The following is a 72,089-nucleotide window of genomic DNA, read 5'->3' on the forward strand; positions in this document are numbered from 1 at the left end:
CTAACTCTCTCCCCTACTCTGTCACCCACTCTCTCTCCCCTCCTTCTCTCCCCCTCTCTCTCTTCGCCTCTCTCTCTCCCTCACTAACCCGCTCCCTCCTCCACTCTCTCTCCCCTCTCTCTCTCCCCCCCTCTCTCCAACCCCTCTCTCTCCCCTCTATCTCCCCCTCTCTCTCTCGATTTTCTCTCCCCTCCCTCTGTCCACCTCCCTCTGGCCCTCTCCCTCTGTCCCTCACTCTATCCTCTGTCTCTCCACCCCGAAACTCCCCTCTCTCTCCCCCACTCTCCCCCTCTCTCTCTCCCCTATCTCTCTCCCCCTCTCTCTCCCACCATTCTCTGTCCCCGTCCCGCTGTCCCCCTCCGTCTGGCCATCTCCCTCTGTCCCACACTCTCTCCTTTTCTCTCCCCCCGACTCTCCCCTCTCTCTCCCCCACTCTCCCCCATCTAACTCCTCTCTCCCCTCCCCTTCTGTCCACCCTCCCTCTCCTTCTCTCTCCCTCCCTCACTCTCACTCCACTTTCTCCCCGCACTCTCTCTCCCCTCCCTCTCTCCCCCCCTCTCTCTCCCCTCTCTCTCCCCCACTCTCCCCCACTCTCCCTCTCCCCCTCCCTCTCCCCTCTCTCTACCCCACTCTCCCCCAATCTCCCTCTCCCCCCTCTCTCCCCTCTCTATCTCTCTCCCCTCTATCTCTCTCTCGATTCTCTGTCCCCCTCCCTCTGGCCCCTTCCTCTATCCCCCATTCTCTCCTCTCTCTTTCCACCTCGACACTCCCCTCTCTCTCTCCTCAATCTCTCCCTCTCTCTCCTCTCTCTCTCCCCCTATCTCTCTCCCTCCATTCTCTGTCCCCCTCCCTCTGGCCACCTCCCTCTGTCCCCCTCTCTCTCTCCTTCTCTCTCCCCCGACTCTCCCCCTCTCTCCCCCACTCCCCCTCTATCCCCTCTCTCCCTTCCCCGTCTTTCCACCCTCCCTCTCTTCCTCTCTCCCTCACCCACTCTCACCCCCACTCTCCCCGCACTGTTTCTCCCCACTCTCCCCCCACTCTCTCCCTCACTCTCTCCCCACACTCTCTCTCCCCACCTTCTCTCCCCCCTCTCTCTCCTCCTCTGTCTCTCCCTCCACTCTCTGTCCACCTCCCTCTTCCACATCCCTCTGTCCGCCTCTCTCTCCTCTCTCTTCCCCAACTCTCCCCTCTCTCTCCCCCACTCTCACCCTCCCTCCCACTCCCCTCTCTCTACCCCATTCTCTCACCTCCTCACTCTATCCCCTCTCTCTTCCCACTCTCTCTTCCCCCACTCTCACCCCTCTTTCTCTCCTCTCTCTGTCCCCCGCTCTCACCCTCTTTCTGTCCCCCCTCTCTCACACACCCACGCACCTTCCTCTCCCTCCCCCTCTCGCCTCATCACTCTCCCCCTCTCACTCTCCTCTCTCTCTCCCCCACTCTCTCGCCATCTCTCTCCCCTCTCTCTCCCCCCGCTCTCACCCTCTTTCTGTCCCCCCACTCTCACCCTCCCTCGCAACTTCCTCTCCCTACCTCTCTCTCTCCCCGTCTCTCCTGCTCTCCCTGTCGATCTCCCCGTCTCTCTCCCCCACTCTCCCCCCTCTAACTCCTCTCTCCCCTCCCCTTCTCTCCACCCTCCCTCTCCTCCCCTCTCCCTCCCCACTCTCTCTCCGCACTGTTTCTCCCCACTCTCTCTCCCCACTCTCTCCCTCACTCTCTCCCCACACTCTCTCTCCCCTCCTTCTCTCCCCCTCTCTCTCCCCTCTCTCCCTCCCTCCACTCTCTGTCCCCCACCCTCTTCCCCCTCTATGTCCGCCTCTCTCTCCTCTCTCTCCCCCCACTTTCCCCTCTCTCTCCCCCATTCTCACCCTCTCTCCCTCTCTCACTCCCTCTCCCCTCTCTCTACCCCACTCTCTCACCTCCTCTCTCTATCCCGTCTCTCTCTACCCCTCAAACTCTCTCTCCCCCCTCGCTCTTCACTATCTCTGTCGCCTAAATCTCTCCCCTCTCTCTCCCTCTCACACTCCCCTCTCTCTCCCCGCGCTCTCTCCCCCTCTCTGTCCCCCTCTCTCCACCTCCCTCGCCCCTTCCTCAGCCTCCCCCTCTCTCTCCCCCGTCACCCCCCTTCCAGTCTCTCTCCCCCTCTGTCTCCCCCTCCCTCTCCCCCTCCCTTTCCCCCACTCTTCTCCCACTCTCCCCCCCATCTCTCTCCCCACTCTCTCGCCCCATCTTGCCCACTCTCTCCCCGTCCATCTCCCCGTCACTCCCCCTCTCTCTCCATCCATCTCCGACCCTCGCTTCTCTCTTCCCACTCTCTCTTCCCCCACTCTCTCCCCTCTTTCTCCCCTCTCTCTCCCCCGCCCTCACCCTCTTTCTGTCCCCCCCTCACCCTCCCTCGCACCTTCCTCTCCCTCCCCCTCTCTCTCCCCGTCTCTCCCCCCTCTCCCTGTCGCTCTCCCCGTCTCTCTCCCCCCCTCTCTCCCCCTCCCTCTCCCATCTCTCTCTCCCCCTCTCTCCCCCTCTCTCTTTCCCCACTCTCTCCCCCTCTCTCTCGCCCTCCCCGTCTCTCTTCCCCCTCGCTACCTCTCTCTCTCTGCCGCCTCTCTCTCTTCCTCCTCGCTCCACACCCCTCTCACCCCTCTCTTCCCTTCTCCCCTCCTCTCTCCCCTTCTCTCTACCGTCTCTCTCTCACCCCCTCTCTCTACACCTCTCTCTCTCTCCAACTCTCTCTCTACACCTCACTCTCTCTCTCCCCCTTTCTCTTCACTAACTCTCCCCCACTCTGTCACCTAAATCTCTCTCCTCTCTCTCACTCCTCCCTCCCTAACCGTCTCCCTCCCCCAATCTCTCCCCCACTCTCTCCCCGCACTCTCTCTCCCCACTCTATCCCCCACTCTGTCCCCACACTCTCTCTCCCCCTCCCTCTCTCCCCCCTCTCTCCCCCTCTCTCTCTCACTCCACTCTCTGTCCCCTTCCTTCTGTCCACCTCTCTCTCTTCTCTGTCCCCCACTCTCCCCCTTTCTCCGCCTCCCCTTCTCTCCGCCTCCCTCTCCCCTCTCTCTCTATACCCCACTCTCTCACCACATCTCTCTACCCTCTCTCTCTCTACACTGCTCACCCCCTCTCTCGACTCCCAATCTCTCTCTCCCCTTCTCTCTTCCCTAACTCTCTCTCCCTTTCTGTCGCCTAAATCTCTCCCACTCTCACTCCCTGCCTCTCTCATGCTCTCACTCTCTCCTCTCTCACCCCCACTCTCTTTCTCCCCTCTCTCGCCCATTCTCTTCACCCACTCTCACACCATCTCTCTCCCCTTTCTCTCTCCCCCCTCTCTCTCGTCCCCCTCTCTCTCTCCCCTCTCTCTCCACTCTCTCCCCCCCCCTCACCATCTCACTCTCCCCTCTCTCTTTCCCACTCTTTCTGCATTGTCTCCCCCAATCTCACTCCCCCTCTTCCTCTCCCCCTTTCTCTGCCCCCTTCTCTCCCCACGCCCCCCTGTCTTTCCCCTTTTCTCAACCCCCACTCTCCCCCTCGCTCTCTCCCCCTCACTCTCTCCCCCCTCTCTTTCCCCCCTGTCACCTCTCCTTCTCACCTCTCTCTATCACCCTTTCACTTTCCTCCCAATCCCCTCTCTCTAACCCATCTCTCTCCCCACCTCTCTTGCCCCCCTCTCTCTCCTCTCTCTCTCACCCCCTCTCTCTCCTCCACTGTCTCCACCACTCTCTGTGCCCCACACTCTCTCCCCCTCTCTCACCCACTCTCTCTCTCCCTCTCTCTCACCCCTCTCTCCAGCCTCTCTCTCCCCCCTCTCTCTCAACCCTTCTCTCTCCCGTCTCTCTCTCTCTCCCCTACTCTCTGCCCCTCTCTATCCCCCTCTCTCCAGCCCTCTCTCTCTCCTTCTCTCCCCCCCGTCTCTCCACATCTCTCTCCCCCGTCTCTCTACTCTCCTCTCTCTTCCCCCTGTCTTTCCCTCCCTCTGTCTCTCTCCCCTCTCTGTCTACCCTCTCTTGCGATCCCTCTCCCCTCTCCAACTCCCCTTTCCATCTCCCCTCTCCAAATCTCCCCTCTCTTCCCTTCTCCCCCTCCCCTGTCACCCCCCTCTCCCCCACTTTCTCCCCACTCTCTCTCTCCCCATGCTCTCTCCCCTCTCTCTCACCCCTCTCTACCCCCTCTCCCCCTCTCTCTCCCCTCACCTCCTCCACTCTCTCGAACCCTCTCTTGCCCCCTTCTCTCTCACCCCTCTCTCTTCCGTCTCTCTCTCTCCCCTTATCTCTACCCCTCTCTATCCCCCTCTCTCTCTCTCCCCTACTCTCTCCCCTTCTCTCCCCCCGTCTCTCCACATCTGTCTCCCCCGTCTCTCTACTCTCCTCTCTCTTCCCCCTGTATTTCCCTCCCTCTGTCTCTCTCCCCTCTCTCTCTACCCTCTCTTGCGATCCCTCTCCCCTCTCCAACTCCCCTTTCCATCTCCCCTCTCCCAATCTCCCCTCTCTTCCCTTCTCCCCCCTCCTCTGTCACCCCCCTCTCCCCCACTTTCTCCCCACTCTCTCTCTCCCCTCTCTCTCACCCCTCTCTACCCCTCTCCCCTCTCTCTCTCCTCACCCCCTCCACTCTCTCGACCCCTCCCCTGCTCCCCTCTCTCGCCCGCCTCCCTCGATCCCATCCCTCTGCCCCCTCCCTCTGCCCCCCTCTACTCCCCTCTCCCTGCCCCCTCTCTCTGCCGCTCTCTCTCCCATCCTCCCCCTCACTCTGTCCAGCTCACTCTCTCCCCCTCTCACTCCCCCTCTCCCCCTCCTTCAGCCCCGCTCTCCCACTACCTCTCTAACCCCTCTCTCTCTTCCCCTTCTCTCTCCGCCCTCTCTCTCCACGCCTCTCTCTCTATCCCATCTATCCTCCTCCACCTCCCTTTCTCCCCACTCCCTCTCTCTCTACCCCTCACTCTCTTTCCCCCTAACTCTCTCTTCATTAACACTCTCACCGAATTCTGTCACCGAACACTGTCCCCTCTCTCTCTCCCTCTCTGTCCCCCTCTCTCTCCATTCCCCCCTCTCTCTATTCCCCCCTCTCTGTCCCCCTCTCTCTCCCTTCCACTCTCTCTGTCCCCCCTCTCTCTGTATTCCCCCCTCTCTGTCCCCCTCTCTCTCCGTTCCACTCTCTCGGTCCCCCTCTCTCTCTGTCCCCCTCTCTCTGTCCCCCCTCTCTCTCCATTCCCCCCTCTCTCTATTCCCCCCTCTCTGTCCCCCTCTCTCTCCGTTCCACTCTCTTTGTCCCCCACTCTCTATCCCCCTCTCTCTGTCCCCCCTCTCTCTGTCCCCCTCTCTCTGTCCCCCCTCTCTATCTGTCCCACTCTCTCTGTCCCCCCACTCTCTCTGTCCCCCCTCTCTCTGTCCCCCTCTCTGTCCCCCCTCTCTCTCCGTTCCACTCTCTCTGTCCCCCCTCTCTCTGTCCCCCCTCTCTCTGTCCCCCCCCTCTCTCCGTTCCACTCTCTCTGTCCCCCTCCTCTCTCTGTCCCCCTCTCTGTCCCCCCACTCTCTCTGTCCCCCCCTCTGACTCCCCTCTTTCTCCGTTCCACTCTCTCTGTCCCCCCTCTCTCTGTCCCCCTCTCTGTCCCCCCTCTCTGTCCCCCCTCTGTCCCCCCTCTCTCTGTCCCCCCACTCTCTCTGTCCCCCCTCTCTCTGTCCACCTCTCTGTCCCCCCTCTCTCTCCATTCCCTTCTCTCTATTCCCCTATCTCTGCACCCCCCTCTCTGACTCCCCTCTCTGTCCGTTCCACTCTCTCTGTCCCCCCTCTCTCTGTGCCCCTTCTTCCTCTGTCCCCATCTCTCTCTGTCCCCCCCTCTCTGACTCCCCTCTCTCCGTCCCTCCCATCTCTGTCCCCCTCTCTCTGTCCGCATTCTCTCTGTCCACACCTCTCTCTGTTTCCCTCTCTCTGTCTCCCCCTCTCTCTGTCCTCCCACTCACTGTCCCTCTCTCTCTGTCCACCCTCTCTCTCTTCCCCCTCTCTTAACCTCCTCTATCTCCCCATCTCTCCCTACCTCGCTCCCCCCACTCTCTTGTCCCCATCGCTCTCTGTCCCCTCACTCTCTGCTCCCCCTCTCTCTGTCCCACCCTCTCTCTGTCCCCACTCTGTCTGTCTGTCCCCTCTGTTCCCCTCTCTCTTTTCTCCTCTTTCTTTCCCCTGGTCTCTTAGCACCCCTCTTTCTGTCCCCCCACTCTGCGCCCCCATCTCTCTTTCCCCCCTCTCTCAATGTCACCCCTCTCTCTGTCCCCACTCTCTCTAGGTTCCCCCTCTCTCTGTCCCCCCTCTCTGTACCCCCTGCTCTGTCACCCTCCTCTCTTTCCCCACTCTCTCTCTTTCACCCTCTGACTCTGTGCCTCCCTCTCCCTCTGTCCCCATTTCTCTGTCCACCCCTCTCTCTCTCTGTACTCCCTCTCTATCCCCCCACTCTCTGCACCCTTCTCTCTGTCCCCCTCTCTCTCTTCCCCCTATCTCTACCTCCTCTCTATCCCCTATCACTCCACCCTCTCTCTCCCCCACTCTCTTGTCCCCCTCTCTCTCTGTCCCCCCTCTCTCTCTGACCCCATCACTCTCTGTCCCCCGCGCTCTCTGTTCTCTCTCTCTCTGTCCCCCTCTCTCTCTGTCCCCACCGTTCCCCCTCCCTCCCCCTCTGCCGCTCTCTCTCTGTGACCCCCACTATCTCTGTCCCCCACCTCTCTCTCTGTCTCTCCCGCTGTCTGTCCCCCTCTCTCGGTCCCCTCTCTCTCTGCCTCTCCTTCTCTCTGTCCCCCCGCTCTCATTCCGCCCCCACTATCCCCCTGTCTCTTTCCCCCTCTCTCTATCCCCTCTCTCTCTCTGTCCCCCCTCTCTGTCCCCGTCTCTCTCTTCCCCCTCTGTCACCTCTCTCTCTGTCCCCCTCTCTCAATCCCCCCTGCTCCCTCTCTCTGTCACCCCCTCTCATTCTGTTCGCCCTCTCTCGCTGTCCCCCCTCTCTCTGTCCCCCTCTCTCTGTCCCACCCTCTATCTGTAACCACTCTCTCTGTCCGACCCATCTGTCCCCCTCTCTCTTTCATCCTCTTTCTTTCCTCCGCTCTCTCTGACCCCACTTTCTCTTTGCCCCCGTCTCTCTGTCCCCCTCTCTCAATGTCCTCCTCTCTCTTTCCCCACTCTCTCTCTGTACCCCCCGCTCTGTCACCCTCCTCTCTGTCCCCACTGACTCTGTCACCCTCTCACTCTGTCCCTCCCTCTCCCTCTGTCCCCATCTCTCTGTTCACCCCTCTCTCTCTGTCCCCCTCTCTCTGTACCCCTCTCTCTGTTGCCCTCTCTCTGTCCTTCTCTCTCTGTCCCCCCACTCTCTTGTCCCCCACCCTCTTGTCCCCTCTCTCTCTGTCCCCCTTTCTCTTTGACCCCCCCTCTCTCTCTCTCTGACCACCCCCCTCTGTCCCCCTTCTCTCTGTCCCCCCTCTGTCTGTCCCCTCTTTCTTTGCCCTTCCCTGTCTCGGTACCCCTCTTTCTCTCTCCATCCCTCCCTCTCTCTTTCTCCCCTCTCTCTGGCACCCCCACTCTCTGTCCCCACTCTCTCACTGACCACCTCTCTCTGTCCCCACTCTCTCTGTAACCCCTCCCTCTTCCCCCTCTGACCCCCTCTCTCTCACCCCTCTCCCTCTGTTCCCTCCCCTCTCTGTCCCCCTTTCTCTGTCCACCCCGTCCACCCGCTCTCTGTCCCCCTCTCTCTGTCCCCCCTCTCTCTGTCTCCCTCTCTCTGTCACCACTCTCTCTGTCCCCCACTTTCTCTGTCCCCCCTCTCTCTCTGTCCCCCCTCTGTCTGTCCCCCTCTCTGTACCCCTCTCTCTGTATATCTCTATCTGCCACCTCTGCTGCCTTCACTCTGTGACCCCCGCTCTCTCTGCCCCCCCACCTCTCTCTGTTTCTCCCGCTCTCTGTCCTGCTCTCTCCGTTCCCACTCTCTCTGCCCCTCCTTTATCTCTGTCCCCCCGCTCTCAGTCCACCACCTCTGTCCCCTTCTCTCTTTCCCCCTCTCTCTGTCCCCCCTTTCTCCGTCCCCCTGTCCCCCCCTCTACTGCGCCCCCGTCTCTCTGTCTCCCCTCTCTTACTATCCCCACTCTCTCTGCCCCCTCTCTCTGTCCCCCTTGTCCCTGTACCCCCCTCTGTTGCCCCTCTCTCTGTCCCTCTCTCTCTCTCTTCCCCTCCCTGTCTGTCCCCCCTCTCTCTGTCCCACCCTCTCTCTGTCCCCACTCTCTCTGTCCCACCTCTCTGTACCCCCCGCTCTGTCACACTTCTCTCTGTCCCCACTCTCTCTGTCACCCTCACACTCTGTTCCTCCCTCCCCCTCGGTCCCCATCTATCTGTTCACCCCTCTCTCTCTGTACCCCTCTCTCACAATGTCCCCCTCTCTCTGTCTCCCCCTCTGTAATCCCCGCTCTGTCACCCTTCTCACTGTCCCCACTCTCCCTGTCCCCATCTCTCTCTTCCCCCTCTCTGTACCCCCCTCTCTCCCCTATCACTCCAACCTCTCTCTCCCCTACTCTCTTGTCCCCCACTCTCTTGTCCCCCTCTCTCCCTGACCCCCTCTCTCTCTGACCGCCCCCTCTCTGTCCCCCTTCTCTCTCTGTCCCCACTCTCTCTCTGTCACCCCTCTCTCTTCCCCTCTGCCCACCTCTCTCTGACCCCCTCTCCCTCTGTTCCCTCCTCTCTCTGTCCCCTTTTCTCTGACCCCTCCATACCCCCGCTCTCTGTCCATCTCTCTCTGCCCCCTCTCTCTTTCCCCCCTCTTTCTCTGTCCCCCCTTTCTCTGTCCCCCTTGTCTCTCTGTCCCGCCCTTTTTCTGTCCCCCCCCTCTCTGCCCCCCCCCCGTCTGTCCCCCCTCTGTTCCCCTCTCTCTGTATACCTCTCTCTGCCACCTCTGCTGTCCTTACTCTGTGACCCCCACTCTCTCTATCCCCCCACCTCTCTCTGTCTCTCCCACTTTCTGTCCCCCTCTCTCGGTCCCCTCTCTCTCTGTCCCTACTTCTCTCTGTTCCCCCTGCTCTCAGTCCGCCCCCTCTGTCCCCTTCTCTCTTTCCCCTTCTCTCTGTCCCCCTCTCTCTGTCCCCCTCTCTCTGTCCCCCTCTCTCTGTGACCCCCGCTCTCTCTGTCCACCCAACTCTCTGTATCTCTCCCGCTCTCTGTCCCCCTGTCTCGGTCCCCTCTCTCTCTGCCCCTCCTTCTCTCTGTCCCTCCGCTCTCAGTCCACCCCCTCTGTCCCCTTCTCTCTTTCCCCCTCTCTCTGTCCCCCCTTTCTCCGTCCCCCTGCCCCCACCTCTACTGTGCCCCCGTCTCTCTGTCTCCCCTCTCTTACTGTTCCCACTCTCTCTGCCCCCTCTCTCTGTCCCCCTTGTCCCTGTACCCCTCTCTGTTCCCCTTCTCTCTGTCCACCCTCTCTCTGGACCACCTCTCCCTGTCCTCCCACTCTCTCTGTCACATCTCTCTGTCCCATCTCTCTGCCCCACTCTCTTTCTGTACCACCTCTCTCTGTCCTCCCTCTCTCTCTGTGCCCTCTCTCTGTCACCCTCTCCCTCTGCCCCCCTCTCGCTGTCCCCCCTCTCTCTGTCCCCCTTGCTCAGTCACCCTCTCTGTACCCCCCCCTTCTCGGTCCCATCCCTCTCGATGTTCCCCCCTCTCTGTCTTTCTCTTGGTCCCCTTCTCTCTCAGTGTCCCTCTCTCTCTGTCCCCCCTCACACTGTCTCCCCTCTCTCTGTCCCCCTCTCTCTGATTCTCCCATCTCACTGTCCCCCCTCTCTCTGTCCTCCCCTCTCTCTGACACCCCTCTCTCAGTCCCCCTCTCTCTCTGTCCCACTCTCTCTCAGTCCCCCCTCTCTCTGTCCCCCTCTCTCTGTCCTCCCCTCTCTCTGTCCTCCCCTCTCTCTTCCCCCCTTCCTCTGTCCCACTCTCTCTCAGTCCCCCTCTCTCTCTGTCCCCCTCTCTCTGACCCCCCTCTCTCCACCCGCCTCTCTCTGTCCACCTCCTCTCTGTCCCCCTCTCTTGACCCCCCTCTCTCCACCCCTCTCTCTGACTCCCTCTCTCTCTCTGTCCCCCTCTCTGCCCCCCCCACACTCTGTCCACCGTCTCTGTACCTATCACCCCCTTCTCGGTCCCAGCCCTCTCTCTGCCCCTCCCCCTCTCTGTCCCCCTCTCTCAGTCCCACTCTCTCTTTGTCCCCCTTCTCTCTGTCCCCCTTCTCTCTCTCCCCCCGCTCTCAGTCCGCCCCCTCTGTAAACGGCTCTCTTTACCCCACTCTCTGCCACCCCTCTATCTGTCCCCCCTCTCTCTGTCCCCCCTCTCTCCGTACCCCTGTCCCCCCTCTACTGCGGCCCCGTCTATCTGTCTTCCCTCTCTTACTGTCCCCACTCTCTCTCTGCCCCCTCTCTCTGTCCCCTTCTCCCTGTACCCCCCTCTGTTCCCCCTCTCTCTGTCCCCCTCTCTCTCTGTCCCCCTCTCTCTGTCCTCCTCTCTCTCTGTCCCCCTTTCTCTGTCCCCCACCCCTTCTCTGTCCCCCCTCTCAGTCTCCCTCTCTGTCCCCCGCTTCTCAATCCCAGCCCTCTCTCTGTCCCCCCTCTCTGTGTCCCCCCTCTTCCTCTGTCCTCCTCTCTCTGTCTCCCCCTCTCTCTGTCCCCTCTCTCTGCCCCCCCACCCTCTGATCCCCCCTTCTCGGTCCCAGCCGTCTCTCTTTCTCTCCCGCTCTCTGTCTCCCTTCTCTCTGTCCCCCCGCTCTCAGTCTGCCCCCTCTGTCCCCGTCTCTCTTCACCCCTCTCTCTGCCCCCTATCTCTCCCCCCTCTCTCTGTCCCCCTGTCTCTCCCCTTCACTCTCTGTCCCTCTTCTCCCTGTCCCCACTCTCTCTGTTCCCCCCCCTCTCTGCCCCCATCTCAGTCCCCCATCTCCGTCCCTCCCCTCTCTGTCCCCCTCTGTGTCCCCCCACTCTCTGACACTCCTCTCTGCACCACCCCCGTCCCGCCTTCTCGGTCCAAGCCCTGTCTATGTACCCTCTCTCTCTGTCCCCCTTCTCTCTCTGTCCCCACGCTCTATCTGTCCCCTCTCTCTGTCGCTACGCTCTATCTGTCCCCCTCTGTCAGTGTCCCCCTCACTCCGTCCTCTCTCTGTCACCTCCGTCATTGTCCCCGTCCCCTCCTCTGTCCCCCACTCTCTCCATCCCCCACTCTCTATCCCCCTCTCTCTGATCCCCACTCCCTGTCTCCCTCTCTCTATGCCCCTGCTCTCTGTCCCCCTCTCTGTCTCCCTCTCTCTGTCCCCCTCTCTCTCCCGTTCTCCCTGTCCCCCTCTGTCTGTCCCCACTTTCTCTCTGGCCCCTCTCTGTGCCCCCTTCTCTTTCGCCCCCTATCTCTGTTCCCCTCTCTCTCTGTCCATCACTTTCTGTCCCACCCTTTCTGTCCCCCTCTCTTTGTCCTCATCTCTCTGTCGCCCATTTCTCTGTATCCCTCTCTCGCTGTCCCCCTCTCTCTGTCCCCCTCTCTGTCCCCACGCTCTCTCTGTCCCCCATCTCTCTGTGTCCCCTTCTCACTCCCTCCTCTCTCTGTCACCTCCCTCTCTGTCCCCCCTGTCCCCCCCCCCGTCCACCACTCTCTCCATCCCCCACTCTCTGTCCCCCTTCTCTGTCCAACACTCTCTGACCCCTCTGTCATTATGTCCTCCCCTATTTCTCTCTCTCCCTCACCTTATCTCTCCCTTGCCTCTCTCTTTCTGTCTCTCCTTGCTCCTTCTCTCTCTGTCCACCTTCTCTCACTCTCGATCCCCCTACCTCGGTCTCTCTTTCTCCCCACCTCCCTGTTTCTCTCTGACTAAATCTCTCTCCCTCCTGCCCCTTCCTTCCTCTGTGACGCAGTCTGTCTCCTGACGCGTCCTTAACCCTCTGATCCAGAGACTGGGGAGAGTAGTAGTGGTTGGTGCTGTGGCTGCATGTGGTTGGAGGGGTTGTTGTAAGATGATAGAGAGATGTGGGAAGTGGGAGGAGGGGGAAAATGGAGTAGAGACGGAATTGGCCAAGGGAGACAGATGGCAGGAGAGACAGAGGATGCAGGGGAAAGGTAGAGGAAAGAGTGGAGGCAGGTGGAGAGAGTGGGGGAGAGGAAATGGGGAGGCCAGGCTGCAGTGGTGGGACAGAGGGAGTTAAACCCAGCTCCAGAGCTCAGGGCGCGGTGCCCTCCCCTTCCCTGAGGACCAGGACTTGGGGCTGAGTCTGTCTCTCTCCAGCTCAGCTTCTCCAACACAAAGACACACAACAACATCGGTCACTCTGCTGCTCGGCACGCTTTAATCAACATTTTTATTGGTTACAAATGGAAGTGATGGATACAGTCAGTGGGATGGTGCCTTTTCTCACTGGCCCCTGAGTTGTGAGAAACATTGAAATGTTTCCCTGTAACCCCCCTGGGGGATAAGGATGGACAAACCAGCACTACCCTCGGTCTGTTACCATAGCGACAGGCTGCTCCATCACTGAAACACTGAACTGAAATGAGAAAATCCCGGATGGATTGATTAATGAGGGAATTTGATGGATGGATGGATTTGGGTGAAGGGATATTTCAGCACATTCTTCAGCTGCTGCCTGAACTTAGTCTGGGTCACGGCATAAATCGCGGTGTTTGTGCAGCAACTGAGGAGCTGCAGCATGAAGCCCAATTCCGCCACAAAGGCATGGAGATACACAGAGTAATACCCAATCAACCACATCCGGTACCATATAGAAAACAGCATTAACATTGACCATAACAGGATGAAATTGGCCGAGATCACAAACAGTAAAATGATGGATTTTTTTCGGTTTCTCATTTCAGTGTCAGACTGAGCGTCCCCATTGGTGTGAGCGCGGAGTCTCCTGCGGGCTCTGCTGGTCACTAAAATGTGTCTGACAGTGGGAACATTGAGCAGCAGAATCAGGAGAAATGGGACACACGGGGTTAGAATGTGGTGGAGGGACTCGATTGTGACCCAGACACTGGAGAATGCAACAGTGCGTGTTACATAACAAAACTGGGGGGAGTTCATCAGCGAATACCGAGCCGTGAGCATAAAATACCAGAAAATGTTCTTTAAACAGCTCAGCACAGTCACTGCTCCCAGAACCACAGCCGCCGTTTTCTCACTGCAATATTTACTTTTCAGCTTCTGGCAACAAATGGCCACAAACCGATCAAAGGTGAAAGTGACGGTGAACCAGACAGAGCAGTCAGTGGCTGCATAAAGCAGGACGGCGTGGATATTACACACGGGGACAGAGTACAGGAAATAAAACTGTTTCATCAAAAACAATGGGAATGTGTCTCAGGATCAGGTCGAGGATAATGACCAGGAGATCCGCCGCTGCCATGGCCCCCAGGTAACGTCTGACACATGGAGACAATCCACAATCTTTATAAAACAGGACGTAGATGGTCACTACGTTAAATGTGAGGAAGGAAAACAAACCCATCATCCATCAGCCTGGAGGCAAAGGGACCCATTTGATCGGGGACCCAGTGAGATTTTCAAATGTGTCCTTGTATTCAGGGATTTATTAAAATAATTGGAGCTGGAATAATAAATGGGAAAGTCTGAATTAATGACAAAAATGTGACATAAACCACAAGAAACCCTCCCCCCCCCCCAAACACACAGAGACACATCCATAAGGACAGATGGTTTCTAGAACATTCCCACACACTCGATCTCTCGAGAGCAGACACAGGTCACTCCTTCCAAGTTCCTAATACGGAGGGTGGAAACATTACTGTCCTGAAGGATTCTCCCCCAGTTTCCTGAAGACAAACGGAGTTTGGGAATTTCTGTATTTTGGTCTAAATTGTGGTCGATCCTGTGTCGTGGAGAAATGTAAACGCATGGAAAACGTATTCACCCCTTTAACTGCCTGAGGGGCCTTCGGAACCGTGTCTCCTTCTCCCTGGAACGGGATCGCTTCCCTCGGGATCTTATCGTTTGTTCAATTCACTGACGTCCGGCCGTTCACAAACAATGTCAGGGATAGAACGTTCTGGAGAATGTCAGTTATAGAATGTTGGGGACAGAACGTTCCGGAGAATGTCAGTTAAAGAATGTCAGTGACAGAACGTTCCGGGAAATAGCAGTTATAGAATGTCGGGGACAGAACGTTCCGGGAAATAGCAGTTATAGAATGTCGGGGACAGAACCTTCCGGGGAATGTCAGTTATAGAATGTCGGGGACAGAACGTTCCGGGAAATGTCAGTTGTAGAATGTCAGGGACACAACGTTCCGGGAAATAGCAGTTATAGAATGTCGGGGACAGAACGTTCGAAGGAATGTCAGTTATAGAATGTCGGGGACAGAACCTTCCGGGGAATGTCAGTTATAGAATGTCAGGGACAGAACGTTACGGGAAATAACAGTTATAGAATGTCGGGGACAGAACGTTCCGGGGAATGTCAGTTATAGAATGTCGGGGACAGAACGTTCCGGGGAATGTCAGTTATAGAATGTCGGGACAGAACGTTCCGGGAAATGTCAGTTATAGAATGTCAGGGACAGAACGTTCCAAGGAATGTCAGTTCTAGAATGTCGGGGACAGAATGTTCCGGGGAACCCCTTGACCTGTCCATGACCTTTCCCCCCTACCCACCGCACCAACACGATGTACTGTGCCTGGGGTGACATTAACATTAATGGGGTGAGAGACGGAGGGTCCAGTCACAGGAATGGGAGGTAAAGGCATTGCCAGATCAGCTGAAATGGTGAGATATACCACATTCTCAATCCACCTCCCAGAACCAGCCCAGACACCATACACCCAGAGGAGATATCTGTTCACCATGGAACACTGTGTAGACCAGGCCAGTGCCCTGCTCAGTACAACCCAGCAATATGTCCAGATTCATCCATTACACTGGTCAATACAATCCAGCAATCTGGCCAGAGTGGAACACTGCACAGATCATGTCAGGGCACTTATCTTCAAACGCAGATGACACATGTGTGCACTCTGGAAAACTGGAACAGAGACAGAAAAGCTGCAGATGCTGGAATCGAAAGAAGACAGGCAGGAAGCTTGGAGAACACAGCAAGCCACGCTGTGATGTAGAGAAGTCGACGTTTCAGGTGTATCCCTTCTGCACGAGTCCTGACGGAGGTCGACACCGAAACATCAAATTCCACTCCTCCTGATACTGCCTGGCTTGCTGTGTTCCGCCAGCAAGTATTCAGCATGGGAAACAGTGCAGACCACACCCGTGCATTGATCTATAAACGCGCACTCGATATCTGTCCAGCACGGGGAGCTATGCAGACCACAACAGTGCATTCATCAATAAACCTCAAACAGATAGTCTGACCAGCACAGCGAACTATGCCGTGATTACTCGTGAATTAATCTGTAACCCAGGAGCAGTTACCCTCCCAGCATGGAGGACTGTGAACCCCACCCAAGTGCATTGATCTGTAAACCAGGAACAGTTACCTCCCAGCATGTAGGACTGTGTACACCACCCCAGTGCATTCATCTGTAACCCAGGAGCAGTTACCCCACTCCCCCCAGCATGTACGACTGTGTACCCCACCCCAGTGCATTGATCTGTAACCCAGGAGCAGTTTCTCTCCCAGCATGTAGGACTGCGTACACCACCCCAGTGCATTGATCTGAAACCCAGGAGCAGTAACCCTCCCAGCCTGTAGGACTGTGAACCCTACACCGGTGAATTGATCTGTAAACCAGGAGCAGTTAACCTCCCAGCATGTAGGACTGTGTACCCCACCCCAGTGCATTGATCTGTAAACCTGGAGCAGTTCCCCTCCCAGTAATGTAGGACTGTGTACAACACCCCAGTACATTGTTCTGTAACCCAGGAGCAGTTACCCTCCCAGCATGTAGGACTGGGTACCAGACCCCAGTGCATTGATCTGTAACCCAGGAGCAGTTACCCACCCAGCATGTAGGACTGTGTACACCACCCCAGTGCATTGATCTGTAACCCAGGAGCAGTTACTCTCCTCCCCCCCACTCCACCCCTCCAGCATGTCGGACTCTGTACACCACCCCAGTGCTTTGATCTGTAACCAAGTTGCAGTTACCCTCCCAGCATGTAGGACTGTGTACACCACCTCAGTACATTGATCTGTAACGAAGGAACAGTTACCTCCCAGCATGTAGGACTGTGTACACCACCCCAGTGCATTCATCTGTCACCCAGGAGCAGTTACCCCACTCCCCCCAGCATGTACGACTGTGTACCCCACCCCAGTGCATTGATCTGTAACCCAGGAGCAGTTTCTCTCCCAGCATTTAGGACTGCGTACACCACCCCAGTGCATTGATCTGAAACCCAGGAGCAGTAACCCTCATAGCCTGTAGGACTGTGAACCCTACACCAGTGAATTGATCTGTAAACCAGGAGCAGTTACCCTCCCCGCATGTAGGACTGTGTACACCACCCCAGTACATTGATCTGTAAACCAGGAGCAGTTACCCTCCCAGCATGTAGGACTGGGTACCAGACCCCAGTGCATTGATCTGTAACCCAGGAGCAGTTACCCACCCAGCATGTAGGACTGTGTACACCACCCCAGTGCATTGATCTGAAACCCAGGAGCAGTAACCCTCATAGCCTGTAGGACTGTGAACCCTACACCAGTGAATTGATCTGTAAACCAGGAGCAGTTACCCTCCCCGCATGTAGGACTGTGTACACCACCCCAGTACATTGATCTGTAAACCAGGAGCAGTTACCCTCCCAGCATGTAGGACAGTGTACATCAGCCCAGTGCATTCATCTGTAACCCAGGAGCAGTTACCCCACTCCCCCCAGCATGTACGACTGTGTACCCCACCCCAGTGCATTGATCTGTAACCCAGGAGCAGTTTCTCTCCCAGCATGTAGGACTGCGTACACCACCCCAGTGCATTGATCTGAAACCCAGGAGCAGTAACCCTCCCAGCCTGTAGGACTGTGTACACCACCTCAGTACATTGATCTGTAACCCAGGAGCAGTTACCCTCCCCGCATGTAGGACTGTGTACACCACCCCAGTACGTTGATCTGTAAACCAGGAGCAGTTACCCTCCCAGCATGTAGGACAGTGTACATCAGCCCAGTACATTGATCTGTAAAATTGGAGCAGTTACCCTCCGAGCATGTAGGACTGTGTACACCACCCCAGTACATTGATCTGCAACCCAGGAACAGTTACCCTCCCCGCATGTAGGACTGTGTACACCACCCCAGTACATTGATCTGTAAACCAGGAGCAGTTACCCTCCCAGCATGTAGGACAGTGTACATCAGCCCAGTACATTGATCTGTAAAACTGGAGCAGTTACCCTCCGAGCATGTAGGACTGTGTACTCCACCCCAGTACATTGATCTGCAACCCAGGAGCAGTTACCCTCCCAGCATGTCGGACTGCATACAACACCCCAGTACATTGTTCTGTAACCCAGGAGCAGTTACCCTCCCAGCATGTAGGACTGGGTACCAGACCCCAGTACATTTTCCTGTAACCCAGGAACAGTTACCCTCCCAGCATGTAGGACTGTGTACACCACCCCAGTACATTGATCTGTAACCCAGGAGCAGGTGCCCTCCCAGCATGTAGGACTGTGTACATCATCCCAGTACGTTGATCTGTAAAAGAGGAGCAGTTCCCCTCCCAGTATGCAGGAATGCGTACACCACCCCAGTACATTGATCTGTAAGCCAGGAGCAGTTACCCTACCAGCATGTAGGACTGTGTCCCCACACCAGTATATCGATCTGTAAACCAGGAGCAATTACCCGCCCAGCATGTCGGACTGTGTACCCCACCCCAGTGCATTGATCTGTCACCCAGGAGCAGTTCCCCTCCCAGCATGTAGGACTGTGTACACCACCCCAGTACATTGATTTGTAACACAGGAGCACTTACCATCCCAGCATGCCGCACTGTGTACACCACCCCAGTGCATTGATCTGTAAGCCAGGAGCAGTTACCCTCCCAGCATGTAGTACAGCGTACACCACCCCACTGCATTGATCTGTAACCCAGGAGTAGTTACCCTCCCAGCATGTAGGACTGCGTACACCACCCCAGTACATTTTTCTGTAAACCAGGAACAGTTACCTTCCCAGCATGTACGACTGTGTACACCACCCCAGTACGTTGATCTGTAAAAGAGGAGCAGTTCCCCTCCCAGCATGTAGGAATGCGTATGCCATACCAGTACATTGATCTGCACCCCAGGAGCAGTTAACCTCACAGAATGTAGGACTGTGTACAACACCCCAGTACATTTTCTCTCGAACCCAGGAGCAGTTTTCCTCCCAGCATGTAGTGTTGTGGACACCACCCCAGTGCAATGAACTGTAGACCAGAATCAGTTACCCTCCCAGCATGTTGGGCTGTGCACTCCACCCCAGTGCATTGATCCGCAAACCAGGAGCAGTTACCCTCCCGGCATGTAGTGTTGTGGACACCACCCCAGTGCAATGAACTGTAGACCAGAATCAGTTACCCTCCCAGCATGTTGGGCTGTGCACTCCACCCCAGTGCATTGATCCGCAAACCAGGAGCAGTTACCCTCCCAGCATGTAGGGCTGTGTACACCACCCCAGTGCATTGATCAGTAAACCAGGAGCAGTTCCCCTCCCGGCATGTAGGACTGTGTACATCACCCCAGTACATTGATCTGGAAAAGAGGAGCAGTTGGCCTCTCAGTATGTAGGACTCTGTGACACACCCCAGTGCATTGATCTATAAACCAGGAGCAGTTACCCTCCCAGCATGTAGGACTGTGTACACCAGCCCGGTACATTGATCTGTAAACCAGGAGCAGTTACCTTCCCAGCATGTAGGACTGTGCACATCTCCCCAGCGCATTGATCAGTAACCGAGGATCAGTTACCCTCCCAGCTTGTAGGACTGTGTACAGCACCCCAGTACATTGATGTGTAACCCAGGAGCAATTTCCCTCCCAGCATGTAGGACTGTGTATCCCACACCAGTGCATTGATCTTTAACCCTGGAGCAGTTACCCTCCCAGCATGTCGGACTGTGTACACCACCCCAGTACATTGATCTGTAACCCAGGAGCAATTTCCCTCCCAGCATGTAGGACTGTGTATCGCACATCAGTGCATTGATCTGTAACCCAGGAGCAGTTACCCCCCCCCCCCCCCCGCCCCCAGCATTTAGGAAAGTGTACACCACACCAGTGCATTGATCTGTAACCCAGGAGCAGTTACCCTCCCACCATGTCGGACTGTGTACAGCACCGCAGTGCATTGATCTGTAACCCAGGAGCAGGTACCCTCTCAGCATGCAGTGATGCGTACACCACCCCAGTACATTGATCTGTAACCCAGGAGCAGTTACCCTCCCAGCATGTCGAACTGTGTACCCAACCCCAGTACATCGATCTGCGACCCAGGAGCAGTTACCCTCCCAGCATGTAGGACTGTGTACCCAACCCCAGTACATCGATCTGCGACCCAGGAGTAGTTACCCTCCCAGCATGTAGGACTGTGTACCCCAAGCCAGTGCATTGATCTGTAGACCAGGAGCAGTTACCTTCCCAACATCTAGGACATTGTATCTCATCCCAGTGCATTGATCTGTAAAGCATAAGCAGTTACACTCCCAGCATGTAGGACTGTGTATCTCACACCAGTGCATTGATCTTTAACCCAGAATCAGTTACACTCCCAGCATGTAGGGCTGTGTACACCACCCCAGTGCATTGATCTGTAACCCAGGAGCAGTTACCCTACCAGCATGTAGGACAGTGTACACCAACACAGTGCATTGATGTGTAAACCAGGAGCAGTTACCCTCCCAGCATGTAGGACTGTACACACCACCCCCGTGCATCGATCTGAAACCCAGGAGCAGTTAAGCTCCCAGCATGTAGGACTGTGTACACCACCCCAGTACATTGATCTGTAACCTCGGAGCAGTTACCCTCCCATCATGTCGGACTGTGTATACCAGCCCCGTACATTGATCTGTAACCCAGGAGCAGTTACCCTCCCAGCATGTAGGACTGTGTTCACCAACCCGGTACATTGATCTGTAACCCAGGAGCAGTTACCCTGCCAGCATGTAGGACTGTGTAACCAACCCCAGTACATCGATCTGCAACCCATTAGCAGTTACCCTCCCAGCATGTAGGGCTGTGCACCCCAAGCCAGTGCATTGATCTGTAGACCAGGAGCAGTTACCTTCCCAACATCTAGGACATTGTATCTCACCCCAGTGCATTGATCTGTAAACCATGAGCAGTTACACTCCCAGCATGTAGGACTGTATATCCCACACCAGTGCATTGGTCTGTAACCCAGGATCAGTTACCCTCCCAGCATGTAGGGCTGTGTACACCACCCCAGTACATTGATCTGTAACCCAGGAGCAGTTACCCTCCCAGCATGTAGGGCTGTGTACACCACCCCAGTGCATTGATCTGTAACCCAGGAGTACTTACCCTCCCAGCATGTTGGACTGTGTACACCACCCCAGTGCATTGATCTGTAAACTAGGAGCCGTTACACTCCCAGCATGTAGGACTGTGTACACCACCCCAGTACATTGGTCTGTAACCTAGGAGCAGTTACCCTCCCAGCATGAAGGACTGTGTACACCAGCCCAGTACATTGATGTGTAACCCAGGAGCAGTTTACCCCCAGCATGTTGGAATGTGTACCCCACCCCAGTGCATTAATCTGTAAACCAGGAGCAGTTACCCTCAGAGCATGTAGTACTGTGTACCCCACCCCAGTGCATTGATCTGTAACCCAGTAGCAGTTACCCTCCCGGCATGTAAGACTGTGTACCCCTCCCCTGTGCATTGATCTGTAACCAGGAGCAATTACCCTCCCACCATGTAGGACTGTGTACATTACCCCAGTACATTGATCTGTAACTCAGGAGCAGTTACCCCCCGCAGCATGTAGGACTGCGTCCACCACACCAGTGCATTGATCATTAACCCAGGAGCAGTTACCCACCCATCATGTCAGACTGTGGACACCATCCCAGTGCATTGATCTGTAACCCAGAATCAGTTACCCTCCCAGCATGTAGGGCTGTGTACACCACCCCAGTGCATTGATCAGTAAACCAGGAGCAGTTCCCCTCCCGGCATGTAGGACTGTGTACATCACCCCAGTACATTGATCTGTAATAGAGGAGCAGTGACCCTCCCAGCATGTAGGACGGTGTACACCAGCCCGGTACATTGATCTGTAACCCAGGAGCAGTTACCCTCCCAGCATGTAGGACTGTGGACATCTCCCCAGCGCATTGATCAGTCACGTCGGAGCAGTTACCCTCCCATCATGTCGTACTGTGTATACCAGCCCGGTACATTGATCTGTAACCCAGGAGCACTTACCCTCCCAGCATGTAGGACTGTGCACATCTCCCCAGCGCATTGATCAGTAACCGAGGATCAGTTACCCTCCCAGCATGTAGGACTGTGTACACCACCCCAGTACATTGATCTGTAACCCAGGAGCAGTTTCCCTCCCTGCATGTAGGACATCGTATCCCACACCAGTGCATTGATCTGTAACCCAGAATCAGTTACCCTCCCAGCATGTTGGGCTGTGGACACCACCCCAGTGCATTGATCTGTAACCCAGGAGCAGTTACCCTCCCAGCATGTTGGACTGTGTACACCACCCCAGTGCATTGATCTGTAAACTAGGAGCAGTTACCCTCCCAGCATCGTTTGGATACTTGTGTACATCGTTTGGATACCGTTTTGGATACTTGTGTGGGGGACGACTTACCAGGGGTAAGTAACGGGGCTCAGGCCTCTGGCACGGAGCCTGTCCCCGCTACTCAGAAGGGAAGGGTGGAGAAGAGCAGAGCAATAATAATTGGGGACTCGATAGTTCGGGGCACAGATAGGCGGTTTTGTGGGAACGAGAGAGACTCACGTTTGGTATGTTGCCTCCCAGGCGCAAGGGTACGTGATGTCTCTGATCGTGTTTTCCGGGTCCTTAAGGGGGAGGGGGAGCAGCCTGAAGTCGTGGTCCATATTGGCACCAATGACATAGGTAGGAGGAGTGCTGAGGATGTTAGACAGGCTTTTAGGGAGCTAGGTTGGAAGCTCAGAGTTAGAACGAACAGAGTTGTTGTCACGTGATAGAGAGTCGAGGAATAGGGAGAGAGAAGAGTTAAATGCGTGGCTACAGGGATGGTGCAGGACGGAGGGATTTCGGTACTTGGATAACTGGGGTTCTTTCTGGGGAAGGTGGGACCTCTATAAACAGGATGGTCTGCACCTGACCCTGAGGGGCACCAGTATCCTTGGGGGGAGGTTTGCTAGTGCTCTTGGGGGGGGGGGGGGGTTTAAACTAACTCTGCAGGGGCATGGGAACCCAGACTGTAGCTTTAGGGTGCAGGACCTGGAGTGTAGGGAGGTTAGGAATATGGCATCAATCTTAAAGGAGGGTGCCTGTAAACAGAAGAGTGGCTTGAAGTGTGTGTACTTTAATGCCAGAAGTATACGAAATAAGGTAGGTGAACTCGCAGCGTGGGTTGGTACCTGGGACTTCGATGTTGTGGCTATTACGGAGACATGGCTAGATCAGGGACAGGATTGGCTGTTGCAGGTTCCAGGGTTTAAATGTTTTAGTAGGGTCAGAGGTGGGGGCAAAAGAGGGGGGTGTGTGGCTTTGCTTGTCAAAGATAGTATTACAGCGGTGGAAAGGAAGATGGACGAAGATTTGCCATCTGAGGTAGTTTGGGTGGAGGTTAGGAATAGGAGAGGTGAGGTCACCCTGTTAGGAATCTTTTACAGGCCTCCTAATAGTCCTAGAATCGTTGAAGAAAGGATTGTGAAGATGATTCAGGAGAAGAGCGACACTAATAGGGTGATTGTTATGGGAGACTTTAACTTTCCTGATATTGATTGGGAAAGCTATAGCTCAAGTTCGTTAGATGGGTCAGTGTTTGTGCAATGTGTGCAGGAGAGTTTCCTGACACAATATGTAGATAAGCCTACAAGAGGTGAGGCCATACTGGATTTGGTTCTGGGTAACGAACCAGGCCAGGTATTAGAACTAGAGGTAGGTGAGCACTTTGGGGACAGTGACCACAATTCGGTGATTTTTACTCTCGTGATGGAGAGGGATAAGTGTGTACTACAGGGCAAGAGTTATAGCTGGGGGCAGGGAAATTATGATGCGTTGAGGCATGACTTAGGATGTGTGGATTGGAAAAGTAGATTCCAAGGCAAGAGCGTAATTGATATGTGGAACTTGTTCAAGGAGCAACTATTGAGTGTCCTTGATAAGTACGTACCTATCAGGCAGGGAGGAAAGGGTCGTGTGAGGGAGCCGTGGTTTAATAAGGAGTTGGAATCCCTTGTTAAACGGAAGAGGGCGGCCTTTGTAAAGATGAGGCGTGAAGGTTCAATAGGGGCAATTGAGAGTTATAAGGTAGCCCGGAAGGACCTGAAGAGAGAGCTAAGAGCAGCAAGGAGGGGACATGAAAGGTCCTTAGTTGGTAGGATTAGGGAAAACCCTAAGGCTTTCTATAGGTATGTTAGGAATAAAAGAATGACTAGGGTAGGAATAGGTCCAATCAAGGATAGTAATGGGAAGTTGCGTGTGGAGGCTGAAGAGATTGGGGAGGCGCGGAATGAATACTTTTCGTCAGTATTCACTCAGGAACAGGACATTGTTGTCGATATAAATACTGAGGCACGAATAAGTAGAATGGATGGCTGTGAGATATGTAGAGAAGAGGTGTTGGAAATTCTGGCAAGGGTGAAAATAGATAAGTCCCCTGGGCCTGATGGTATTTATCCTAGGATTCTCTGGGAAGCAAGGGAGGAGATTGCAGAGCCATTGGCCTTGATTTTTGTGTCCTCTTTGTCGACAGGAGTAGTGCCAGAGGACTGGAGGCTAGCAAACGTGGTTCCCTTGTTCAAGAAGGGGAGTAGGGATAATCCTAGTAACTATAGGCCAGTGAGTCTCACTTCTGTTGTGGGCAAAGTCTTAGAGAGAATTGTAAGGGATAGGATTTATGCACATCTGGATAAGAGTGATGTGATCAAGGATAGTCAGCATGGTTTTGTGAAGGGCAGGTCGTGCCTCACAAACCTTATTGAATTCTTTGAGAAGGTGACTAAGGAGGTAGATGAGGGGAAAGCGGTAGATGTGGTATATATGGATTTTAGTAAGGCGTTTGATAAGGTCCCCCATGGTAGGCTACTGCAGAAAATACAGAGATATGGCATTGAAGGTGAGTTGGAGGTTTGGATGAGGAATTGGCTCTCTGGAAGAAGACAGAGGGTAGTAGTTGATGGCAAAGGTTCATCTTGGAGTGCCGTCACTCGCGGTGTTCCGCAAGGATCTGTTTTGGGACCATTGCTGTTTGTCATTTTTATAAATGACCTGGAGGAAGGGTTAGAAGGTTGGGTGAGCAAGTTTGCGGATGATACGAAAGTCGGAGGAGTTGTAGACAGTGAGGAAGGATATGGCAGGTTACAGCGGGATATAGAGAAGCTGCAGAGCTGGGCAGAAAGGTGGCAAATGGAGTTCAATGTAGCTCAGTGTGAAGTGATTCACTTTGGTAAGAGTAATAAAAAGATGGATTACTGGGCTAATGGTAGACTACTTGGTAGTGTGGAAGAGCAGAGGGATCTTGGTGTCCATGTACACAGATCTCTGAAAGTTGCCACCCAGGTAAATAGTGCAGTGAAGAAGGCATATGGCGTACTGGCTTTTATTGGTAGAGGAATTGAGTTCCGGAGTCCTGAGGTCATGCTGCAGTTGTATAAGACTCTGGTGCGGCCGCATCTGGAATATTGTGTGCAGTTTTGGTCGCCATACTATAGGAAGGATGTGGAGGCACTGGAACGGGTGCAGAGGAAGTTTACCAGGATGTTGCCTGGTATGGTAGGAAAATCCTATGAGGAAAGGCTGAGGCACTTGGGGTTGTTTTCATTGGAGAAAAGAAGGTTTAGGGGTGATTTGATAGAGATGTACAAGATGATTAGGGGGTTAGATCGGGTTGACAGTGAGAACCTTTTTCCACGTATGGAGTCAGCTATTACAAGGGGGCATAGCTTTAAATTAAGGGGGGGTAGATATAGGACTGATGTTAGGGGTAGGTTCTTCACTCAGCGAGTCGTAAGTTCATGGAATGCCCTGCCAGTAGCAGTAGTGGACTCTCCCTCTTTATGGGTATTTAAGCGGGCATTGGATAGGTATATGCAGGATAGTGGCTTAGTGTAGGTTAGGGGTGCTTTGATCGGCGCAACATCGAGGGCCGAAAGGCCTGTACTGCGTTGTAATGTTCTATGTTCTATGTTTGGATGTGTACCCCACCCCAGTGCATTAATCTGTAAACCAGGAACAGTTACACTCACAGCATGTAGGACTGTGTACCCCACGCCAGTGCATTGATCTGTAACCCAGGAGCAGTTACCATCCCGACATGTAAGACTGTGTACCCCACCCCTGTGCATTGATCTGTAACCAGGAGCAATTACACTCCCAACATGTAGGACTGTGTACATTACCCCAGTACATTGATCTGTAACCCAGGAGCAGTTACCCCCCGCAGCATGTAGGACTGCGTCCACCACCCCAGTGCATTGATCTTTAACCCAGGAGCAGTTACCCTCCCAGCATGTAGAACTGTGTACCCAACCCCAGTACATCGATCTGCAACCCATTAGCAGTTACCCTCCCAGCATGTAGGACTGTGTACCCCAAGCCAGTGCATTGATCTGTAGACCAGGAGCAGTTACCTTCCCAACATCCAGGACATTGTATCTCACCCCATTGTATTGATCTCTAACCCAGGAGCAGTTACACTCCCAGCATGTAGGACTGTGTAGCCCACACCAGTGCATTGATCTGTAACCCAGAATCAGTTACCCTCCCAGCCTGTAGGGCTGTGGACACCACCCCAGTGCATTGATCTGTAAACTAGGAGCAGTTACCCTCCCAGCATGTAGGACTGTGTACACCAGCCCAGTACATTGATGTGTAACCCAGGAGCAGTTAACCCCCAGCATGTTGGAATGTGTACCCCACCCCAGTGCATTCATCTGTAAACCAGGAGCAGTTACCCTTACAGCATGTAGGACTGTGTACCCATCCCCAGTGCATTGATCTGTAACCCAGGAGCAGTTACCCCCGACGGCATGTCGGAATTTGTACATCACCGCAGTACATTGATCTGTAAAAGAGGAGCAGTTAGCCTCTCAGTATGTAGGACTCTGTGCCCCACCCCAGAGCATTGATCTGTAAACCAGGAACAGTTACCCTCCCAGCATGTAGGACTGTGTACACCAGCCCGGTACATTGATCTGTAACCCAGGAGCAGTTACCTTCCCAGGATGTAGGACTGTGCACATCTCCCCAGCGCATTGATCAGTAACCGAGGAGCAGTTACCCTCCCAGAATGTAGGACTGTGTACTCCAAGCGAGTGCATTGATCTGTAGACCAAGAGCAGTTACCTTCCCAACATCTAGGACATTGTTTCTCACCCCAGTGCATTGATCTGTAAACCATGAGCAGTTACACTCCCAGCATGTAGGACTGTGTATACCAGCCCGTTATATTGATCTGTAACCCAGGAGGAGTTACCCTCCCAGCATGTAGGACTGTGCACATCTCCCCAGCGCATTGATCAGTAACCGAGGAGCAGTTACCCTCCCAGCATGTAGGACTGTGTACACCACCCCAGTACATTGATCTGTAACCCAGGAGCAGTTTACCTCCCTGCATGTAGGACTGTGTTCACCACGCCGGTTCATTGATCTGTTACCCAGGAGCAGTTACCCTCCCAGCATGTAGTGCAGTGTACACCACCCCAATGCATTGATCTGTAACCCAGGAGCAGTTACCCTCCCAGCATGTAGAACTGTGTACCCAACCCCAGTGCATTGATCTGTAACCCATTAGCAGTTACCCTCCCAGCATGTAGGACTGTGTACCCCAAGCCAGTGCATTGATCTGTAGACCAGGAGCAGTTACCTTCCCAACATCAAGGACATTGTATCTCACCCCAGTGCATTGATCAGTAAACCATGAGCAGTTACACTCCCAGCATGTAGGACTGTGTATCCCACACCAGTGCATTGATCTGTAACCCAGAATCAGTTACACATCGAGCATGTAGGACTGTTTATCCCACACCAGTGCATTGATCTGTAACCCAGAATCAGTTACACTCCCGGCATGTAGGGCTGTGTACACCACCCCAGTGCATTGATCTGTAACCCAGGAGGAGTTACCCTCCCAGCATGTAGGACTGTGCACATCTCCCCAGCTCATTGATCAGTAACCGAGGAGCAGTTACCCTCCCAGCATGTAGGACTGTGTACACCACCTCAGTATATTGATCTGTAACTCAGGAGCAGTTTCGCTCCAAGTATGTAGGACTGTGTTCACCACCCCAGTACATTGATCTGTAACCCAGCAGCAGTTACCCTCCCAGCATGTCGGACTGTGTACAGCACCGCATTGCATTGATCTGTAACCCAGGAGCAATTACCCTCCCAGCATGTCGTGCTGCGTACACCACCCCAGTGCATTGATCTGTAACCCAGCAGCAGTTACCCTCCCAGCATGTCGGACTGTGTACAGCACCGCATTGCATTGATCTGTAACCCAGGAGCAATTACCCTCCCAGCATGTAGTGCTGCGTACACCACCCCAGTGCATTGATCTGTAACCCAGTAGCAGCTACCCTCCCAGCATGTAGAACTGTGTACCCAACCCCAGTACATCGATCTGCAACCCAGGAGCAGTTACCCTCCCAGCATTTAGGACTGTGTGCACCACCTCAGTACATTGATCTGTAACCTCGGAGCAGTTACCCTCCCAGCATGTAGGACTGTGTACCCCACCCCAGTACATTGATCTGTAAGACAGGAGCAGTTACCCCCCCCCAGCATGTAGGACTGTGTACACCACCCCAGTGCATTGATCTGTAACCCAGCAGCAGTTACCCTCCCAGCATGTAGGACTGTGTACATCACCCCAGTGCATTGATCTGTAACCCAGGAGCAGTTACCCTCCCAGCATTTAGGACTGTGTACATCACCCCAGTGCATTGATCTGTAACCCAGGAGCAGTTACCACCCCCCCCCCCCCCCCCCCCCCCCCCCAGCGTGTAGTACTGCGTACACAACCCAAGTGCATTGCTCTCTACCCAGGAACAGTTACCCTCCCAGCACGTAGGACTGTGCACACCACCCCAGTGCATTGTTCTGAAAACCAGGAGCAGTTACCCTCCCAGCATGTAGGACTGTGTACCCCACCCCAGTGCATTGCTCAGCAACACTGTGTTAGATCCCTGCCCAGTGTGGGGAAAGATGCAGCCCGGGTTGGAAGTGACAGGATGTGCAGCTCCCACCCATTTACAGCTCCATCTCTCCATTGTGCCCTGACAAGGGGCTGATGTGGGTGAGAACATCACTGCCAGAGAGAGATGGCAGGGGATTCAGTTGAATATCATCACATGGGAGGGGTTTGGGTTAGAGACAGAGAGGGGGAGACTTCGAGATAATTTCATTGAAAGATGTGTTCCCAGGTTTCAGAAATTTGAAATGTAGACACTTCGATAGCATCCTGTAATATGAGTCAGTCTTCCCAGGTAAGATGGGAAAAAGGGATATTGGTGTGAAGTCAGTTGATCATTTGTTCTGTGCATTTGTAACTGGGAGTAGGGTTAGTATAGTCTTCAACTCATTGGTCTGAATCATACAATAATTTGTCTCAGTGCCATTTTCTTTGAGTGTGGCATAGGGTTTGTCTGTACTAGGCTGAGCTAGTTTCCTGGTGCTGTCTTATCGAACCCACCTCATTAACTACCCACCCCACCTCATGGTCTTCCTCTCATTCAATAGTAGCCCGATTCTCCCACCCATTATTTTCCAATGTACTTTCAGGAAGTGAATCTCCCGTGCTTTCCTGGACTGGCCTCAAAGTGACTCCAGAAACATAGACATATGATAAACTCTTCAATAGTCTCTGAAATGGCAAAGCAAGATCCTCAATTGTATCAAACTGTTCCGATGTCTTCAAGGATAAAACCAGACATAACACCCAGCACCAGTTTCGGTATCGGAAAAGGGAATAGTTAACACAATCCTGTCACCCCTGCAGAGACCTTCTTCCTTACTTCTGAGAGTTTGTGACAATTTTGTCACAGACTACACACAAACACTGGTAAAACCTTTCATGTACTTACCCCCACACTTTGGGTTCCTCAACTGTTCCAGAAATTGACCTAAAGAAGGAGGTCATACAACTTTTTGAGCCTCCCCCATTCTAGTTCATGTTCAAACATCTCCTCAATGCACGTATCGCACTAAATGAATATATCCGTTAATGTGAGTAACCTTGGAAAACTATAAATAGGAAGTACAGTAGTCCCTTTGGCCCATCGAGTTTGCTACCCAATTCAGTATTATGATGGCTGGCCTTTCATTTCCACACTGTACTCTTGCTCTCACCTCATCCGTTGACTGCCTCTAAATCCTTATTTAGATTCAGTGCCTTGGCTTCTCGGTGTGAGCGAATTCCCCAGGTGCCCCAGTCTCGGAGTGCAGATATTTATTTTCATCTCAATGCACAGAGTCCTGCCTGTACCCTTGTTTTAGACATATCAGCCAGGGGAATTACCATCCCTGATTCAATACTGTCACACCCTGTTAGAGTTTTATATATCTCACTGAGATCACCACTCATTTTCCTAAACCCCATGGAATACAGACCCTGTCGCCCCAAACTCTGTTCCCACAACAAGCCTGTCATCCCAGAGAATCAGTCTGGTTATCCTTTGCTGCTCTCCCTCAATGTCAGGTTTGTCCTTTATTAGGTAAGGAGACCAAAACTGCACACAACACTGCACAGTTTTCAAGATGGGGTCCCAACTAAGCCCTGTACTGCTGCAGTAAGTCACCCTTACTCCTGGGCTCAAATCCTGAAATGAAGGTCAATGCATCATTTATCTTCCTAACTGCTTTCTGTTTCTGCAATATTGCTTTCAGTGACTGGTGTACAAGGCGATTCAGATCCTTTTCAATGTTACAGCTCCCCCCTTGGAGGGTCTATGTACACTGGTCAGCATGACAATGCCATTCCCAGTATTGACCTCTGGGTTGAGAACTCTCTGCGCTTCAGGGACCTTGGAGCGCTGCTCTGAAGGAAACAACAAAAAGGAGCATTCATCGCTTTATAGAGCAACATGTTTCAATAATAAGCTGACAATCTATTCTTCCCACCAAAGGGCACACCGTCACCTCTACCCACCTTGTTCTCCATCTGCTACGTATTTGTCCATTCACTCCACTTGTCTCAGTTACCTTGGCACTTTTTAACATCCTCCCCACCCACTCACAATCCCACATCCTTTAGTGCTTTCAACAGGTTGGGATATATTGTATTTGATTCCTGCAATCAAATGTTTAATTGGTATTGCGAACAGCTGGGGCCTGAGCACCGATCCCTGCGATACCTCAGCAAACTTCCTGTTAATTTTATTTTTCAAAATTATTTATTTCGTCAATCTGGGTGTCACTGGCTGGGCCAGAATTTATTTCCTGTCCCTCGTTCCCCTTGATAAGGCGGTGATGAGCTGTCTTGTTGAATTGCTGCAGTCCACTTGCTGTGGATGACTGGTAACTGAATTGCTGAGGACCACTGGAGAAGGCTGAGATGGATCATCCACTTAGCATTTCTGACTGAAGATTGGTGCGAATGCATCAGCCTTATCTTATACACTGAAGTGCTGGACACTTCCATCATGGAGGAAGGGGTTATTTGTGGAATGTCTTCCTCCAGTGAATTGTTTAATTGTCCCCAGCGTTTCTCGACGAGAAGTGGAAGGATTGCAGAGATTACATCTGATCCGTTGCTTGTGGGATCACTTAGCTCTGTCTATCATTTATTGCTTCTGCTCTTTGGCACACTTGTAGTCCTGTTTCATGCTTCACCACGCTGACATATCAATGTCAAGTGTGCCCGGTGCTGTTCCTGCCCTCCTGCACACTCTATTGAACCAAGGTTGATCCTCTGGCTTGATGGTAATTGTTGTGAGGGGGACATGCCAGGCCATGACGTTGTGTGGGAGTACAATTCTGCTGCTACTGATGACCGACAATACCTTATGGAAATCCAGACTTGAGCTGCTAGATCTGTTCGAAGTCTGTCTTGTTTAGCACGTGGATAGTACCACTCAAACTGATGGAGGTTATTCTCAATGTGAAGGTGTGACTTGTCTCCACAATGACTATGCGGTAGTCACTCTTACCAATATTGTCATGGGCAGATACTTCTGTAATTGGCTGAATAAGGATGTGGTCAAGTATGTATTTTCCTCTAGTTGGTTCCTTTACCGCCTGCCACCGACCTAGTCTAGCTGTTATATCATTTAGGACCCGGCCCGCTCGATCAGTAATGCTGTAGCTGAGATACTCTTGGAGGTGGACATTGGAATCCCCCACCCAGAGTACATCTTGCATCCTTACCAGCGTCAGTGTTTCCTCCAAGTGTTGTTCAGCATGGAGGAATATTGATTCTTCAGTTGAGAGAGGCTGGTATATGGTTATCAGCAGGAGGTTTCCTTTCCCATGTCTAAAGTACACTGTGAGACTTCATGGGATACAGAGTCACTATTGAGGACTGTAACTCACTCTGCCGTCACATCTGCTGTGTCTGTCCTGCTTGTGAGACAGGAGATCTCCGGGGAAGGTGATGGGGTGTCTGGGACAGAGTCATACTCAGAGAATCATACCTTAAATACAATGTCAGGTTGTTGCTTCACAAGTCTGTTTATTTCTATTCACTGTTTCCTGCCAGCTGTCCCATTCTAGAAACATGGCCATATATTAGCCCCAATCCACTAAGATTTAATTTTGCAAACTAGGCTTGGCGCTTTACCAAAGTTTTTTTCTGAAAATCTAAATGGATTACATCTATTGTTTCTCTTTCATTTGTCTTCCTGTCTGTTTCACAATCATAATTCCCATTTCTTAAATCTATGTTAAAGTTTTCTATGACCATTATTTTCAGTCCCAATAATTTCTCCTAATCCATTTACTTACTGTGTTCTCTGTTCCGTGTCCTATGTCATTTTCCCACACCAGACTTGGTTTTCCTAGTATTGTTAGAAAGTTCTGTGAAGACAGAACTGAAGTAGTGACTTCATCGTTCTGCCATTTGCCTGTTTCCCATTGCCTATTCTCTGGTTTCAGGAAGCTGCACTTACTTTCTCATACCTCTCACATTGACATGATTAAACAAGCTATTACAGTTCACTTTTCAGAAACCGATCAATTAGTGCATTCAGCTGCTCAATAATTGACATTGCACACCATACACTCTCAGTACTATAGACTATGTGCCAACAGAAATACAGTACGATCTATATTAGTCCCATTTTCCAACATCAGGTCCATAGCCGGGAATGCCATGACACTTCCAAGTTCTCGTCCAAGCACTTTTTAACGGTTGTGAGGTTACCCATGATAACTCCCCTTTCAGCAAGTGCATTCCAGACCACAACACCTTCTGGGTGAGAAAAAAAATTAAATTCTCTCTGTACCTCAAACTCCTCACTGTAAAATTGTGCTCCCTTGTTCTTGACCCTCTGACTAAAAGAAACAACTGTTGTCTATCCACCCTGTCCATGCCCCTTGTTAACTTATCCTTCTGAATCACATCCCCCTCAGCCTTCTCTGCTCCAAAGTAAACAACCTGAGCTTATCCAGTCTCTCTCCACATCCTGGTGAATCTCCTCTGCACACCCTCCAGTACAATCACATCCTTCCTGTAATGTTGCTCCCAGAACTCCACACAGTATTCCATCTTGGCCTAACGAAAGCCCTGTATAGCTCTTATAATCTACACACTGATTAATAAATGCTGCACCCAAGGTCGAATTCTTAACTAGCCCATTATCCCGTCCGGGCACATTCAGGAATGTGTGGAGGTGCATAGTCTAAGCTTCTCGTGCATCTTCCAAAGTGCATCTCCTCATACTTACCAGGTTTACATTCCATCTGTCAATGATCCAACCGTCTGACCATTCCTTCTGTATCTTCCTGCAACATAAAACCTTCCTCCTCACTGCCAACCACCCGGCCAATCATTGTATCAAACGCAAACTTACTTATCACAACTCCCACCTCCTCTACCCACCTCCCTGCAGATTCACATCTTCACCACAAAAAATAAGGGACACAGCACTGATCCCTGTGGTACACCAGAGGACACTGGTCTCCAGTCACACAAACAGCCTTCTCCCACCACCCTCTGTCTGCTGACACTACGCCAACTTTTGTTATAACTTATCAAGTTATTCTTGATACTCTGAGAATACTTTATTTCTCAGTTTCTCATGTGGAACTTTGTGAAAGGCCTTGCTACAAAACTAAATAAGCGACTTCCTCAAACTAATTCAATCAAATTCATTAAATGTGACTTCCCTCTGATAAAGTCATGATGATTATCGCTGATCACCCTTGCCACTCTGATTAGAGTTCGATTTTTTTCCTTCCCTGTTTTCTCCAGTAATTTTCCTATCAATGATCTAACACTCACTTGTCTATAGTTCCCTCATCTATCTCTACCACCCTTACCATGAAGTTGAATCACATTAGCTGTTCTCCAGTCCTCTGGCACCTCCCCTATGGTCAGGTTCTAATTACAATTTTCAGTCAGGGTCTTTCCTCCTTTGACCCTGACAGCAGCCTGTGATACAACTCATCCAGACCGGGGATTGGTCCAATTTTATACCGGTCAAAGCCTCAAATTCCTGCTCGTATTTTACGTCAATCTGTTCGAGAGCTTTTCAGTCCATCTTCTCGAATTCTCTACCTGACTCCTCCTTCTCCCAAGTAAAACAGATGCGAAGGTCTCATGTAACAACCTATCAATGCTCACCAGCTTCTCACACAGATTGCCCCCCTTTGGTTTCTAATGGACACTAACTGTTGGCTGATTATTCTATTCTACTTGTACATGTAGAATATCGTGGGATTCTCGCTAATCTCGCCTGTTTGCACTTCTCCATGTCCCTCTGTTATTCAGTCCCCTCGATATTTCTAAGTTTCACTGTAATCAAAAGATGAAAAGCAAGATCACAAGGTGAGTTGTTTCCCCATCAGACAATCTTGCAATTTTATGGATTAATCTGGATAATACCTTTTGCAGTTCCTCTTTAGTCAGTATATTATATCTTAGATTGGGACTCTAAACGGTACACAATACTTTAAGTTTAGTCTCACTAACACTCTATGCAACTGGTGCACGACATGTTCTACATTGCAATTACATTCACATGAATGTAAACCTAAGTTTAACTGTCCCGTTTGCATATATCTTTCCCAATACCTTGCGCTTTATTTTTTCTTATGAGCTTGCTGTGTGAGTTCTCAAAATATTGCTCCTGAATATCCAACTATACGTTATCCATTGGTTCCTCATTGCTTATGTCTACAAGAATCATCTTTCAAACCATTCCAAAAAGTGTTTGCTACTTATGGCTTTCATTTCATCGATGCGTTATCATACTTCCCGGTTTTGCCATTACCTTCTATATATCTAGCAGCACGTTCTTTGTAATTGAGTCCAACAGACACCCGACCGCAGATGACAAGTTAACTGGTCTGTAGTTCACCGCTCTCCATCTTCATCATTCCTTAAACTGTCGGATAATATTTATAAACTTCACCTTATTCAGATTAGCTAAATGCCTTTCAGTAATGTGTAGGAAAATAACATGAAAATCCGCAATGCAATCAATATGTCCATTACTGCTTCATTTGAAATACTTGTATGTACTACATCTGGTCTGTCAGATTTATCAATACTCAATCTGGCTGTCTGTTCAATGAAGACCTCATCACTGATATGAATGATCTTTGACTTTACTTACACAAATCCCATGGTCTCTTGGTAATTCTGGGAGAATTTCTGGATATTCTTCCTTGAAGATGGACACAAAAATAACTGTTTCATTTCCCTGTGATTTTTCTGTTCTCTACAATAAATGATCCGGTCTGCACACTCACTGTCCCACATTTGAGCGTGTTTTTGATTTTGTTTGATACATTGACAGAAGCTTTTTAGCAGGCTTTTGCTTTTCTTTCGTTTGCATGCTTTACGTTTTTGATTTTCTTCTCCGTTTCTTGGCCATCCTTTACTGGAACTTACATTTCTCTGAATCCACTGGCCTACTACAACACTTGGCATTTTCCTAAGCTGCCTCCTTTGATCTAATAATTTGATGAAGGTGGGGCTGATGGGATGGCAGGTGGACACATAGGAACATTCAAAATGGCGGTGCTGAGTTGCAAGTTTGGACTGGGATAAGATGGGGTTTGAGGAAGTGGGGAAACTGGTGAAATCCACCATGATCCCTTGTGGTTGGAGGATCCCAAGTCGGAAGATGAGGCTTTCTTCCTCCAGGCTTCTGGTGGTTATGGAGTGGCGATGGAGCGGGCCCAGAACCCTCATGTCCTTGGCAGAGTGGGAAGGGGAGTTAAAGTGTTCAGCCACAAGACGATGGAGTTGGTCAATGTGGCTGTCCCAGTGATATTCTCTGAAATGATCCACAAGTTGGCGTCCTGTCTCTCCAATGAAGGGAAGACTACATTGGGTGTAATGGATGCAGTCGATTAGGCTTTTTGTCTCCGTTCATCACCTATCACTTTCAACCACACGTTCATCTTCCTATCGCATTCCCAGCTACCTCCCTTTTGCCACATCCACTTCTCATTTATCCCTCAGCCCCCTTGGCCCACAAGTCTCATTCCTGATTAAAGGCTTATGGTCAAACATCTATACTCCTGCTCCTAGTATGCTGCCTGTCTATGCTTTTCCAGCACCATACTCTTCTACTCTGATCTCCAGCATCTGTAGTCTCCACTTCCTCCTCACACCTTCATGGCTTGCATGACTCAGATTTATAACGGTTACTTCAAATAAAACAAAAATTGTCGTGGACTCAAACATCATAAACGAAAACCAATGCATTATTGTCACTGGTCCCAAAAGGTCATTTACAGCAAAGTTTTCAATTAGCTCTTCAGATCATCCAACTCCAATTCCTAAGTAACCTGATCTCGAGCTCGGTGCTAGACATAATATTAATACAAGCCATCTCAAACATGCTCATGAAATCCATTTTTCTCAGCATTAGCATTCAGTTTGGTTAATGCAGCTTAGTTCTAATTTGCAGTACATTATTCCTGCAGTAGCCACAAACGTGTATATCTCATTTTCCTATTTTATAACATACCCAGTATTTGTATTGCAGCTTTCACTTTGATATATAATTCCCATCAATGTTTGCTCCTCCTTGCTGTTTCTGAGCTCCACCTTATTAGATTCTGTAGAACCTGAGCGAAGTGGGCTCTGGGTAAATTAATGTTGGAGATCATCTCGCCACATCATTTATGCTCTTCTTCAGATCTCCTGTTATGCTGGTGGGGTAGAGAAGGACAATGATCTTTCAACAATGCTGTGTATTTGCCCAGCCAGCTGAGACTGCTGTAACCTGGGTGGGGACCTTACAGCAGGCTTGTAAAGTGTTGCTGCTCTGAACAGGGTCTTAGTGAGATCACATCTGGAGTAGTGTGTACAGATTTAATCTCCTCAATGAGGAACGGATATTGTTACATTCGAAGCAGCTCAGAGATAGTTCCTTCAATTGATTCCTGTTATGAAGTGTTAAACTATAAGGAAAGGATGATCAGGTTGTGTTTAGAAGACCGAAAGATGACCGTATTTTTACATCGGACACCGGAAGGAGTCAGCAATCGAAGTCAATTACACAATAAATGGAGGAATCCATTCCACTTCTCCAGCTTGTTGCACAGGAACAGCAGAAGGATAGTCATACCTTCGGCCCTTTTACACCAGAAAAGGACAAGGGTATTCAGTCCTGGAGCTTGATGTAAGGTTACAGGAGGAGGCCAATCAGCCCCTCGAGTCAAAGCACTGGACCCAGAGTAGGCCACGCTGCTCCAGTATCCTGTTACATAGCAACAGGATCAGTCCATTCAGTATCTTCAAGTCTGTAACATAGGAAATGGAAGAGGCCACACAATGACTGGAGATTTGCTACACTGAGATAACAGGAGGTCAGTCAGCCCCTCTGTAGGGGAATTGGATAAGGATACAAAGTATCAGATACTTTTTTTAGTAAGAAAGTTGGAGATAATTCAGATACGTGTCTGTTGTGTGAGAACAGGAGAAGACCAATCACTCCCTCAGTCCCATCTCAGGGATACATCAGGAGACTGTTCAGTATCTCCAGCCTTTTATGGAAGAAAAAGAGAAGACCCATCATCCCCTCAAAATGTTACACAGCAACAGGAAGATTCCATAATCCTCCAACCCTCTTACACATCAACAGGAGGAGGTCATTCTGGCCATAGAGATTAGAATATCATAAAACCAGAAAGACGTCAGCCCATCGATTGTGTACACCACCAGGATGATGAATCCATGCAACCACACATACCTCTTACACAGCAATTGGAGCAGATCCTTTAAAAACGTTTGCACGTTAAACAGGAATTCAAAGAAAACGTAAAGGTTTTCAAAAGGGAAGAACTTACAATAACTGTATACATTACATTAAAACATATCGATAAAACTATCGCAATTTACGGCAAATTATTAGAATCCGTTGTTGAGGACATTTGCAAAGTCAAACCACAATCCATCAGAGTCAACACGGTTTTACGAAGGATCAAATGAGTATGAATTGTTTGCGTGAGTTACTTAAGGATGTAGCAAGCAAGTTAGATATTAGGATTCTTGGAGATGGAATGTATCTGGTCTTCCTGAAGGCATCGGATATGTTGCTTATCCAAAGAGTAAGTGGTAAGATCAGAGAACATGGGTTTAGGAGTAAATTATTAGCTTGGATGGGGGATTGGTTAACCAACAAAATGCAGTCAGATGAAATAAATGTGTCATTTTATTTTGGCAAATGCAATTTGTGGAGTACCGTAGATTTCAGTACTTATGCCTCAACTATTTGCGTTCGATATTATTACTCGGTTGATGAGATAGAAAATACTGTTTTAAGAGGACATTAAGTTTGTGAGAAGATTTGTAACTCAGTGCTTGTTGTTGTGGTTCTGTTCGCCGAGCTGGGAATTTGTGTTTCAGATGTTTCGTCCCCTGTCTAGGTGATATCCTCAGTGCTTGGGAGCCTCCTGTGAAGCGCTTCTGTGATCTTTCCTCCGGCATTTGTAGTGGTTTGAATCTGCCACTTCCGGTTGTCAGTTCCAGCTGTCCGTTGTAGTGATTTGTATATTGGGTCCAGGTCGATGTTCTTATTGATTGAATCTGTGATAAGTACCATGCCTCTAGGAATTCCCTGGCTGTTCTCTGTTTGGCTTGTCCTACAATATTAGTGTTGCCCCATTCGAACACCAACTAGCCTCGAAACGACACGACCAACTATCCTTAGGAGCCACACAGGCAGATGACAAGCAACATGAGTTCGATTGGGACAACAGATTCAATCAATAAGCATATCACAGAAGTGCTTCACAGGAGGCTCCCAAGCACTGAGGATGTCACCTAGACAGAGGACGCAACGTCTGCAACACAAATTCCCAGCTCGTCGAAGAGAACCACAACAGAGGACACTAACATTGGTGGGAAATTACTTTGGAATGGAGATGGAAGAGATATCAAAATAAACATGGATAGTTTGGTTGAATGGGCCATAATTTGGCACTGAAAATTAAATTGGATAAGTATGGGTTATTCAAGTTGGCCAGCATCATCGGAAGGAAAATTATTAGCAAAATGTACAGAAACTTCAAAGTGGTTAGGAGCAGAGGGATATCAGTGTCCACTTGCATTTCACAGAAACCCTGCATGCAGGTACTGCAAGCAATGAGAAATACAAGCATAATTTCAAAGTTTATTTGGACAATGCCAGACTAGAAGGTTAGGGTGTGTGACTGTAGCAATGCAAGGCTTTCGTGAGGCTGCAAATGGAGTACAGTTTAGATGCCCAGTCTTGTGGAAGGATCCACTTATATTGGAGTTAATTCAGAAGAGGTTCATTAGATTGATTCCAGAGACGAAACGGTTGTCTAATGAAGAGAAATTGAGCAGTAAGGACGATATTCTTAAGTTTATAAGAATGAAAGGAGATCTCATTGAGATCTGCAAACTGTTAAGACTAATCGAAAGTGTAGATGTGGAATGGATTTTTTTTTCATGTGGCGCAATCTACAGCAACAGCCCAGCGTTTTAGGATGGAGAGATGGCAGTAAAGAGGCCGCAATGATACCTGCCATGCTTCTATTCAATGGCGGAGCAGAGAGGACGTCAGCCATGTTTGTATTCAGGGGTGGAGCAGAGAGGACATCAGCCATGTTTGTATTCAGGGGTGGAGGAGAGATGACATCAGCCATGATTGTATTCAAGGGTGGAGCAGAGAGGACATCAGCCATGTTTGTATTCAGGGGTGGAGCAGAGAGGACATCAGCCATGTTTGTATTCAGGGGTGGAGCAGAGAGGACATCAGCCATGATTGTATTCAATGGCGGAGCAGGGATGACATCAGTTATTATTGTATTCAATGGCGGAGCAGGGATGACATCAGCCATGATTGTATTCAATGGTGGAGCAGGGATGTCATCAGATATTATTGTATTCAATGGTGGAGCAGGGATGTCATGAGATATTATTGTATTCAATGGTGGAGCAGGGATGACATCAGCCATGATTGTATTCAATGGTTAAGCAGGGATGTCATCAGATATTATTGTATTCAATGGTGGAGCGGGATGATATCAGCCATTATTGTATTCAATGGTGGAGCAGGGATGACATCAGCCATGATTGTATTCAATGGTGGAGCAGAGATGACATCAGCCATGATTGTATTCAATGGTGGAGCAGAGATGACATCAGCCATGATTGAATTCAGGGGTGGAGCAGAGAGGAAATCAGCCATGTTTGTATTCAGGGGTGGAGCAGAGAGGACATCAGCCATTATTGTGTTCAATGGTGGAGCAGGGATGACATCAGCCATTATTGTATTTAATGGTGGAGCAGGGATGACATCAGCCATTATGGTATTTAATGGTGGAGCAGGGATGACATCAGCTATTATTGTATTCAATGGTGGGGCAGGGATGATATCCGCCATTATGGTATTTAATGGTGGAACAGGGATGACATCAGCCATTATGGTATATAAGGTGGAGCAGGGATGACATCAGCCATTATGGTATTTAATGGTGGAGCAGGGATGACATCAGCCATTATGGTATTTAATGGTGAAGCAGGGATGACATCAGCCATTATTGTATTCATTGGTGGAACAGGGATGACATCAGCTATTATTGTATTCATTGGTGGAGCAGGGATGACATCAGCCATGATTGTATTCAATGGTGGAGCAGGGATGTCATCAGATATTATTGTATTCAATGGTGGAGCAGGAATGACATCAGCCATTATTGTATTCAATGGTGGGGCAGGGATGACATCAGCCATTATTGTTTTCAATAGCGGAGCAGGCTCGAGGGGGTAAATAGACGACTGATGCTCCTTGTTCTTATTCAGCCCTTCGAATGTGTTACACAGGAATGGGGGAGGACTGGCTATCAAACAGGAAACAGGCACTCCGGATAAATAAGTTTTAATCAGTTGGATTGATCATAAAATGTTGAGTCATATAGCGACCACCGTTGGGTCCTCAACTATTTACAATCCATATCAACGATCAGTGGGATTGAATAGATGTACTGGGACTGAGTTTGGCGATGTCGTGGTGATAAGGAGGAAATTACATTAGTAAGAGAGGATGGAGAGCCTGCAAATAGATACAGAGTGGTAAAAACAATGGATAATCGTTTGGCAGGTGGAATATAACTTGATATAACCTGTCATTTCATTTACAGGACTAATGGAAGGTAGTATGTTACTGAAATGAAGAGGGATTACAGGACGTAATGATACTGTGTAGTGGTGGGTTCACTCAGATCCGTTCAGACATGGAAGCATTTGCTCCTTCCCTGATCGTCTGCTCCTTGACGCTTCAAGTGACTCCATTGCGCTCCGTACACATGGAATATTTTGTTGTGGTTGCTTAGTGGTGGGATGATGTTTTAAAATGTGTATCAAGGGGACAGCCTTTATCCAAGATAAACTCAATCCTTTCTTCATGGAGACCAGAAGACGATGGGAATGGCTGCCTGCCTTTGAATGAAGGAACTGCGGCTGCTGTCAGGACATGATGTACTGTGCATGGACACATGGTAACATTACCAGAGAGAGAGCTCCTTCAGTTCCTCTACCTCTCCCCATTGATATGGGTACTCTGAAGATGCCATGTACACCATCGGGAATCCAACTATACTGGGAAAATAAGGATACACTCGATAGCTCCCTGCTGTGGGAGAAACAATCTATTTACCTCATCCACTATATACATCCTCCGGCACCGAATAGTGATATTGATATTGAGATAGTGGCGAATGATGGAAATGTCACCAGCTCATGCCTGGACAGTTCCGGATCATAGAAGCTGAATGAAAGTGTAACCCTAACAGCCACTGGCAGGACTGCCCTACCCCCTGGAATGAAGCTTCAGGTCGTGTTGAAGGAGGTGACACCACTCTGTGACCAGCTGTTTGTTCAGTCAGGGTCCCCTCACGCGTTGCTCCTCCCATAAATGGAGCTTTGTAAGCTGTTCCTGGAAAACCCGGGGTGGATACAGTAGTTCCCTTTCCCCCCACACACACTCACTGCCTGGTTTCAGAGCTTCCCCTCTCTGCAGCCTCTGCTCCATTTGTTGTTCATGTTCCAGACCCAGATGCTGTAACTACAGTCCCCATGCTCCATCCAGAGTTGGGTCACCAAATCCTCATGTCTCCCTGAATGTCTGAGGCAACTTACAGCACAACCTCCTGCAAACCATCCCCAGCCACTCCACTAAATGTTCCACATTACAGGCATCAGTCACAAACCTCTCGGCTACAAATGTTGTGGACCAGTCCAGATCCCACCAAAATGTTTTAAGAAGTCCGTTTAGATCCAAACCTTTCCTTATTTTGAATATAGATGGGAAGTGTGCATTCCAGATACGTTGTGACTGGTCAAACCACTCGACATTAAGCAAAGTATGATCTATTAAAATGCTTTAGTTAAAATACACTCAAAGAAAAGAACATTTTGGGGCAGCTTATATGTTGGAACTCTTACACAAACATTAGATACTGTACCTTCTTGGTTTACACCGCTTGGCACAAAGATATATTCAAATAGAGATCCTTACAGCAGTTTTCCAATCCAGGAGGAAACAACATGAACAGAGATCTCAGAGAGAAAAGCAGCTGGGGATCATGTTTTGAAACTTCCAACCGTTCTGGGATCCCCAGCAGCTTCTGAATGGTGCAGCTAAAAACAAAACGAGGAAATCTGGTCTGGGAGAGCTGGCCATTGCCCTTCAATTGTTACCCCCGTTTTAATGAAACCTAAAGGCTTTCTCAGTTATTTATTTAAACTATTTTCAGACAGCAGTTCTGCACCTCTGCCTTGAAAACCGCTCTTCAAAAAAAAACCCAAGAGAAAATAACCTTTTTACAGTGATAGTATCCTCACAATTTCATCTTTAATGAAATCATCCATCAATATACAAAGATAGATTCATTTTAGACCTCCTAATCTTCCTCTATTAGTAAATTGAAATGCATATATATTACACTACCTCTGAGCATACAATTGTTCACAACTAGTTTCGATTTCAGTCATTTTACTCCTGCAACAGAATGCCTTTGTCTTTCTTCATCCAAGTCTGCACAACGTGTCAAAACTTAGGTTTTCTCGCCCTGTCACCTGCATATAATTTCAAATTGAATGGCAGCAATAATAAGCTCAATCGAAAAAGCCTGATTATTTTTCTCCCTAAACTGTTCCAAAAACTTTCAGGTGTCACGATCAGTGATAAAGATTTGTCTCATGTACGTTATTCGCAATTTAAATGCTGAAATGTTGTAACGCCAACACCAAGCTCAAGGCCTCCTTCCCCATTGTAGAATAAATCTGTTGATGTTTCCACTGGACACTCCAACCACACGTTACATAATGGAGCACTTCTTATCTCTCCAATACTCCCTCGGAATGACATAGCTCCTCATGTCTCAGCATAAAAGAATTATATACTTCTGTACCTCTTAATGCTCTTACCTCTTTACCTGCTACTCCTGGCCTATGCCAATAAACCTTACTCTCAAAGTTAAAGTTTTAAGAAGGTCTCGCACATTCTTCTCAATCTCTCACAGAAAACAAACTTTAATTTCTGAACTTAATCATCATCATCAGCCATTTCAGTTTCCAGTCTTGCCGTTTTAACTCTCTGCTCTTCCACATGAGTTCGCACGACTGCAGGAAGTGAATTGATGAACTTCTCCAAATTAAAATCTCTCTAAGAGTGCCATAGGTTTGCTCTGATTTAATACCCTAACCCGCCTTTCAAAATTGCTTTGTTCGATCCTTTCTCACAGACAAACCCAACCCCAACTCCAGCTTGTCTATCAATTCCTACAGCTTTGCCTTCAATACCTTGTATAAAACCCCAACTTCACTTCTTCCAGGGAACTCTTAGTGACTGAAAGAATCCTTATACACAACACATTGTTTAAACCAACCGAATTCAACATCCGGAACCAAAGACACTAACAGCTACCATACGCGAACTTTGAACCCAATAGCCTCCTGGTGCATACTCTCCAGTGTCTGCATGAGGTTATTCTGGATTCTCTGGTTTCTTCCCACAACCCAAAGATGTGCATGTCAGATGTATTGGCCATGCTAAATTGTTTGTAGTTTTCAGAGATGTGTGGGTTAGGACCCTTTGTCGGGGTAAATGTGTAAGAATAGGGTAGAGGAATGGGTCTGGGTAGGTTACTCCTCGGAGGGTCGGTGTGGACTTGTTGGGTCGAAAGGCCTGTTTGCACACTGTAGGGATTGTAATTCTAAACCCAATTTAGTATTATCGATATAGAATCAGACAAGAGTCCCCAGTTTACTATAGACCAACAAGACTGACTCAAACTAGTTTAAGAAGGTAGCTTGGATGCCAAACCTTTCTTATTTCAAAGGCAAATGGGAAGTGGGTGTTCCAAATGTGATTCTACTAGTCAAACCACTCAGCATTCTGCAAAACACAATATATTTAAACACTCTAATGAAAATCCATACAAAATGAAGAGGAATTTAGAATAACTTAACTATTGGAAACCTTAACTGAATGATGGATACAGTACCTTCTACAAATGAACTGTTCCAATTTATTAACATCACCTAAACACAGGGCAGCACCGTGGGTGGCACGGTGGTACATTGGTTAGCACTGCTGCCTCACAGGACCAGAGAACAAGGTTCAATTCCCACCTCAGGCGACTGACTGTGTAGAGTTTGCACATTCCCCCGTGTCCGTGTTGGTTTCCTCGGGGTCCTCCCACAGTCCAAAACTGTGTAGGTTAGGTGAATTGGCCATGCTAAATTTCCCGTAGTGTTAGGTGAAGTGGTAAATGTAGGGGAATGGGTCTGGGTGGGTTGTTATTTGGCGGGTCGGCGTGGACTTGTTGGGCCAAAGGGCCTGTTTCCAAGCTGTAAGTAATCCAATATAATCTGACCCCCCCCCCCCCGCCTCCTTGGCAAAAAGGAACATTCAGACATATATTCTTGCATACAGTTCTCCAATCCAGGAGGCAACAGTATTAAATGATGTTTCAGAGAGAATAGCATCGAGCAATAATTTACTAAAACTTCCAACCCTTCTGGGACCCCAAGCACCTGGTAACTGTTACATCTACAAGAAAAAAACTTGTCTGTGCGAGCTGGCCATTGTTACTACTATTTATTCAAAACACAAAAAATCTCATGAGTTGTTTACTAGAGCGGTTTTCAGTAGGCAGTTTGGCCTTTAAGATCGCTTTCTAAAAAACAGGAGAAAATAACTTTTTTTGAAAGAAGTGACAGCATTATCATACAATTTAGATGCCTGGTTCTTTATTTAAGGGGCTACCTTGGGTTACTGATAGCAAGGTCACCTGAGATGGACAAATACAGGTACAGACCAAGTTACAAGATGTATCTCATAACTTCTGTTCGCCGAGCTGGGAATTTGTGTTGCAGACGTTTCGTCCCCTGTCGAGGTGACATCCTCAGTGCTTGGGAGCCTTCTGTGAAGCGCTTCTGTGATGTTTCCTCCGGCATTTATAGTGGCCTTTCTCTGCCGCTTCCGGTTGTCAGTTCCAGCTGTCTATTGTAGTGATCAGTATATTGGGTCCAGGTCGATGTGCTTTTTGATTGAATCTGTGAATGAGTGCCATGCCTCTAGGAATTCCCTGGCTGTTCTCTCTTTGGCTTGTCCTATAATATTAGTGTTGCCCCAGTCGAACACCAACTAGCCTCGAAACGACACGACCAGCTATCCTTAGGAGACACACACGCAGATGACAAGCAACATGAGTTCGATTGGGACAACAGATTCAATCAATAAGCATATCACAGAAGTGCTTCACAGGAGGCTCCCAAGCACTGAGGATGTCAACTAGACAGAGGACGAAACGTCTGCAACACAAATTCCCAGCTCGTCGAACAGAACCACAACAGAGGACACTAACATTGGTGGGAAATTACTTTGGAATGAAGATGGAAGAGATATCAAAATAAACATGGATAGTTTGGTTGAATGGGCCATAATTTGGCACTGAAAATTAAATTGGATAAGTATGGGTTATTCAAGTTGGCCAGCATCATCGGAAGGAAAATTATTAGCAAAATGCACAGAAACGTCAAAGTGGTTAGGAGCAGAGGGATATCGGTGTCCACTTGCATTTCACAGAAACCCTGCATGCAGGTACTGCAAGCAATGAGAAATACAAGCATAATTTCAAAGTTTATTTGGACAATGCCAGACTAGAAGTTTAGGGTGTGTGACTGTAGCAATGCAAGGCTTTCGTGAGGCTGCAAATGGAGTACAGTTTAGATGCCCTGTCTTGTGGAAGGATCCACTTATATTGGAGTTAATTCAGAAGAGGTTCATTAGATTGATTCCAGAGATGAAACGGTTGTCTAATGAAGAGAAATTGAGCAGTTAAGGACGATATTCTCAACTTTATAAGAATGAAAGGAGATCTCATTGAGATCTGCAAACTGTTAAGACTAATTGTGAATGTAGATGTGGAATGGATATTTTTTTTTTCATGTGGTGCATTCTACAGCAAGAGCCCAGCGTTTTAGGACTGAGAGATGGCAGTAAAGTGGAACAGAGCCGCAATGACACCTGCCATGCTTCTATTCATTGGCGGAGCAGAGATGACATCAGCCATGATTGTATTCAATTGTGGAGCAGGGATGACATCAGCTATTATTGTATTCAATGGCGGAGCAGTGATGACATCAGCCATGATTGTATTCAATGGTGGAGCAGAGATTACATCAGCCATGTTTGCATTCAATGGCGGAGCAGGGATGACATCAGCTACGATTGTATTGAATGGTGGAGCAGGCTGACATCAGCCATTATTGTATTCAATGGCGGAGCAGGTATGAGATCAGCCATGATTGTATTCAATGGGGGAGCAGGGATGACATCAGCCGTTATTGTATTCAATGGTGGAGCAGAGATGACATAAGACATTATTGTATTCAATGGTGGAGCAGGAATGACATCAGCCATTATTGTATTCAATGGCGGAGCAGGCTCGAGGGGGTAAATAGATGACTGATGCTCCTTATTCTTATTCAGCCCTTCGAATGTGTTACACAGGAATGGGTGAGGACTGGCTATCAAACAGGAAACAGGCACACCGGATAAACAAGTCTTAATCAGTTGGACTGATCATAAAATGTTGAGTCATATAGCGACCACCGTTGGGTCCTCAACTATTTACAATCCATATCAACGATCAGTGGGATTGAATAGATGTACTGGGACTGAGTTTGGCGAAGTCGTGGTGATAAGGAAGAAATTACATTATCAAGAGAGGATGGAGAGCCTGCAAATAGATACAGAGTGGTAAAAACAATGGATAATCGCTTGGCAGGTGGAATATAACTTGATATAACCTGTCATTTCATTTACAGGACTAATGGAAGGTAGTATGTTACTGAAATGAAGAGGGATTACAGGACGTAATGATACTGTGTAGTGGGGGGTTCACTCAGATCCGTTCAGACATGGAAGCATTTGCTCCTTCCCTGATCGTCTGCTCCTTGACGCTCCAAGTGACTCCATTGCGCTCCGTACACATGGAATATTTTGTTGTGGTTGCTTAGTGGTGGGATGATGTTTTAAAATGTGTTTCAAGGGGACAGCCTTTATCCAAGATAAACTCATTCCTTTCTTCATGGAGACCAGAAGACGATGGGAATGGCTGCCTGCCTTTGAATGAAGGAACTGCGGCTGCTGTCAGGACATGATGTACTGTGCATGGACACATGGTAACATTACCAGAGAGAGAGCTCCTTCAGTTCCTCTACCTCTCCCCATTGATATGGGTACTCTGAAGATGCCATGTACAACATCGGGAATCCCACTATACTGGGAAAATAAGGATACACTCGATAGCTCCCTGCTGTGGGAGAAACAATCTATTTACCTCATCCACTATATACATCCTCCGGCACCGAATGGTGATATTGATATTGAGATAGTGGCGAATAATGGAAATGTCACCAGCTCATGCCTGGAATGTTCCGGATCATAGAAGCTGAATGAAAGTGTAACCCTAACAGCCACTGGCAGGACTGCCCTACCCCCTGGAATGAAGCTTCAGGTCGTGTTGAAGGAGGTGACACCACTCTGTGACCAGCTGTTTGTTCAGTCAGGATCCCCTCACGCGTTGCTCCTCCCATAAATGGAGCTTTGTAAGCTGTTCCTGGAAAACCCGGGGTGGATACAGTAGTTCCCTTTCCCCCCACACACACTCACTGCCTGGTTTCAGAGCTTCCCCTCTCTGCAGCCTCTGCTCCATTTGTTGTTCATGTTACAGACCCAGATGCTGTTACTACAGTCCCCATGTTCCATCCAGAGTTGGGTCACCAAATCCTCAGGTCTCCCTGAATGTCTGAGGGAGCTTACCCCACAACCTCCAGCAAACCATCCCCAGCCTCATCACTAAATTTTCAATTACAGGAGTCAGTCACAATCCCCTCGGCTACAAGTGTTGTTGACCAGTCCAGATCCTTGAAAAATATTTTAAGAAGGCCGCTTAGACCTAAACCTTTCCTTATTTTGAATATAGATGGGAAGTGCGTGTTCCAGATATGTTGTGACTGGTCAAACCACTCGACATTAAGCAAATATAATCTATTCAAATGCTTTACTTAAAATACAATCAAAGAAAATACTATTTTTGGATAGCTTATATATTGGAATACTTGCACAAATTTTAGATACCGTATCTTCTTGGTTTACAACGCTTGGCACAAAGATATTTTCAAATACAGATCCTTACAGCATTTTTCCAATCCAGGGGGAAACAACATCAACAGAGATCTCAGAGAGAAAAGCAGTTGGGCATCATGTAAAGAAACTTCCAACCCTTCTGGGATCCGCAGCAGCTTCTGAATGCTGCAGCTAAAAGCAAAACGAGGAAAGCATGTCTTGGAGAGCTGGCCACTGCCCTTCCATTGTTACCACCGTTTTAATTAAAACTAAAGCCTTTTTCTGCTTTTTGCTTAAACTGTTTTCAGACAGGAGTTCTACACCTCTGTCTTTAAAACCTTTCTTCAAAATAAATCGAAGAGAAAATAACCTTTATACAGTGATAGTATCCTGAGGCTCCATCTATAATAAAATAATCCATCAATATACAAGGGTGAATTCATTTTAGACGTCCTAGTCTTCCTGTGTTAGTAGTCTGCAAAGCATATATATATATTTCATTGACTGAGCATACAATTGTTCACAACTAGTTTCGATTTCAGTCATTTTATTCCTGCCACAAAATGCCTTTGTCTTTCTTCATTCAAGTCTCCACAACATGGTAAAACTTAGGTTTTCTCGCCCTGTAACCTGTATAATTTCAAATTGAATGGCAGAAATAATAAGCTCAATCGGAACAGACTGTTATTTCTCTCCCTAAACTTCTCCAAAAACATTAAGGGACCACGATCAGTGAAAAAGACTTGGCTCATGTATGTTATTTGCAATTTAAATGCTGAAATGTTGCAACACCAAGCTCAAGGCCTTCTTCCCCATTGTAGAATAAATCTGTTGGTGTTTCCACTGGACACTCCAACCACACGTTACATAATGGAGCACTTCTCATCTCTCCAATAGTCCTTCTGAATGGCATAGCTCCTCATGTCTCAGCATAAAAGAATTGCATGCTCCTGTACCTCTTAATGCTATAACCTATTTACCTGATACTCCTGGCCTATGCCAGTAAACCTTACTTTCACAGATATATGATTTAAGAAGATCTCACACATTCTTCTCAATCTCTCACAGAAACCAAACTTTGATTTCTGAACTCAATCATCATCATCATCAGCCATTTCAGCTTCTAATCTTGCTATTGATACTCTTTGCTCTTCCACACGAGTTCTCACGACTGCAGGAAGTGAATTGTTGAGCTTCTCCAAAAGAAGAATCTCTCTAACAGTGTCATAGGTTTGCTCTGTTTTTAATACCCTTACACACCTTTCAAAATTACTTTGTTTGATCCTTTCAATCTCAATGTGCGTTTAACCAGGGACCCTTTTTTAGATTCCTGAAACACTGTCTGTCGGCTTCTGACACAACGTCATATATACTTCAGATGGCTTTCTTTGTCTCCTCATACTGGCCAGATACCTCCTCCAATAAGGATGCAAATACCTATCAGCTTGGTTAGGATCAACTAAATCCACATGGTCACTGAGCAGTACATTTGTTTAGCCACTTCCTCAAATGAAATTCAAAAGGTTTCCCCATCCTTCTCATCAAATTTAGATAATGCCTGGATGTATTTAAACAGAACCCCATTAGACCATTGGTTATAACAGGTTTGTTCAACCTCACTATCCTCCTTATCCAGCCGACCATCTAACTTCATCTCCGCCTTCTATGCCAACTTTCCTCTCTAACTGCGAACTTTTTAAGTTGAAACTCTCTGCTTTTCTTCTGTCTTTTTCTCTGTTTCACCTTCACTTCCTTTTCTTTTATTTCTACTTTTCATCATAATTCAAACTGTTTCAATTCTTTCTCATGTTCAAAGTGCCTCATTTGAAATTGAATTCTAGCCATTTCCAAAGAGTCTGATGGTGGTTCAACAAAAATGTAATTGCCGATCTATAGCTGTAATTATCTCTCATTTTCTCACAGACAATCACAACCCCAACTCCAGCTTGTCTGTCAATCCCTACTGCTTTGCCTACATTCCCTTTTGTAAAATCGCCAAATTCACTTCTTCCTCACCCAGAGAACTCTTAGTGACTGAAATAATCTTTATACACAAAACACGGTTTAAACCAACCGAATTCAACATCCGGAACAAGAGGCACTAACAGCTACCATACACGACCTTTGAACTCAATAGTCTCCCAGTGCATAATCTCCAGTGTCTGCATGAGCTTATTCTGGATTCTCTGGTTTCCTCCCACAATACAAAAATGTGCATGTCAGCTGAATTGGCCATGCTAAATTGTTTGTAGTTTCCAGGGATGTATGGGTTAGGAGCCTTTGTCGGGATAAATGTGTAATAATAGGGTAGAGGATTGGGTCTGGGTAGGTTACTCCTCGGAGTGTCGGTGAGGACTTGTTGGGTCGAATGGCCTGTTTGTACAATGTAGGGATTGAAATTCTAAACCCAATTTAGTATTATCGATTTGGAACCAGACATGACTCGTCAATTTGTAATAGACCAACTAGACTGCCTCAAACTATTTTAGGAGGGTAGCTTGGATACACACCTTTTCTTATTTTAAAGGATAGATGTGAAATGGTTGTTCCAGATGTGATGTTACTGTTCAAACTATTCACCATTAAGTAAAACACAATATATTTAAACCCTCTAATGAAAATCCATACACAGTGAAGAGGAATTTAGAATAATTTAACTATTGGAATCCTTTCCCGAATAATGGACACAGTATCTTCTACAAATGAACTGTTCCAATATACTAACATCCCATAAACAAACCCCTTGGCAAAAAGGAACATTCAGACATACATTCTTGCATACAGTTCTCCAATCCAGGAGGAAGCAGCATCAAGTCAGGTTTCAGAAAGAGTAGTAACTGGGGAAAAGTTACTAGGCCGTTGTTACTACTATTTATTATAAACCCTAAAAGCGTCGTAAGTTATTTACTTGAGCCGTTTTCAGTCGGCAGTTTTGCCTTCAAGATCACTTATTTTAAAAAAGGAGAACCTTTTTTTTTAAAGTGACTGCATTGGCACACAATTTAGATGCCTGGTCCTTTACTTAAGGGGCTTCCTCATGTTACTGATCGCAAGGTCACCCGAGAGGGACAAATACAGGTACAGACCAAGTTACAAGGATGTGTCTCATAACTTCTGAAACACCCCTGTCCATAGACCATCTCATGGGACATACCAGGAAGTGAACAACAGCCTGACACACACCATTTCACTGTTTCTGACCTTCACAATGCCAGCACTCGATACACTAGGGAGCTAAAAGCTAAGCCCAGGGAAAGATACAGAGGAACAGAAAGATTCACATCAAAGACTGAAACAGACAGTTAATTAATTGAAAAATCTTGTGGAAATATGGGGAAACAGACAGGACAGTGGGACTAACTGGAGAAGTGAAATCTTCGAGAGTAAACTTACAAGAATGAAAACATTGAATACAGGCATTGTCAGATCAGCTGAAATGGTTTGTTACATCAAATTCTGAATCTGCTTCACAGAACACCACAAACAACATAAACTGAGACAAGATGACAGCCCAGCATGGAGAGCTGTGCAGACCCTGCTAGTGTGTTGCTCAGTAAACTGCACTATCTGCCCAGCATAGTGAGTATTGCAAACTTTACTATCACATGCAAACTATATTCGCATCAGATTACTGTCTATAATGGGAAGATACTGTCTATAATGTCTAGAATTGATGCATGTGTGTGTGCGCATGCATGCTCATCAGTTTATGCTCATCAGAAACTGAGAGAGAGTGCGTGTTTGTGCGCGATTGGCGTGTTTGAATGTGAAACTCATTGTTTAAGAAGGAACGCACATGGAGGAACCTATTTTAAATAAGAACAACTGACAGGCTTTTTGTTAGTCGACAGAGAGAGAACGAGAGAAATTGCATGGACAGATGAGATAACGTGTTTGAGAATGTTAAAATAAAGGCATTGCCAGACACACTGGGAATCTGAGCGAAGGCTACGGCAACGGATGAATGGGCACTGCACAACAATCAACAGACAGGAGGGTTCCCTCCAAGTTCTGGAACACTTCAGTGGTCAAGGACCTTCAACCTTGGACCTACGGGTGACCAGCCTCCAAGGCGGACTTCAGGACAGGCAGCAGCGAAAAGTGGCCGAGCAGAGGCTGATAGCTAATTTCTGTACCCAAAGGGAGGACCTCAAATGGGACCTTGGTTTAATGTCACAATACAGGTGACCACCATTACACGATACACACACACACACACACGCACACACACACACACTCACACATACAGGCACTCATCTACATACACATACACCCGGACACACATGTACACAGACACGCACACAGACACTCACACACACCCTTACAGACACACACACTCTCACACACACATGGACAATCTCTCAGAGACTTAGAGCACTCTACACTCATGCACACACATGTACACGCTCTCATTGGCACTCAAAACCCCCCACCCCAGACACGCATGCACACCCTCACAGACTCTACGTCATTACACACACATATACATTCTCTCTCACACTCGCAACACCCCAACCCAGACAGACAGACAGACAGACACACACACACACACACACACACACACACACACACACAGAGAGACAAAGACCGACATGCACACATATATTTTGTGGGGTGAATTTGCACTTGCAGACTTTCATTGTACTTTGCTCAAAACTGCATGAATTCATGTAAAACTCTGAACTCAAAAATTTCATGGATTCATGTAAATCTCACTGTTATCTCACTTTTCAGATTAGAATCAATCGAAACATTATGGCATAGACAGTGAATACAGGGGGCTAACTCTTTTAGCATATTGTCTAGCTAACACACTGTTACAGGTAACCTGAGAATGCAACATTTTTTTTAAATGTTCTGTGATTTACACATGAAAGAAGTGAAACTATAATGGTATTAGAACAGATAAAAATTCAACAGACAATCAAGGTATTTTTCAATGTATAATTTCAGTTACATCACACTGTAAATGTTTGATATAAATTCTGTGCCTTAGAAGTGTGTCCTCCACTGTCACCTGATGAAGGAGCGGCACTCCGAAAGCTAGTCTGCTTCCAATTAAACCTGTTGGACTATAACCTAGTGTTGTGTGATTTTTAACTTTGTACACCCCAGTCCAACACCGGCATCTCCAAATCATGACTGAGCAAACAGATTCAATTAACCAGTTCCACACATCACTTTTCATATCACTATAAAAGAGAACAATTACTGGGTTTGGATGGAATGGATGAGGATTGCTGAGGGATGGACCAATCTTAATTTTTTTTAAAATCTTGTATATAAGAGTATTAGCAGAACACTGCAGGAGTCTATATATGTTCCACTCTGTTTATGAAAGGAGGCAGTTATAGAATAACAGATCGGCTGCATAAAGAAAAGTTGCGTGGGCAAGTTTCTAGATACCTCAATACAAAGTACGGTAATTATTAACCAGTGTGAGGCTACTCCTGGTTTTAAGTGCCCTACTACCAAATCCTTTCATAACCTTGAGACAGAGCATTGAGACTGCTGCTCAGCAACAGGCCGAAATAATTCTGTCCCTGTGGGCCTCTTACAGAGGGATAATAGAAGGCCATTCATCCCATACTAGCTTGTTTTTACTTGAAAAGGTGGAAATCTAGAATATTGTCACATTTTGCCAACAGAATCATTCAAAACAAAGAGATGTGTCACTGCAGCTGTATGAGGTGTTACTGAAAGGGCACCTGGAGTGCACCTGGTTGTGTTTCTGTAACTGAGAAGGGATGGACCCCCATTAGATACAGTTTAACGGCTGCTCGTAATCCACGGGTTGCTGTGTCATTTAATGTCTTGGGTCTGTTACACAAGGACCGGAGGAGGCCATGCAGCCTCTCGAGTGTGTTATAGAGGAAGAGGTGGAGGCAATTAAGCCTCTTGAGTCTATTACAGAGGGACATGAGGAGGCCATTCAGCCTCTCGAGCCTGTCACAGAGGGGCAGGAAGTGTTTCTTTAACATTCAAGTCTGTTACACATAAATATTAGTTTTAAATTAGTTTTGGAATAGGAATGACCTGATGTAAACATTAAAGTTCTAACTTTGAACAAGGGCAATTTTGAAAGTGTTAGGCGAGCTCTGTGAAAGGCTGATTGGAATACCCTATTCACAGGTAAAGGGATGGTTGGTAAATGCAAGGCCATCAAAACTTGGTTTCAGAGAGTCCAGAGCCAACGTGTTCCCATTAGTGAGAGGGGCAAGGCTGGTGGGTGCAGGGAGTGCTGGATGGCCAGATATATTGATGCTCTGGTCAAGGTAAGGAAGGAGGCATATGTCAGGTAAACAGAGCTGAGGTCAACTGAATCCCGAGAGGTGTATAAGGGCAGCAAGTGTATAGTCAATGGGGAAATCAGGCCAGAAAAATGTGGACATGAGATGGCTTTAGAAATAGGGTTAACGAGGCATTGAAGAAATTCTACAAATCCTTTAATGGTAAACGATTAACTAGGGAAAGAATAAGGCGCGTTAAAGATCAGTAAGGTTACCTATGTGTGGAACCACAGGAGATTGGAGGGATTAGAAACAACAATTTCACCTCAGTTTTTAATGTGGAGGACATTACAAGAGCGAGAGAATGAATAAATATGTAGTAATATCTTGAAAAGTATCTATATCACAAGGAGGTGTTTGACATTTTAAAACACATAAAGGTGAACTAATCCCTGGGACCTGATCAGTTGTACCCCAAATGTGTGTGGGAAGCTAGGAAAGAGATTGGTCAGCATTTTGCTGATATATTTGTATCATTGATTTCCACAGGTGAGGTGTCAAAAGACTGAAGGGCTGCGAACATAGTGTCATTATTTGAGAAAGTAAGGAAAACCCAGGTAACTATAGATCACTGAGCCTGACGTCAATGGTGACTAATTTGTTGGAGGGAACTTTGATGGAAAGGATGTGCATGCATTTGAAAATACAAGGTCTGCAGAGGGCTTTGTACATTGGAGTTCACATCTCAGGACTCAATGTAATCTTTTGAGGAAGTGATGAAGATGATTGCTGAAGGCAGGCTAGTGGATGTTGTCTTTATGGAATTCAGTAAGAAAACCAAAATGTTCTACATGGTAGACTGGTTAACAAGGTTAGACTGCCTGGGATCCAGGGAGAGCTCAGCATTTAGATCCAAAATGTTCTTGAATATTGGAGACATTCGTGACAGTGGACATTTGTTCAATAAACTTGGAGTCATGTGACCAGTGGCGTGTCGCAAAGATCAATAGTGGGTCCACTGCCTTTTGTCACTTGTATAAATCATTTACATTTGAGTATATGAAGTATGGTCAGTAAGGTTGTAGATAATAACAAATTTGTTGGTGCAGTCGTCAGTGAAGAATGATCTCTCAGACTATAATGGGACTTTGCTAAGGTGAACCGAGGAGTGGCAGATGGGGTTTATTTTAGTGAAATGTGAGGTGTTGCATTTTGGCAAGAAAAATCAAGGCAAGACATATAGGTAGGGTCCTATCGAAAGCTGCCAATAAAGGAGAACCTCATATAAATTATGGAATCCCTACAGTAAGGAAACAGGCTATTAAGCCCATCGAAGCTACACCGACCCACTGGACAAACCCCTACCCTATCCCTCTCAGTCTGCATTTCCAATGGCTAATCCACCTCGCCTACAAATCCCTGGGTACTATACGCAATTTAGCATGGCCAATCTACCCTTATCTGTATGTCTTTGTAATGTCGGAGGAAAACATAGCATCCGGATGAAACTCATGCAGACACGGGGAGAATGTGCAAACTCCACACAGGCAGTCATTCAAGGATGGAATTAAACCCAGATCTCTGCGCTCTGAAGCAGCAATGCTAGTCACTGAGCTACTGTGTCACCTTGTGGTGCAGGCTGTCCGTTCCTTAAAAGTGCTGTCACAGGTAGACAACATAGTGAAGAAGGCATTTGGTGATCTTCCCTTTATTGGTGCGTGCATTGAATCTGAACATTTTCACGACGTGTTGCATCTGTATAGGACATTGGTTTGGCCACTTTTGTAAAATTGCTTTTAATTATGGTTACCCAACTGTCGGAAAAATGTCAAACTTGAAAGGGTACAGAAGAGATGCGAAAGAATGTTGCAGGTGTTGGAGGATTAGAGTTACAGGGAGAGTTTGAATAGGGTGGGGCTATTTTCAAGTGTTGAGGCTGAGGGGGGATGTTAAAGAGGTTTATAAAATCATGAGGGGAATAGATAAAGTAAACAGTCAACGTCTTTTACCCAGGATAGGCGAGTCCAAAATTAGAAGACAAAGGTTTAAGGTGAGAGGGGAAAGATTTAAAAAGGGACATGAGCGACAACATTTTCACACAGAGTCTGCTGTGTGTATGGATTGAACATACAAAAGAGGTGGTGGGGGCAGGTACAGTTACACCATTTAAAAGGCATTTGGATGGATACATGCATGGGAAGTGTTTAGAGGGAGATGGGCCAACTGCTGGCAAGGGGGACGAGATTAATTTCGGATATTTGGTCGGCATGGACGACTGAACTGAAGGATCATTTTCTGTGCTGTACATCTCTGATAGTCTATTGCTTCTTGAGTGTGTAACACAGGAACAAGAGGAGGCTATTCAGCTTCTGAATTCTGTCAGTCGGTTTGTTTGCTCAATTACTGAGAGTAAAATACAAAAATACATCAGTCAGATTTTGATGGTGTTTTACAGAAGCAGGAGAATTGCTTTGAGTCAATGCTGTAAGAAAAGCTGTAAGGAATGTGAGGAGGCCATTCAGTCCCTCACCTCCATTCCACAGGAGCAGCAGGTGAGCACAGAGCTATTGGAGCCTGTTACTCAGGAGCAGGAGGAGGACATCTACTTTCACAAACTTGGGATCAGGAGGCAGTCATTCAACTGCTTGGAACTGGGGCACAGGGACAGGAGACAGTCACTCAACTGCTCGAAACTGGGCCACAGGGAAATCTGTAGGCTAGTGAGTTTCCATGGTCCTGTTATGCAGGAATAGGAGGAGGTACCTCACTCCCCACCAGTATGGGACACTGGGAGAGAAGGGGAGTTTGCTTGGAAAAAGAAATAAATACATGAATATGTTGCATTCGTGGTCCACACAATCCTGCCCCAACATTCACTAAGAGCACGGCTGATCTGATGGTGATTCCCTCATTCCATTTTACGGAGACTGTCCTCTCTGCAGCCTCTGCTCCATTTGTTGGTCATGTTGCAGACTCAGATGCTGTAACAACAGTCACCATGACTCATCCAGAGGGTCAGGTCTAAGGATGAGTCAGGATTTGAAGCGTCCAATCACAAGAATGAAAACACAAAATAAAGGTATTGCCACATTCGCAATCAAACTCCCATAACCAGCTCATCCATAATACATTCAGTATGGAGCACTGTGTAGATATGGCAAGCGTACTGCTGAATACAACCCAGCAATATCCAGAATGGAACCCTGTGCAGCCCACACCAATACTTGATCTATAATCCTGGGCTAAATGTCCAGCGTGGGGAGCTGTGCAGACCCCACCTGTTCATTCATATATAAACACAGGTTGTTGCATTGTTCAGTAACACTGTGTTAGATCACTGCCCAGTGTGGGGAAACTTGCAGCCCATATTGGAAGTGACAGGATATGCAGCTGCCATCCAGTTACAACTCCATATCTCCAATGTACCTTGAAAAGGGATGCTGCAGATGTGAAAATCATTGCAAATGGAAACAGTTTATATGCCAATATTCTGATCAAGGCGAGTATCACACAAGAATTTAAAGATGAAATAACTGAGATAATATCCGATGAGCTTTTGTGAATGTGCAAGGAAGAAAGGGGGGGATGGTGATGTTATAGTGGTTGCACTATAAGCCTCCAAATCACCAATGGGAATTGGGTGAACAAATAGGCAGGGAAACTGGTGAGAGTAGCAGGAGCAATAGGATTGTCATAATAGATTTAAAATTTCCTAACATAAACTGGGACATCCAGATGGTTAAGAACTTCAATGGAATGTAATTTCTTAAGTTTGTTCACGAAAGTTTCCCCAAGCAGTATATAAAGGTTCCTAGACGGGAATGGACACACTCGACCTACTGTTGGGAAATAGGGATGAATAGGTGACGGTGGTAAAGTGGGGGAGTATTTTGGGAAAAGTGACTAGCGCTGTATTAATTTTAAAATAGTTATGGGAGGGACAAAATTGGTCCACAGATTCAAGTCTAAATTGGAGCAAGGCATATTTTGTTGGAATTAGATAGGGGATTGCAGGGGTTAATTGGAGTAGTTTGTTTTCAGTTTAAAGGATGTCGGGCACGAGGGAGGGCTGTAAAAGTGAGATAGCTCGAGTTCAAGGTTTATATATTCCTGTGAGGGTGAAGGGAAAGTGAGGCTGGAAGAGAAAACCCTGGATGACAAGAGATATTGAGGCTCTGACCAGCAAAAAAAGGAGGCGTGCCCCAGGTGCAAGCAGCTGGAATCAAGGGAATCCCTGGAGGTACACGGGAGATATTGGAGTTTAATGAAGAAGGAAATCAGCAAGGCGAAAAGGGAGTATGAGATAGCCTTGGCTGAGAGGATTAGGGTGAATCCAAAATCACTATAGTAAAGAAAAAGAACAACTAGAGAGAGAATAGGACGCCTTGAAAACCAAAATGAGCACGTATGTGTACAACTTCAAGAGGTGGTTGAGGTCTTCAATTTCCCCTATGTGTTTATCATGTAGAAAGACATGAAGACCTGTGACCTTTGGAAGTTTAGTTGAGATATTTTAGTACTGTCCATATCACAGTAGAGCTGTTGTTGGACATATGAGAATGCACAAAGTCAGATAAATCTCTTGGTCCTGACTAGATATATCCAAGATCACTACAAGAGGCGAGATAAGACTGTTAAGAGTCCAAGGTCCTGGAAGACTGGGCAGTAGCAAACGTAGTGCCCTTCTTCAAGAAGGGCTGAAAATAAATGCCTGGGAAATATAGACCAGTAAGCTTCACATCTGTTTTCGGTAAACCACTTGAGAAGATTCTGAGAAATAAGATATGCATGAATTTGGAAAGACAGAGTTTGACTTGGAGCAGTCAGCATGGCTTTGTGCGTGGCGGATCATGCCTTACAAATTTTGTTTGAGTTTTTGGCAGAAGTGACCAGGAAGGTTGACGAGGGCAGGACGGTAGACATAGTCTATATGGATTTCAGTAAGGCCTTTGATAAGGTTCCACATGGAAGGCCGCTCGAGAAGGTTAGATCGCATAGACTCCAAGGTAAACTGGCAACTTGGCGACACAATTGATTTGACATTATGAAGCAACTGGCTACGGTGGAGGTATGCTTGTTGGACTGGAGACCTGTGACTAGTGGAGTGCTTCAGGGGTCGGTTCTGTCCTCATTTCTGTTTGTTATCTATATCAATGATTTGGATGAGAGTGTACATGCAAGGTTAGTAAGTTTGCAGATGAAAGTAAAATGGGAGAAATTGTTCACAGTGAGGCAGGTTATCAGAAATTGCAGCAGTACCTTGATCAGCTGGGGAAGTGGGCTGAGAAATAGCAAATGCAAGTGTGATGTCTTGCATTTTGGAAAGTCAAATTCAGGTGGGAGGTTAATAGTGAATGAGAGGGCTTTAAGGAGTGTAGTGGAACAAAAGGATGTTGGAAATCAGGTGCACGATTGTCTGAATTTGAGTCGCAGATACACAGGACAGTGAAGAAAGCTGTTGGCACACTGGCCTTCATCAGGGCATTGAGTATAGAAGTTGGGACGTTATGTTGCAGTTGTACGGGATGTTGTTAAAGTTGCATTTGGAGTATTGTGCTCAGTTTTGTTCACCTTGCCCTAGAAAGTATATTATTGGACTACAATGAATGTAGAACAAATTTACAAAGATGTTTCCTGGGCTAAAGGGTCTGAGTTATAGGGAGAATTTGTACAAGTTAGAATATGCATAGGGGTGAATATTTAATTTTTTTTTTTGCAAGGTTGGGGAACCAAGGACTAGAGGACAAATGTTCATGTTTGGAGAGGACAAAAATAAAAAGGAACCTGAGGATCAAATTTTTTACACAAAGTGTGGTTTGCATATGGACTGAGCTGCCAGTGGAAGTGGTTGAGGTGGGTACAATAGCAACATTGAAAAGGTATTTGGCAAAATACATGGATAGGAAAGGAACAAGGGCAGGGAAATGGGCTGAGTGTGGATGTACATTTTGGTTGGCATGGAACAGCTAGGCCTAAGGGCTTGTTTCCATGCAGTAGAAATGTATGACTGTAAATATGTGCGTTTGGGGATAGAGACAGAGAGGAACAGAGTGAGAAAACATGTCATGGAAAGATATGTTCCCAAGTTTCAGAATGCTGATATGAAGACATTTCGATAGTATCATGCAACATGAGTGAATGGAATATTGCTGTGAGTTCAGGCGATGGAGAGTTTTGAATGAGCATTTGTTCTGCAGCTTTGTAACTGGGAGTGTGGACAGCAGAGTCTTCGGCTCATTGAACTGTATAAAACAGGAATATGTGTCAGTATCATTTTCATTGAGTGTGACAAAGGAATTGTCTGTACGAAGCTGAGCTAGTTTCCTTGTGCAATCTTATCGAACTCACCTCATTAAATACCAGCCACCTCTCATTGAATTCCAGCCCGATTCTGCCACCCATTAGGCTTGGAGGTACTCACAGTCGCCAGGATTTCCCTAGATATTCTGTGTTCCCTGGCACTGGTGCCATCTTTAAAAGGCCAAGGGGCACACGGCTGAGCTTTTTCAGTTTGGAGCTGTCCTGCACAGTTTACCCCGAGCATGGCAGATAAGCGGCAATTATACCACAGTTTGTTGACGCTGCATGGTGTGCATAGTAGATGGGCTAGTACAGAGGGGGACCATTGCCTTCCCAGAGGGGGCCTTACCACCAGACCCACTGAGCATGGTCTGTGCTCACCACCCAGCTCAGTGCAGTATCTGCGGTCTGAAGAAATGTCCAGCAATACTGGACAAGCATCAATAACCTTCCCAGCTCTGTCAGGATAAGGCTCACCGTATTCTCTCTGCTCCCTCACACTCACTGTATATCTGTTATAGCACGAACAAGGCTCATGCTCCACCACTCTCACCGTCGCATGCAGCAGCTTCGCTCTCTCTCTCTCTCTCTCTCTCTCACACACACACACACCTTTGCAATATCCCCCACACAGTTAGAGAATATTCCGGAGAATACCAATTATGGAATGTTCCACACAGTGTTCCAAATAATGCCCAGTTTCAGGAAAATGCAGTGCTCCAGTGTGTAACCACATAAGAGGAAGGAGTAGGGATGCACTTTTTCCAAATCACACACATTTCAAATCCTGTTGAGGCCATTCAGCCCTTCAAACGTGCTCTAACATTTAATAGGTTCCGGCTGATCTGATGCTTTTCTCAGCTCCATGTTACAGAAACTTTCAGTCATTCAACCCCCTGGGTTCCTGTCACTGTCCAGACGGCATTCAGGCACTTTTACCCCAGTTTTCTTCAATCGCCTGTTTGAGGGCTTTTCCCATGGAACGCACTCTCCTAACAGTATATTCCATTAATTATATACTTTCATGCAATGGTCAGCATGCTTTACACAGAACAAACAAAAATATACACTTATTTTATAGTTATAGATATCCAATCACACTGTGTAATTCTGGTTGTTTCACTTGACTCACCTTAAATATTAAACCAAAAACAGCTTCTAAACATGTCTTGTTATAAAATACAATTTCGAGCAGAGAACGTTTTTACCCTCAGCCGTTATCTTGACCGTTATCTGAACTGTACCACTTTCCTTGTTAAGAAAGTTTCTCTTGCCTTTTGTCTGTGACTGTTTCTGTGTGTAACAGTTACACTGTCTCCCACTCAGTTGGCAGGACGGCAGGTTTGTGATACAGAGGAAGGCCAACAGTTCAGGGTCAGTTCCTCACACTGACAGAGGTTACCATGAAGGGGGTGCTCTCTCAACCTCACCCCATCACCCGAGGTGTGGTGAACCTCAGGTTAAACCACCATGAGTGGTCTCTCTAATGAGAGTTCTTTGGGACTCTATTCTATCAATGTTAGCATTTTAATATTTTAAAAAATATCATTATTGAAAAATGGATTTTTAATATTATAATAAACCAAGAGCAACACAACTCAAATAACTGATCAATATTACATGCATGTGCATGTACATACAAAACAAGTTAAAAACACTAAACGGACAGAAGAAAAACAAAAATAAGCAATAAATAATGCAGCTCAGCGTAACAAAATGATAGCTCTCGTTCTTCAAGAGCATTAACTGATATCCATTTTTCTGTTCATTATTCTTCCTCTCTGGATATAAGAGTCATTAGATAATATCGTCAGGGCTGTATAAAAGCCCTTCTGAGAGTGCCGAATAAGCCTGTATCATGGTAATCCAAAAAGGTCTGCAATGTCCTATATAAATCTCTGTTTTTTGGTGCACCATGCTAGTGAAAAAGTCCAAAGGGATATTCTCCATGAAGAGCTTACATTGACCCGGGGGTGGGGGGGAGGGGGCGGCGGCAGGGTTTAAGACATCCAACACAACAGAATGCTTTTCCTAGCACAGAAAGTAAGGATATTATTTCACATGTGCATCTGTGTAAAGTACCTTGTGCAGGCCCAGGAAAAGAGAAACCAGGTCCATCTCCAATTCAGTCCCCTCGACCCACTCTATCACACCTGATACAGTGCTCCAATATATCTGAAGCCTGCAGCAGGACCACATGCAATGAGTAAGTGTGCCTGTAGTCATTCTGCATTTCGGACATGCTGAAGATAATCCCACTTTGAATTTTAGGAGATAATCTAGGGTCAGATAGACCCTTTAAAGAATTTTCAACTGCATGGAATGGGTCCTATTGCAGATGAAATTCTTCGAGCATTTTCACAAATATCTCCCATGTTTCCGAAGTGGCCTGAAGCCCCAACTCTCTCTCGCAGACATCACAAAGCTGCACAGTCTCGCCTGAGAGGACACTCTCCAACTAATGATAAAGGGTACTGACAGAGAGTGAATTCTAAGAAATAAGCACCCTCTTCTGTCTATTTGATCTGTAAGAGTCTGTTACAAGTGTGTTTTTTTTAAATCAAATATCTCATCTGGAAAAGATTGAGAAGAGGTCTCTACTAGCCAATCCATATGTACGAGTTATTTGATCAAATGACATCATCGTTTCTCCCTCAAATAACACTTGGTGGGTCAGTGGTGAGCATTACTGCCTCACAACAGCAGGGTCCCGGCTTTGGTTCCGGCCTTGGATGCCTGGCTGCGTGGAGTTAACATATTCACGCCGTGTCTGTGTGGGTTTCCTCCCACAGTCCAAAGATGTGCTGGTTAGATGAATTGATCATTGATAAATCACCCATAGTGATGAGTAGGTTGGGTCATTAGTCAGGGTAAATATAGGATGGTAGGGGAATTGGTCTGGGTGCGCTACTCTTCAGCGGGTCAAAGTGGATTTTCTGGGCCCAAGGGCTTGTATCCACACTGAAAGGATTCTACTCATCCTAAAACACTCAAGCAAGGCACACCGCTTGCTGCCCACAGTTTAAACCTGGAATCCATTATCCCAAGATCAAAACCCGGTATACCAATTGTAGGGGTAAGAAACATGGTTTTGGCTGTATTGCCCTCGATCTGACGCATTGTGATTCAAGCTATAACAGTATTGATAATTATTGGGTTATGACAATACTCCATAAGTGTTGTCATTTTGTCTAAGACCAGCAGACTAATAAGGGTTCAATTTGTCTGAGAGGGTTTAATTTCTAATCCTATTGACGCCGAGTCCTCAGCGGCCCAGGCACTAACATAGGATAAAAAAAAACCTGAATTCATAGCTTTTAATCTGGGAGATCTACTCCCCACAATCTGCGGGGTAGTTAAAATTTGGTTAGCTTGATAGAGAGTCGCTTATGGCCCCAAATGAAATAGGTAAACCAGCCATAAAGTCTCCTAAATGTCTGTCTGGGAAACATCAAAGGAAGTATTCACACAGGGAATAGTAAATGAGGAAGAACATTATTTTAAGAACAGCTATCCGACCTAGCCAAGATATTGGAGGTGCCTCCCTTCTTTGAATGTCTTGTTTAATTTTTCAAACAAATGGACATAGTTCACGTTAAATAAATGATCAAAAACGGATGTAATGAATATACTGAAATAGAGCTACCTCCCCCACCTCCCCGTCCATTTAAAAGGAAAACAGGATTTACCCTCAAAATCAGGTATTTCCCTAAGACCTCCTATAGGCATGGACTCCAATTTTGTAAAATTAATCTTAAAGCTCAAAAAGGCCACAAGCAAATTAATGCATTGCATCACGTGAGCTTCCGAAATTGCGGGACTTGACAAAAATATAAGACCTTCATCTGCAAACAACATAATCTTATGTGACTTCTATCCCACTTCTGGGGCAGGTATGTTGGGATTATATTCCCAATTGTGCAGAATGCCAACGAACCTAAGATTGTTGCAGGGATGGGGAAGAGATCAACCCTCGTGTGCCATTTATGCGGGTTCAAGAAGAAAATAAAATCTCTACTTGTGAGGTAGATCTGCCTCCAGACATCCACCAGCTCTGATTCTGCACACAAATCCACTAATTACGTACATTATAACGAGGGTATTGGGGACCTTTGGACATTCTGTCCATTGTGGGGTACATAAGACAGTTGAAATATCCTTCTAAAATAATGTGCCACGATGCAAGATAACTTAATTTGGGAAATGCATCTACCAGGATTTTAAGAGGATGCACTGTGTGGCAATAAACCTTCAAAATACTGTATTAATTCCCATAGTTCAAGGCTTTGAGGATTATTATCCTTCCATGAGTGTTTAATGCAATCTAATAATTTAAATGGAAGATTCTGACTATCCATTATGACTTTTGTCCTACTCTTAGTATTAAAAGACGCGAAATAAACCAGAATAAAGCCGCCCTGCTGTCACGTCAAATGTTCCTTGTCATCACGGTGCCTCTCCTGCAATGGAGGAACATCCACCCACTTTTTTTTTTAGTCGAGAAATTACATTTTTCCTCCTGACTGGCAGATCACTGCCGTTAATGTTTCAGGTAAACGATTTTAACCACATAATAATCCATAAAACACTGCAGCAACATTTGAATTCGAGAGAGTTTCACATCGAATTACACATCGCTGAGCATTAATGATAAAAGACTCAGCGACCCAAAAAGCTATACAAACTAAAACTAGTACAACTAATAAGCTCACAAAACTTTCCAAAGCTAAACACATTAAAAAACAATGAACGAAACAAAATCCCAAGTGCTAATGACACTTTATAGGGGAATTATACTCCTCCCATTGGGGACGCTTACATATCCCAAAACTTTATCATCTGCCCGCTACCAATATGGCATTCAGGGCAATTAATAACAAAAACCAGGCTTCAACTGTCCTTCGGTCGGCAGTTTGTCATCACAACTACCTTTGTAACTCCCTCCAGCTTGAGCCACACCTCCGGCACAAGCAAAGAAAGAGAAAACGAGTAGTAATACTAATGAAGAAGTTAAAAGTGTGAACTCTAACCATCCCCGACTATAATTTAACACTGGTTAATACCAGCAAAATCCAACAACATTTCTTTAAGGGAGAAACATGATTATCTAAACATCCAGCTTACTTTAAAATGTCCACAAAGTTTTCGCTTTCTCTGGAGAGTCAGTCGAGTTCATTGATCCATTCAAAGCAATACGGAACACCACTGGGAACAATAAGGAATACTGAATCCCGAGTTCCCTTACACTACTCGTGACATCATCAAAAGATTTTCTTTCCTGAATCACTGATGCTGAAAAGCCCTGAAAGAATATAATGCTGGAGCTCTCGTGAATTAAAGCCATTGGAAACCACACTGAGCTTCCATCAGTCTTTGTTTATCCCTGTAACTATGTAACCGTACAAGGACAGGGCAAAGGCGTTGGTTTGAGTCTAACCGCCGCGCCATAACCCGATGAACTGTCTTCACCTATCCCTCTTCGGCTTCGAAGTGAAGGAATCACAGCAGCCAGATCTCGAAAAACTCACGAGCTGACCACCTGCTGTCTGGCCCAGCAGATCGACGATGTGAACATTCTTCATCCTGTCCCTGTTCTCGAGGTGGTGACCTTGTTCAGTTAAGGTATGGATCTGTATTTCAAGGGGAAGGATCCTCTCCCGAGAGGAATTGATCGCAGTCTCAGTCAATGCAGTTCGGCACTTGACATTGTATGTTCTGTTTCCAAGGCTGTCTAGTTGCTGCTCAAGTTTTTGGAGCACGTCTGAGAGCGTTTCTAGCCACAGCTGAACTTCTGTTCAGTCATGCCTTCAATCATTTCACTTAAGTTTGTGAACTCAGTGACCAAGGCCTGGTGAGTAACTGGGTCTATTGAACGAGCAGAGTGGGTTGCAGCTACAGCCTCAGGCTGTCGATGCTTCTGACGGGTGCACCACGTGTTGGGACTTACTCAATCCTTTCCCATGTTTTGTTATTTCCACTTGACAAAACGGGATTAGTAAAGATTCTATCGCTCTTTTTAGTGTTGAATGTTAAGTAACTGGCTGGGATGGGGTGAGTTAGAGAACCACTTTGCCTGTGCTCTAATGCAGACCCCATTAAAACAGACCTTCCAGATCACCACCATCTGGGCTTCCCCCTTAACATTTTATCGAGATTACCATTTCGTTTTGAATTATATTCCTGGCTGTTCTGGAGCAGTGTCATTTGGTACCACTGTCTACATTTACCCCTCTACCGCATATTGTGCCAATCCCTGATAATCCTCGACACCGTTGTTTTTTATGAACCTTCTGTCTGTTCCTCAAAATTATTCAATATCTCTGCCTCCAATGCTCTGTGGGGAAGAGAGTTACAAAGAACCACAACACTGAGAAAAAACTATAAAACTCAAGATCTGAGTGTGAGATTATTTTTTCTTTGTCTCCTTCTCTGAGAAAGAATATAATTATGTGAGAAGCAGTTCGGCGATGTTTCACTTCACGCATTCCAGGAATGAGTACCTTATATTATGAAGGATTTAACAGGTCACACTTGGAAAGAGAGATGATCTTATTGAAACATACAAGACCGAGATGAGTGTGGATTAGATAGATACCCACTGGGTATAGTCTAAATTTCTTGTCATTTTCACAGAATCTCTACAGTGTAAGTAAGACATCCCATTCATCAAATCCACACTGGCCCGCCAAACAGCTTCCACCGGATCATCCCCCCTACCCTATCCAAGTAACCCTGCATTTGCCATGACTAACCTACCTAACCTACACATCCCTGGGTATGATGGGCAATTTAGCAATTCCAATCCACTCTAAGCTGCGGATCTTTGGACTGTTGGAGGAAATTGGAGCATTGGGAGGAAACCCACACAGAAATCTGCAGAGAGAATGCTCAAACTCCACACATAGTGTCGCCTGAGGTTATATTGAATGCAGCTCCTTGATGATGGGAGGTAGCAGTGCTTACCAGATATCTACCATGCACATCCATCAGTTCTATTAGTTATTTGTGGCTGAGTAAAGAAATCTGCCTGACTTGTTCCTGTCACTGAACCTGATGCAGTCTGAGAACTTTGTGATTGGTTACATTTAAAGTTTACTAGGAGAATAGTTCATCCACTTTACTAACACCTTCCACCTCGACCTCAAATTTACCTGGACCGTCTTAGACTCCTCCCTCCCCTTCCGAGACCACTCCATTTCTATCTTGGACGACCGACTCAACACGGACATTTACTATAAACGGACCGACTCCCACAGCCACCTAGATTACACCACTTCCCACCCTGTCTCCTGAAAAAAACGCCATCGCATGTTTCTAATTCCTTCGTCTCCGCCACATCTGCTCCCAGGGAGACCAATTCCAATACCGAACAACCCAGATGGCCTCCTTCTTCAAAGACCGCAATTTCCCCTCAGACGAGGTTGACGATGGTCTTCACCGCATCTCCTCCACTTCTCACTCCTCCGCCCGTGAACCCCACCCCTCCAATCGCCAGAAGGACAGAACCCTACTGGTCCTCACCTACCACCCCACCAGCATCCAGATACATTATATCATCCTTCATCATTTCCGCCACCTCCAAACAGACCCCACCACCAAGGATATATGTCCTTCCCCACCCCTATCATCGTTCCGGAATGACCAGTCCCTCCGCAACTCCCTCGTCAGATCCACACCCCCTACCAACCCAACCTCCGCTCCTGGCACCTTCCCCTGCAACCACAAGAAATGCAAAACATGCGCCCACACCTCTCCCCTCACTTCCCTCAAAGGCCCCAAGGGATCCTTCCATATCCATCAGAAATTCACCTGCACCTCCACACTCATCATTTACTGCATCCGCTGCATCCGATGTGGCCTCCTATACACTGGGGAGACAGGCCACCTACTTGCAGAACGTTTCAGAGAAAACCGCTTTGACACCCGCACCAACAAACCCAACTGCACTGTGGTTGAACACTTTAACTCCCCCTAGCACTACGCCAAAGACATGCAGGTCCTTGGCGTCCACCATCGCAAGACCGTAGCAACACGACGCCTGGAGGAAGAGCGCCTCTTCTTCCACCGAGGAACTTTCCAACCACAAGGGATGAATGCAGATTCCTCCAGCTTCTTCGTTCCCCTCCCCACAACTTTTCTCAGTCCCTCAGACTCAGCACCGCCTTCTTGAGCTGCAATCTTCTTCCCGACCTCTCCGCCCCACCCCTCTCCGGCCTATCACCTTCACTTTAACCTCCTTCCACCTATCATATTCCCAACGCCCCTTCCCCAAGTCCCTTCTCCCTACCTTTTATCTTAGCCTGCTTGGCACACCCTCCTCATTGCTGAAGAAGGGCATATGCCCGAAACGTCGATTCTCCTGCTCCTTTGATGCTGCCTGGCCTGCTGCGCTTTTCCAGCAACACATTTTTAAGATACATTTTAAATTTGTTGCGAGCAGTGGAAGAGTGGGATAAAAATGAAACAGTGACACCCTCCAACCTCAGTCAGAGCAGGAATTTGGAGAAATTCACCAAGTGGGAATTTATTCCAGTGGGAATTCTCTTTCCCGGAATTATGGGATGGCTGAATCTTTATATTATATCGAGGCTGGCTTCGATATAACCCAGCCTCAGGATCCTCTGTCTGCAAAATGTACAATCAATGTGTTCAGCTAAAACAGGAATGCAGTCCGCTCTGGAAGCCTTGAAACTGAGCCTGAGACGGGGAGTTGTAGTATCCATTTAGAAAGAACTTTATTTCAAACTGTGGGGAGATTCTTGAGGAGAACTGGAGTTTCCCCATCGGAATCACGTGGTCAGTCAGCCCCACGCGCTTTCTGGTGAAGAGTGTGGTGAAAGGTACACTGCTGTAGTCAGTGACCTGTATTTTGAAAGTGTTACATTTACAGCACTGTTTTTTTTTACAATATGGGACTTAAAGATTTATTTAGACTGTGCTAGTATGTGTGTTAGTCTAAATTAAATTTTTGGCTTTACTAATATTTTGGGGGGTTCGCCCCTTACCCTCTTTTTCCCATAGACCCCATTATTAATATTGCACGATTTTGCACAACACGGTGTTGCACAGGAACACAGCTACTGAGTAATTGGAGAACAACCTGGATTGATAGCTGATCTTCTATCTTCACACGATACTCCGCGATCCTTTTAATTTCCAGAAATCCTTATTTATATTCAGTGCCTAGGTTTCCACAGCCCGAGCTGGGAGAGAGTACTCCTGGTTCGCCAGTCTCAGAGTGAAGACATTTATTCTCATCTCAATGCAAAGTGGCCTCTCTGTACTTAATGCTGTGGCCCCTTGTCTGAGGCATCCAAGCCAACTTCCAATCTGTCGCATCCTGTCAGAGTTTTATGTATTTCACTGAGATCACCACTCATTTTCCTAAATCCCATGGAATACAGGTCTAGTCGCCCAAAACTCTGCTCCCACAACAAGCCTGTCATCCCAGAGATTTGTCTGGTCATCCTTCGCTGCTCTCCCTCAATGTCAGGTTTGTCCTTTATTGGGTAAGGAGACCAAAACTGCACACAATACTGTACAATGTTCGGGATGGGGTCTCACCAAGGCCCTGTACAGCTGCAGTAGGATACTCTTACTCCTGCACTCAATTCCCCTGAAATGAAGGTGAAATACATCATTTATCTGTCTACCTGTTTTCTGCTCCTGCAATATTGCTTTCGTGACTGGTACAAGGTCATCCTTCACTGTTACAGCTCCCCACTTGCTGGGTCTATATACACTGGTCAGCGTGTCAATGCCATTCCCAGTATTGACTTCTGGCTTCAGACCTACTGTCCTGCATGTACTCAGAGGGCTGTGCAGAAATAAACGAAAATGCAGCTTAAGTTCCTTTGTAGAACAACATTTTTCAACCACTCCCTTTTCAAATGAGAGGCTGCCATTCTATTGTTCCCATCAAAGTACACAACATCACATCTCTCCCAATTGCTCTCCATCTGTGACATATTATCCAAGTAATTTCACTTGTCTCAGTCACTTTGGAGCATTTTTACATCTTTCTCGCCATATCACATGCTGACATTGTTTAGTGCTGTCAGCAGACTTGGGAATATTGCATTTGAGCCCGTCAACCAAATATATGATGCGTATTGGGAATAGCTGGGGCCCAAGACACGATCCTTGCTATGTCCTCCTAGACTTCCATTTTAAATAAATGTTGTTTTATTCCTGCGCAGTGTTTCCTGCCAGCTCTCCCATTCTAAACCATGACCATCCGTTAGACCCAGTCCCTCAGGATTCGAATTCGCACAATAGGCTTGGGGCTTTATCAAAATCTTGAATATCACTGAATATCAAAAATCTTTCTGAGATTCCACTCGTATTACATTGATACCTTCTCCATAATGTTGCTAAAAGCCACTTTCTCAAATATGATTCCCATTTCATAAATCTCTGTTGACTTTGTCTACGTCCATTAATTTCATTCCGATACTTTCTCTAAACTGTTTAGTTGCTAATTTCATTCTATTCCATTTTTCTCACCAGACTAAAGATCCCTAGTATTGCTAGGAAGTTTTTTTTATTTTGTTTTCCTCTGTGAAGGCATGACTGAAACTTTTGTTCCATAGTTCTACCATTTCCTGGTCCTCAATTATCTGACATCAAACTGTAAGAAAGCTGCACATTTCTTTCTCTTAATTTTACCATTAACATATTTTCAGAAAATATCGTAAGTTCTGTCTTATAAACTTTGTTAAGACATTCTTCAGAAACCTATCAATTCCAATTTTAAGGGACTCACTGATTGGCCTTGTACAGCCATACAATCACAGAAGCAAAGATTCTGTACTATCAGAAATACAGCATGGTCTACATAAGGCCCACTTTCCGACACAATACGCCTAGCCGTGTATCTTAAGGCACTTCAAGTGCACAACCGTGTATTTTCGAATGATTTTGAGTTTGTCATGACATCTCCCCTCTCAAGAAGTGCACTTCAGACCACAATACACACTGGCTGAAAAGCAATCCTCAAATCCTCACTAAACCGCAAACTCTTCACTTTAAAAGTGCGCCCCTTTGACTAAAAGGAACAGCTGCTGTCCATCCACCCTGTCCATACTCCTCGTAATCCTATGCTTTTGAATACGTCCCCCTCAGCCTCCTTTCCTCCAAACTAAACAACTCAAG

The sequence above is a fragment of the Chiloscyllium punctatum genome, chromosome 33 (assembly GCF_047496795.1).
Source record: "Chiloscyllium punctatum isolate Juve2018m chromosome 33, sChiPun1.3, whole genome shotgun sequence".
In the NCBI taxonomy this organism is placed as follows: Eukaryota; Metazoa; Chordata; class Chondrichthyes; order Orectolobiformes; family Hemiscylliidae; genus Chiloscyllium; species Chiloscyllium punctatum.